At 37.9% G+C, this 72,089-nt stretch overlaps 2 long non-coding RNA genes across 2 annotated transcripts in view; both read right to left on the bottom strand.

Annotated features, from left to right (window-relative positions):
* LOC120323525 overlaps window positions 1-4,397 on the bottom strand; it is an 11,620-nt gene extending 7,223 nt beyond the window's left edge. The window contains exons 1-2 of the long non-coding RNA XR_005564049.1: window positions 4,246-4,397; window positions 439-529 (exon numbers count right to left, since the gene is read on the bottom strand). This is a non-coding gene — a long non-coding RNA (uncharacterized LOC120323525). The remainder of the gene's footprint in view (window positions 1-438; window positions 530-4,245) is intronic.
* Window positions 4,398-15,540: 11,143 nt separating this feature from the next.
* LOC120323524 lies at window positions 15,541-30,073 on the bottom strand. The gene is made up of 4 exons (XR_005564048.1): window positions 29,855-30,073; window positions 29,403-29,479; window positions 16,421-16,575; window positions 15,541-15,603 (listed from the first exon to the last, which is right to left on the bottom strand). It is a non-coding gene; the product is annotated as an uncharacterized LOC120323524 (long non-coding RNA).
* Window positions 30,074-72,089: the final 42,016 nt, after the last annotated feature.

Genomic DNA, 72,089 nt, shown 5'->3' with positions numbered 1-72,089 from the left:
ATGCCCACTATTCTGACTAGATCAAAAGGTTTGATATCTAATACGTGAAGAAGAGGACAGTGGACTTGAGATTTGGAGAAGCAAATGCTTAAGAGTATGTGGGAAAAAAGGAAGGGAGAAAGAGAAAGAAAATGGTAGCTGTGGTGTGAAGAGAAGGTGAAAAGAAGCTTTGTACTACTTTTCTAAAGACAGTCGTTCATATGATTGAACAGTGAATTTCAGCTGCTTTTCTATGCAATATTCTGAAGAAAGCAAACAATACCTTAATCTTGGACAGAAATCCCTTGAAAGGGTGGAGTTATTGCACTGCAATGCCCAAAAGAAAGTATCACCTTGTGGTATTTCTCTCCATCTCTCTTTCAGGGCGCTACTTACTGTAGGTCTGTGTAAACAAACCAAGATACAAATATGAAAAAAATTGTATTCCACATGACTGACCTCTTCTGCTCTATGAAGACAAGTTAGGAATTGCTGGATATCTGTGGCTTCTGGCACAATGAGTCGGTGGTGTCAGAAGAAGCCATTGGTACTGAAAGAAGAAGCAACAATATTGTCACATGCTGGAGGAAGAATTGAGAAAACAGCGGAAAAGGCAAGATGCGAAGACTCTGAACATAACAAATGCATACGAAGAGCACCATCACATTATTTCTATCACACCATGTCTTTCTCCTGCAGTTTTATATATTAATGCTTCCTTAGATTGGGATTTTTAATCTGTTCTGCTCCATTGCACAGTTATATCCACCCTGAACTGTTGAGAGTATCTCTGGTTCCCTTAATGTCTAGTGTAATTCTCCATTTCTTGAGACATAGCCAAACTTCTTCTCTAGTCTGTAGCAAAGGATCATTTCATCCAATTGATTTATAATTTTCCACCCTGACTCTGTAGTCAGTTATATCAGACCTCTTTGGCCAAGCTCTCTCATTTTTAGTTTTAAGGCGCTGATGTTAACGCAAAGACATTTTTATATTTCTATTTTACAGCTAATGGTGGAGTTTTCATTAGCCCCTTTTAGGTGGAACTCTAAGGACCTCTATTCTCTACTCTGAGGCCCAGGTGCTAGTGATGTGACCTTGGGTAAATTACTCAACCCCCCTGGATTCCAGACTGGATTTTTATATTAAGAGGGTGACTCAGAAGGGGCTCCAGTGAAATTTGTGGAATTTCAGCAACAAGAAAGGAATCTGAATGAGAAAAACTTAGTCCCCTGTACTTAATTTTTCAAACACAAAGTAGCATCATCATCTCCTTCTACGTTTAATTTGTTTATAAAATATTGAAATCCTCCTGGAAAAGTACTCAACTGGTACAACTTACTACACAGATTGTTGTTTCTGGAAAGTAATTTCCCTGCCCCTTATGGTTTCCTAATAATAATGTCCTGGAAAGGAAGCACAATACAAAATGGTGTCCCTATACTCTCTTATCACCAGAAGACGCATCTTCTGTCACGTCCACTGGTAGTCAGTCTTCAACCCTTACAAAGAAACGACAGGATAGAGTGGAAATACCTTAATGATTTCATGAAAGTACAAAATTAAGTGCTCTTGCTGGTAGGACTTTGAGAATAAAAGCAAAAATAGTAGTTTCTTTGCTTAATCATAGGCAATTTTTTGAGGGAAAAAATTTCTTTTGTTTCGTCAGACTGGTGCACTGACAGTCACATATACAGAACTGGTAGGTGCAGTTAAATTTCATTAGTTGAGGGACAAATCTTATGCTATATTTTTGGTGATAATGTGGAAACAAGTTTGGTGGACACAGCTACAAAGCCGGTTGAGATTGGTATTTGAACCTTTGTTTTCTTTTCTGGAAGTGTAGCCAATTTTCCAATTATACCAAAGTAATTAAAAAAAAAAGAAAAAAAAAAAAGAAAAAAAAGAGGTGAGGACTGGAAAAAACTTTGAACATTTGATTTAATTTTTATTAGCTCAAATGAAGTCACTGAAAGACCTTTTAGCTCTGAAATCATAAATACTTGGGAGCTGGGCTGGGGTATTTTTGTGTTTGTGCTTTTTTTTGTGTTGTTTTTTTTTTTTTTTCTAAAGATGCCTAAATTATGTCCAAGCAAGGCTGAGCTACGTTTAAAAAAAAATGTGAACAGCAACCTTTCAAATTTATTCAGACTAATGAGCTAGTCTAAATTTTGAGAATACTAATTCACAGAAGTTGGTTCAGTGGTGGGAGAAACACAACAAGGTTGTCACAGCCTGTGAACAAAGTGAATTGGTTATATGACTGACAGTAAAGATTTCTTTTAACATCAGTAAAAGGAGGCTGAAGTGACAGGTAAAAGGACAGATGCAGAATTCTGCAGCACTCTGAGAGTTTGTGTACTATCACTAAGGGACAAGTTGACTTGATACCAACTTAATAGGCTCAGCAGGGGCTGAGCAAAGGGATGGAGATTGTAAATGGGTGTAATAGGGCATCTATACTGTATCAACCTAAGCATGAAAACTATCTAGCTGGTTTTGGCTGAGGAAATTAATCACATTACCTTTAAAGTCAAGCTTGTCTTTTAATCTAGGACCTGCTCAGTATACAATATTTCACAGGAATCATGCACATAATTTTAGTCACTTTTACTCATCTCCAAAATGAATTTAACATCATCACAAGGCAGCTTAGATTCAACATCATCTCTGAGAAAATTAAATAGTGGAGCAGAACTATAAATGCGAATCTTAAAACCAAAGAGGTGTAAGCAGGCATACAGCATTTAACATGCTGTATAATCTGCTAGCAAGGATGCTTGCATAAGAAAAGGTGAAGCTTCCACACTTTTCTTGTGCATGTCAGGTCCAGTCTAATGAGCCTCTAAGAACGTGTTGGCTATTGAATTCAGCACCAGATGAATCAGGATGGGAGATGTCTTGCCATCAGAAATAATTCTACAGTAGGAAGAAATCCTGCTGTGCTGAAAGTTGACCTCTTGGACAAACACGCTGTAATAAAAAGTGCTATTTGCTACGAGCGCATTGAGAGTTTTAAATCATCAGACTAAAGTACCCCAGGCTCTGACAGTAAAATTTTCATTCAAAGAAGGGCTCAGCTTCACAACACAATAAATTATATATGACTAGGACATATAAAACATTTAAAATATACAGAATTTCACTGTATTTGTGTTCAGTAGACGAGTTCAGCTCTTGAAGTACTTTTTTATGTCAATCTTGCCTATCCAGATGAAGGAGGGGGGAGTCTTTTTCTCAAAACAAGTAGAAGCAAAACGAACTGGCCATTTTCCACCAAGTCTCTGAATTTAATTGCTATATGGAAGTTTACTATGTATGATGTGCAACTGTATGTGGAGACTAGGGATGGCGTGCACCTATATGGGGAGATTTCAGTGCCCATTGAATAAAAAAAAGAAGGAGGTCTGGAAATCTTTAGGAAAATCTTGTATTAAAAAATTAATCACAATGGTGATTAATTAAACACAATGTCACAGGGATGTTACTGATTGGGGTATGCAGATTTAAATGATTCCCCAGTAGCTGCCACATGAACTTGGTGATCTCCTAGTGAGGCTAATTTTAGGCATAACTGCTGAAGGAAGCGGACTGCTGGACTCACCTGTCACATAACCACTGCCCCCGCATAGACCAAAAAAAAAGCATATTTTGTGATACTTCCACCACACACAAAAATAAATAAAAAATCAGGTTGTGTGATACAACAGCTTTGAGGAAATATTTCCTCTTAACCTCCTGACAGCCACAAGTACCAGACCCCCCCAACATGCCGGCATGGGCAAAAATAATTGCTGTTGAGAAGTCTTGAATTTCCAGGAAAATTAGAAGAAAAAGGTGAGGAGATAAAAAAATTCTAATCAGGGAAGGGTCAGAAATTATATAAACGTGGGAGAGGAAAAGCTATTTGTTTGGGGCCAGTTCTCTACGTATCAGCAAAACTTTCCTGGAGAAAAACCAAAAAGATTTGGACAATAGACTCTTTTAGAGCACAGATGAGCTCATGACCTGATTATAAATCAAGGGCGAGGTCCCTCTCTTCTGCAAGTTTATACACGACCTGTCTGCATAAGGAAAGACAGAGGAAACTTCTATCCATCTCACATCATGTGAACCAGAGGCAGCCAGGACCATAGTGTGCTCTTCTGTGCAGGACACACTTGCTATGGTGTTTCCAGCTGGAAATGTACCCAAATAAATGTTCAGATACTCTCTGACCCGCTCTAATGGAAGAAGGAAAATAGAGTAAAATGGCTTTGGACTTACCCTGTAGATGTAGGGTTAATGTCTTGCATCCAAATTATTAATAATGTATGGAATATACATGGAAAGAAGCAAAAAATAAAGTAAAAAGACGGGAAATATACTCAGTGGGTAAGCTCTTTGATAGCAAGCTATGACTTTTCCCCTCTGACTATACCATGCCCCCCACAATAATACACAGCTTTGTATCATATAGAAACCAGTCTAACAGACACTAACACATAATCACTGTCTAGCCATCTCAAGACTGGATTAATTGACATTAAAATAAGTCACAAGTGTAATTTATAGTTAGCATTTTAAAGGGAGTTGTGAGTGTAAGTAAGGGTGTGTCTGCACCAGTTGAATAACTACAGCAGAAACGACCTTTTACCATTATGCTGGTCCATCTTCCCACTCAGGCAATCCCTCAAGTGTTCACAAAACACTGACTTTCAGTTCCCTTAGGCTTTTCTGAAAATTCTGGTTTTATGTTTAATCCACTGTATGTCTTTTAAGTATATTCAGTATATTATGTGTTAAGTACCACTAACATAAGACCAGTTCTTCACTGTTGGTCCTGTAGCTTTTGGGATATAAGCTCAGGTAAATTTACATCAATAGACCTTCCTCACTTTACACTGGGAATATCAGTCTCCATTTCCCAGAGGAACACTGACTTTTGGGAAGAAAGCCTGCCTAGCTGTCTTCATGCACCCAAACATGTCCTTGGCTGCTGCTTCCCTTCTTCCTACTCTCTCTTTCTTACACATGGAGGGCACTTGTCACCTTACTTATCTTCTGAGGATGAGGAGCTTAAATCAAAACAGACAGACTCAAACTATATTCAAAAACGTTGGAAATAGTACCTTTTTTTTATGAGAAAGAAGTTTAACTGCAGTGTCTAAGTATGCAGACAGATTCATTCATGTGTGTATAACTTCTTGCCAAACCAGCATTCCAGGGCAGGTATTCAGTTAATCACAGTTTGCACAGGGACTTCAGCCAAACCCTCAGGTAGCTTTGTTATGTTTAAGTCTTTTATTTGCTATAATTCGGTATCCTCCACCTGTGTTCTCCGGAACCTACCAAAATCAAACTGGGAGGCATGATAAGCAAACCAGCTATTTACTCCCTGATTTTTTTCTTCCATTCTCTCTCATGAGGTTTAATATTGTGCCCAATCTATATAAAACATAGAACATCATAAATGGAGGGGGAGATATAACACTGCCAAGAGGCAGAGTTAAAAAATCAGTCTTTATGGTGCTATAAATGACTTTTTTTTCCTACTTAATCCTTTTTTGGAGGGAAAAAAAATGTCATCGGACGGGATTTCTGCACCTGAAGCACCTACGTTAGAACAAGTTGTAAAAAAAAATATTGATGATCGACACTATTTCAGTTAGGACATCCATCTGTTTTCTGGACAATGCAAATAATTGTATGTTCTGAAAGCAGAGCAGGATACAAGGCTCTTTACTGATTGTGCACCTCTTATCACAATAAATTGTAAGGATACAAAATTAATGAAAGATTTAGGAAAGCAATAAAGTATTCAAGAAAGATTATTTCACACACACACATACTCAGACACAGAGAGACAAAGAGAAGAATTAAGCTTGAAATCCACTCTGCTCACATTAAACCCAGATGTTTGGACTTCGTGCAAGTGGAGCGTGGAGCAGCTGCAGAGAGGAAATCCAATCCGAAACTACAGCCAAGCTGACTGTGGGGCCTTCATGTAGATCCAGTACAACTCCCTTCAGAGCTGAGGGGCAGAGGTAGGTTGTTCTCACAACCTCTGACTGGCAACTGTCCTCCTCTCCTGTGCCGTCACTGGACCTTCTCACTGTAACTGCAGGCACCCTGTGGGTTTCAACAAATCTCATTCAGGATGCATTACTCTGAATTGAATTCTTTCACCAAAATTAATTTCCCACATATGCATTCAGAGTCAAACTTCATTAAAGAGAATAAAAAGTTACTCCATAATAATTATCAGAAAGCAGATTGTTTATAAAATGTAATGAAGTATTTATCCAGCTTTTGTTTTGCTTCTGAATTCTGAATCAACATTAAAAACATGTCTTGCTTTTCTTTTGAAAGGTTCAGTGTCTCCAGTATAACACATTCCAGACTGACAGAAAAGGATAGGATATTTGTATACATAGATATAGGTGATATTGATATACAGCTGTAGACACACACACATATTGCATTGTTTACATAATTTATTTCTCAGCTGAATCTCTTAAGGTCCTGATACAATGCAATAACTTCCTTATTCAGAATTCTACACACAATTTCCAACAAGTACTTAAACATGCTTTAATTTTATTCCTGGAAATCTTAAAAGCATTTAGAAAGCAGTTGCTGTCTCTTAGAAGAAGAGACCACAATATGAATCTGAATACTGGATTAACTATTGAGGCTAATGTAGCATGTTAATAATACAGCAGGTTCACACTGCTGGTTGCTTTTAATAACACAGCAATACACTGAAATTCATGCTACCTGGCAGAAATTGTGTCCATAGTCTCATATAATAATATTTAGAAGCTGCTTCCAGACTGCATTGACTCAACTCAAATTTTAGACAAAAAAAAAAGCTTTATCCTTACCTAGTATTTTACATTTGAGGATCTTAAAGTACTTTAGTTTCCCATAGTATTAACATAAAACAATAGTATTTTCATATTCTCTTTTATTCGCATTTGACTTCTTCCTTTCCTTTTGTCTTCTCTCTCACACATCCACTACGTATATACAACTATTCCTGCTTCTTTTATCTATACCTGTATAGATTAATTCCTTTTGATATGTCCATCCTGCATGCACTTACGTATCTAGAATGAGTTCCTGCCTTCAGATTTATATGAAATAAAGGAAAATAATTTCTAGAATTAAAAGAAAAACACACAAAACCTAGCAACACTGTTCTATATCTTAAATGTGCGTCTTTGTATTTTAAAACATCAAGCCTCATTACAGAACAATGGCTGAGATTGTTGGTAATTATGGCTTAGAAGAAAGATTTTAACTTTCCTGACACAGAAAGCTCCTTTTTTCATTTTTATTTTTTTTTTTTTCTCCCCACAGCCCAAGCTGTAATTGTTGAAGAGCCAGAGTGGGGAAATTCTGGGACCTGATTAGGGAGCAGAACTGACCATGACAGTAGTCCAATTCCCATTCCTCCACTGAGGATAGTCTGATCATTCAGAATGCTGTCAGCTGGAGCTGGAGATTCAACTTAGAGAAGACCCTCCACATCAGTGGGCACCTGTCCGTGGTCAGAGAAGTTAGATCCAACACTGAAGGCACACCTGAATGACTAGAAGTCAAATTTAGCTCAAAGGACAAGTTGGCCATCTTCAGTGTAGAAGTCCTAGGCAGTTTGGCTGTTGTTCTCAGCTGGTTATTTTATGAGTATTCTCCTGTTTTTTATGTAGGAATCTGAAAAATGAGCTTGTGGATCAGGTGAATGTCTACCTAATTCAACACATTTGCGTATAGAAGCTAACTTAAAGAGAAAAGCTCTGCAATAAATAGTTAACAGCTACTGAAAAAAAAATTCTCCCACAAATAAAAATTTCCTCCTCTCTTAAATACCCACAGATTGGCTTACTTGCAGATTCTGCTTTTGCATCAAAACCTGTTGTTAACAGTAACATTACGTTGAGATAGTCTTGTTAGCTATATACTTAGCATGATCCTTTAAAAAAATTAGTTTCTTGGCCAAATATATTTCTTGTGACATTAGCTTCTGCTGTCTGATAAAGAATAATCTATTGTCAGTTTTCTGTTGTCTCTCCTCAAAAGTTTTGAATGTCTTTTTTTTTCATTTTCTCATAAGAATTAATAACTAACAAATAATAGCTAGCAATGAAAACAATTTGTTTGCTTTTGGGTGGCAGAAAGTGTCAAATACCATGTTACACAGTTACAGGTGTTGTGTTAAATTGGTATGTAACATTTAGCTCTTAACTAAAAAACTAACAAAAATACAAACAAACAAACAAAGCCTAACAAACAAAAACCCAACAAAAAGTGCCCAAAAAAATCAACCAAAAACCAACAAAACCAAAAACAGTAAAAAGAAAGAACTCACGAAGTCTAGAAAGTACCCATGGAATATGATTCCATTCAGAATCTGCTGCAAGAGCCTTAAAATTTATCTTGAAATTAAAGCACCTTTTATGCTTGTTGACAGAGGGGGGATAGCAAGGAGACCTCAGATCAGAATATGTGTATTTAAAGAAAGTATTAGGTTTTGTTGTGGGGTAAATCCAAAACCAAGAGAGGCCTATTTTTCTCATTCTGGTTTTCATATTAAAAATAATGTTCCAAGAACAACTATTCTCATGAGGTTTTGGCTCAAGATGGCAGGAATCCTAGGAAAAAATAGATGATCTCACAAGACCTCCGACATCCAAAACACAAAAAAATCTCACAAGTCAGTTTGTGCCACATGCCACTACTTAGGGCCAAAAATCTGCTGAGAACAATCTAAAGAAATATTGGGCTATTGAACCAAAAATAAAAATTTCCAAGCTCTTTTACCCTCAGACTTAAAATCTAAACACAAATCTGACCACAAGAGGAATATGGTCTCCTCAGAGTAACTCTCACATCTGTCATTGATGACCAACTCTCACAGCTATCACTGATGACCTAATGGCTGAAAAATAAACATTCAAATAAAGAATATGGCAAAAGCAGAATCCTAGTACAAAGAGAGTAGTATATTTTCATACCCCAGTAGTTTACAGCATCAAATTACTAATGATGACACAAAATACCCAGATCTTTATTGTGACAAGATGTATGGGGAAGAAAGAGGGTAGAAGAAGATAGTTTCATAGTAGATATATAATGTGGTGGAACTGATTCTGAACAGCAATTCTGGTCAGCTTAGAACATGACTGTCTTCAGTTTTGTGGTCAACAAAGGCAGATAGAGTTCACAAATACCATTTAATTTACACACACACAACATCATGCACACAGTTCCATATGGATCCAGTTGGAACCGTGTGAATATTTATGTGTCTAATTTCAAAAATAAGGTACTTGATATGTAGTTGATATTGAATAAAGTCACAGTTAGGTGGGTCTGAGAATGATATAATGCTGTAAAAGTCTTTCAGTACTATGCTCTCTGGACAAGAACTTTGATAGGTGCAAGTTCGTATACATTCATTTATTTCAGTGTCTATTTTATACCAGCTTTGAGCCTGATCTTATGTATGTATTGTACACAATCATATTCTCTGATTTTCTAAAAATAACACCCTATGATTGAGAGATGTTGTCAGTTTTGGAACAGCATTTTCTGTAACATTTTGAAATTTTACTAAAGTGAGAAAATAGAACATGGAGTACTTTTTGCCAGATTTTTAAGTTATGAGTAGAGAGAGGATCATGGAAGAAAATAGTATATCAACTCATGAGTGCAAGACAGATATTTATGACATGATTCGCTTTAGCCTTGTAGAATGAAAGTGGGAGTAATAAAATGTGTGCAGAGGAGTGTGCAAACTGTTGCATCCTCTGAATTCATTGAAGATGACGTGAAAAAGTTGTTCGGATGCTTTATTATGTGTGGATATCCTATAAAAAATGCCAGTCTGGAAGTAAAAGTGTCCAGAGATAAAGATGAGCATGATGGGGTTGACAGTCCAATTAAACTTGAAAACCTCTTTTTATGATACACATTAAAAATCATGTTCGAACCAATAAACAGAATGAATAAACATAGTATCATTGTATGTATTATGCATCTATAAAAGTAGAACACAAGACTTGACTGTAGTATTTCAGTGATGTTTAGTTATTATAAGAGATATAACTGTATTGCAGCAGAGGTTCGGACAGGATAACTTTTAGGTTAACACATGCCCTTAAATAAGTCAGTGGAGTCTCTAATTTTCTCAGTTCAGCCTTACTAGGAGCACTTCATTCTCTTGAAATCTCTTAAAAAGAGAAAGAGATTAAGACGAAGAAAGGTCAATAAAGAACAAACAGATCTCTCCAGTAATTGAAGGAAAAATTAATTTAAGCCACTGCATTTCGATCCTGTGTTGTCTGGTCCCCTTTTTCTCCTGTGAACTGTGCAGAGCATATTTGTTGTCTCTCAGGAGGTGCTTGGTCCAAGCTTTTTTTCCATACCACCTAGGTCATTGGCACTGTTCCTCCAGAAGGAGTTAAAAGGGTAGTCTGTGAAGGACTTGGGCTGAGACCCTTATATGGATGAATTAATGAGGGAAGCACCCAACAGGACATAGCAAAATTATGTGCAAAGTTATACCCCTCTGAATTATTTCAGGTGGGTTGAAGCCAACATGTGAGATACCTAGCTGGAAAAACTCATGACTTAGCAGATTAATCCATGAAGCAAACAAAATACCTGCTTCCACGTTATTCACCTGCAGGAACAGATGCCTCTGACTATAACTATGATTTCTTCTTGCTCCAGTTGCATAAAAGCATAGAGGATGATGCCTTTATAAGGCATAGGACAATTTTTCAACCAACTTAAGGTGAGACACAAGAGACAATTTAGATTATTTTCTAGCTGTAGGTGTCTTGTGTGTAGCACGTGTAGCTTCATTCTCCCTCTGCTTCCCCATCGCTACTCTGAGATGCCAAACACCACAAACTTCAGAAGGGAGGCAGAATGTAATTTGTAATCAGGTGTCTCTGTGTTATTATGGCCTGTTTGACTCATCTCCATTAGATGGGGGATACACTAAATTAGGGTACCAGAAAGACTATGTAAATGAACTGATTTGCACATACAGTTAATGGATTAATACAGTCATTTTTTGCACCTACTCCTCACCTGATATTGTCACAAAACATTTTTTGTGAAAAATATTAACAAACCAACTTTTTGCATTGTTTGCAATTTTCTAGTGAAATTTTTCTATCAATATCAAAACTACCCTTAGTCTTTTAGCAGAAATGGGAAATTTAAAAACAAGTAATCTTACAAATAAATAAATAAATTTACCATTGAACAGAAATCCATTATCTGAGAGAAAAAAATACTGCTTTAGAGTCTCTTAACTGACTGCATTCTTCAGCCATTATATGACTATTATTATTAATGCTTCTGTTATTACTAGTCCTGGTTGTTTCAAACAAGTAAACACTTCCTAAAGCAACATCATAGAATAATATTTCATTAAATTAAAATCACTAAAATATCTTAAAAGACATCCTGTAATGGGAAAATATGAGAGAAATGGAACACTGGGCAGGCTTATGCTGAATTTTAAAGCCCAACTGACTGTTGTGCAATATATAAGCACATTGTGTTGTATGCAGCATTTTTACCCTACACAATGGTTTAAAAATATTATGTTTTAGCTTTTTTCTTCCATTAAAAATTTCATACAATGTCATGCACGTTAATTGAAGCGGATGTGAGTGAAATGCAACCCTTGGATTTTATTATGTGAATTTAATTCAGGAAAAGGAGGAGGAGGAGGGGGGAAAAGGCAGCTCAACAAATTGACGTGGATTTATTTTCTTCATTTATATTAGGTTACCCAGAATGAAAAGGTGCCCAATGGATGTTAGATATAATAGCTAGAGAGTTTAATATGATTTCGGCTGCAAGAAAAACTGGACTAGATAAAAAAATCCATATCTTAATGATAGGTAAATAATCCTTTAGTATCTCAGATGTACATGCTACAGGCAGGAACTCTCTGTTCATGAAAATTCTTTCATTCTTGTATGCCATTACTGCAAAGATATTGCTATATTGGTAGATGTATTCCTACGCTGATAAATAGACTGCATAAACAATATGCCCCCCCATAAGCAAGATAATGCTAGTACATTCTAGCAATAATAGCTCCCCTGCAGGAGGCTGGATTTTTCCCTTTTTCTAAATGCTAACAAGAACCATTCTAAGGTTATCCACATAATGAAAAACAGGAGTAAAGTAAGTGTGGTGCATAGAAGTCTCTTTCCCTCATCTCTTCTATCTCAGGTGATAATGTTGCAGATTTCTTTATCCCCATGTTCTCCGATGGCATGTGTGTGTTCGTGTGTCTTCGCGCATGTGTATAAGACATTTTCTTATTTAATAAATAAATGTGTGCACTTCCTCAGTGTCAATAAAGTTTTAGTTGCCTGTGAGATCCCTGCTTATATTGGATAGCTACTTCATTTCAAAGATTCTGATGAAGTCCATAATCCACGGGAATGTAGCACAAGTCCCTGCATGAGGTACTGTAGGGTAAGCTGCTAAGAATCACTTGCAGCTCTGCATGGAGCCACATAGTTCTCTTTGATAAGTTGCCCGACCTGAGAAAGCTGAAAATATATCCATTATTGTGAAGACTGTTGAAAGAGTATTAGATTATTAGTCTGGCTAGTGACAAGATCTTGGAGACTGATTAGGTAACACATATTGGTGATCATGGTTTTAAAAAAGAAGTCTCTTAATTTTCAAGTTATTAAAAGACACAGATTTTTTGGATCGTAGACTTTTAGCATCAGAATTTATGTCTGCTTCATGGTAGTTGTCTCATTTCTAAAGGACATCAACAAAGACAAAACATACTGGTGTAAAGAGTACCACATACTCAACTTCTTTCTCTGTTCATACACACACAAAGGTGCACCAAACTAGACCTCGCCTGGGGATACTTCCACTTTGTGTGAGCTGATGAAGGGACAGTCAAAGCCATTGCCATTGTTTTCCTTTGCCTTTCTTTGTTCTGGAGGAGACAGGGTAGAAAAGTGTAGTTCCATATGCAACTCTCACAGTTGGTTTACATGGCTGTGAGGAGGCCAGCCCAGGCAGAGGACTGTAATAACATGGACCTAGACTGTCTACTTGGCTTTGAAAATCAGTGTTGTTGCCTGAAAGATGTGGTTCTTGCTGTATTGTGAACCCCAGTGCACACTATCTGCAGCTGGCAGTTGTCCCAGTGGAAAGCGATGTCGGTACTCGGTATCACTTTGTGTTCACACCATGCAGGTGGCTGTAGGTCTGGATTTTCCCCAGGCTTTTAGGTATGTTTAATAGAAAGTGTAGCCATATCTAATCAAACTCCAAGATCAGTAAAACTTCTCCATGTGGGAAAATTATTTTTTCCTGCTGTGTAGGGCCTCACATTTTGTCATGAATCAAGCAGAAATAGGAAGAGGAAGAAGGAAGAGTTGGTGCAGAAAGCAGCCACTGGGTATTGCTTTGGAAATGCTTTGCTTTAGAAGCATCCACATTGTTATCCATCTGCCTCTCCTCTCACAGAAACCACAGTAACAAACATAACAATGCATTAGCTTAGAGGTTTTAAAGGAAATGAATCTTGTTTTCCTTAAGTATGCTCTATTCTCTGCTTATAAAGGAATAGGTCGAGAGGAAGAATGTAGGCAAATGAGTCTAAGTATCATCATTCACAACACAATGTAAATTCATTTTTATAATATCTATAATATAAAGTCTATCCCAAAAGGCTTTACCGTGTTAAAGAACATATTTACAGAAGAATAAAAAAATTAATAACAAGATGGAGAGGAAAGTCAGAAAGTCAGAAGACAGAGCTTTTGCATATTTTTATATTTATGTTACATATGGAAAAAGATAGGTAGTCAGATAGCCAGAAAAATGGGAGTCTGTTCCAAATGACTGTAGGTAGGAGGAGGAGAAGGTTTTTTCACCCAGGAATGGCAAACACACCAGTATCAGATAGCACTACCAGAAAAGAGATCTAGAGGAAGACAAAGGGACAAGTGGAAAAGCAGGGACAAGAACTCATTGGGACTCGATTAAATTCCATCCAGTGGAAACAAGCTTTCACCTCTGGGGTTAGGAAACAAAGCATTTGGATGGACGCAGTATGTAATGCAACACTTGTTTTCACATAAACTTCCAATAATTTTTCATAAGAAACCCAAAGCTCAGGGTGAGTTTGCCATAAAATGTAACCAGATTCATAAAATTTTTCATTCAGACAAATCTAAGTTCCCTTCTGTGCATCTCATTATCCTGGAAAACAAGTTACAGAGGGTTTGATATCCCTGCTTGAATAGGTGTACACTGATTCAGCTTCAGAGGCACAATTGCCCTGTTCTCCTATTCATCAAGTTTTGACATTTCCCCTTTCAAAACATTAGCACTATGCAGAAAAAAGATATTCTGCCTCAAAAAGGACTTTAAGAATCCAAAAATATACCTGACTTTGGGTAAAAACTGAGTAGTTGTCAAGTTCTCCATGAAGTGAAATAATTAGAAAGCAATAATTTCAGGGCATTCACAATATAATGTTTCCCTAATTTTTAATGTTGATACATTAAATATCTGAATTTTAAAAAGTTAGGGTTTTTTTTAAGTGAAAAGTTCAAGTGCTTCATTCCAAAAATGCAGGTATGGGATGTTTTGGCATAATCAGAAGAGTTTCCTCTTTTTTTCCCCTAAAAGAAATTATTGCAAATCCTGCCCAATTTCACAAAAATTTTCATTTTTGACAGAATCTTAAATTTCAAAAGAACGTAGCTGTATTGTGCTTTCTTCAGCCTGCTATGAGCCAATGGTGTATTTCCAAATATTAATATTAACTCATAAAACAAAACAACAGAAAATCAGATTTGGCTGTTACTTTTTCTTCTTCCTGTGATTTTTCTCTCCTTGCTTTTTGGCAGCAGCAGCAGCAGCGGTGAGATGCCTTTTGTTGTAGGGCCATGTGCAGGACACCCTTGGGTTTAGTACTGCTGGTTAGCCCAGTGGCTTGTTTGCACATGCAGTGCTATAGTGCTGATGGGAAAGCTGAGTGAGCTGTTTGTAGTTCACTGAAGATGAAGCAGATGTGGCCTTTTGGGAAGTGAGATGAGCATTTCTCTTCCTCCATTGTTGTGGTCATTAGCAAACCTTAGGATGAAATTCTTCCTTGGGGATGTAAAGTGGGACTTTGTTTCAGAGAAGGCAGAGGAAGAGAAACATGAGGTAGGATATGGTCCAGTGCTTCTACTGAAGATCACATATCTTATGGATGTCAGCTTCCTTACCTGCCTAGCACCTGTCTAGTGGCCAGCAGGAGCCGAGGTTTGCTATAGCCATCAGGGCTGCCTGCTTTGGCTCACCTCATGAGAAGTGCCTTCAGCAGGAAAACTGTAAAGTCCTGTGGCTCATCAGAGGCCGTATGACTCATCACAAGGACAACAGTAAAATAGCCACCCCAAAGCCAGGATCGCTGTCCTCCACAGCCATTCAGAGCGGTTGTTCTTGGTCATTTCCTTTGTTCGTTCATTTTCTCCTCTTTCTCAAGCTTTTATTTCACTTCCACATCAGAAGGATCAGGTTTGTGTTTTCCAGGTCTCTAAGGGCAGCATATGGGTTTTAGTATATATAAAACACTGCAAACTGGAAGAGCAGAATAAGGAAGTGTGAGGTGGTGATGAAAGCAACAAGGGCATATTTGCTAACAGGCACAGAACGTAAGAAGGCTGGAAGACTTCTTGAAACCTTGCTAAATAATAATATTATTACTATACATTGTGGAAGGAAATATCACTTAGGATTCATGATTCTTAAAGAGTTAATTACATTTCATGAGATTTTCCTTTGAAATATATTAGTAGTACTATGCCTCTCCATTCTACATGAAATGAAACGGTGCAAAACTTTCTCTAGGTATCACTGGAGTTCAAAGTAGCACCTAAAAATTCTTTCTTCATGCATTAACAAAAAAAAAAAACCAACCCAAATTGATGTAACTATCACATAATTAAAATTGTATTCTAGACCATTGATAAATAAAATCAAGAGAAAAACTACACATTGCTGGGAATCTACTGTTTCAAGTGGCAGTGATCATTCAAGTAAAACTGATCCCAGCAGAGCTCCACAACTTTCAAACCCTGAATAACTTGAGAAACATTAGATCCTGGTACTCCTGACTTTGCGACTGAGTGGCCTCAAAGCTATCAGAGACACTAGACCTCCCAACTGGTTCTGTGTACTATCTCTTCAATACGTCATTACTGAAAGAGAAGTTACATAGGAACTGAAATTCTAGTCACCCACTGCCTGCGGCACACACCGCTCGCAAATTTCAATTGCAAGACAGTGTATTCTTGGAACTTGAAAAAAGAACTAATAAATGCAGAGAAAGAATTGTTTAATTTAGGTCATTAGGTTCCTCAGAATATATAATAACATAAAATATTACAATACTCACAAGACACCCACACATTTCTGTGAATTCTTATATGTTCTATGCATTCCTGATGCATTCTTGTTAGCATTTGAACATTCCTGGGCTGTTGTACTTGCTGCCCTCAATTACTTCAACAAGGAATAGCTCTTTCTTGGCTCTGTTACCACTTCCACCTGCTGGAAAGGAGGGAAAAAATGTCACTGTACAAGTAAATGGTAGTTCTGAGATGTTTTCATTTACTGAAGGTTGGAAAACGTCAGAAATCTCTGCCTCTTGAAAGCACTAGTGAACACCGTTGTTGAAATTGTTATCCGATTTTGAGATATTTAAAATCCATATGCAAAAAGCTTATCCATTTTGAAACAGAGTTGATTGGTGCAGTGTCCACATGGTTGGAGTCAATAACTCCTGGATTATCCTCTTATTTCCATCTCTAGTTCACTGGTTGATCTTTCTGTTAGGTCTGAAAAAGCTTCTGTCCCAGTTTCCTTACTGGTAAAAGAGGCTAGACTGATAAACACTCCTCCAAGGCAGGTCACTGGGCTTTGTGGGATTCTCTGTTTGATGCTTGTAAGTGTAAATGAGTTCTGTGAATGTCAAAAGTTCTTACATTATAAAGTCATGACTTTACGTACAGTTCAGGAACTTTATACACAGATTCCAGGGCAGACATCATCCTGGGAAATAGAAGGGCTGTAAGAAAAACTGGAGCAAGGAGGAAAGAATGCTTGAATGGGAAAAGGAAACTACTTGTGGGGGAGACAGCACCATGAGAGTTTCTGCTATTAGCAGTCTTACCCAAAATAATCTTCTATGCTGTGATTCTAGCTAGAAACAGGTTGCAACTTCATATAAGCACTCACAGAATTGGGGCTTGAAGAAAACAGGAAATAACACACATTTTTGGGGGGGGGAAGATTTTAGCTGTTGGGAGCACTTCATGGTGCAGAAGACACAGTGGAGCATGGGAGAACCATAGGGTCCTGTGTGGGAGTCCTCCAAGAAAAAAATCCCCTTTACAGTCTGTTTTGTCTGAGTCATTCCTCTTTTGAATCATGAGGTTGATTACACTTGCCTTCGGCACTTTACTAACCCGTGATAAAGATGTAGCTTGAAATCCCCTCAGCACTTCCTCTGGCTTGTTTTGTTGAGCATATGGGGGTAGACAAAATCCTAACCGGCCCAAATATATTCTTTCTTGAGGAGTTAGACACCTACCCCCTCTAAAATTGAGAGGATGCTGCCAGACTGTGGCTGTCCCTTGTGAAGAAGGTGTCATTTTGCACAAGTCCTTCCCACCTTGGAAATGTAATGCCTAAAATAAAGACTGCTGCCTGGCCTACCTGTGAGGGGAAATGGAGCTGGAAGTGTAGAGACTGACAAAGTTACATGTGTTTTATCTGTTGTGATAAGCACAACTGTAGTGAACCAGCACCAACAGCCAAGTGTCTCGTTGCTGCTTTCCAGGTGCTCTAATCTCTGCTTGCTCATGGAACAGCCCTCCACATTTACCTGTGTTCACGGGGTAAAGAAGGGTGGAAATTCATAAAGCTGGAGTGTTCCCACAAATTTGATGTGGGAGAACTGCAGTTTCATTTTTTGCTGAAAATAAAGGTACATTTTGAAAACAGTCTCTTTAACAGTGAGATGTGCACAGTAGATGGAAATTTTTGATGATTTCAGTGGGAATTAGGCACCTCTTAATATTGCATTCATAAAACTGTAATCAGCTAAAACTGCATAGGATGTGCATTTAACCTTGGAAATTTCCCTTTATATATATCACCTGAGGAAAGGATTAATCTTGAATTTGAGACATGTGTCTCTCTCATCTGTAACCATGAGGATAATGTTTAATATCCAAGGAGGAATTGAATATCTTGCCATTTTAAATAAAGAATTATAAAATGTTCTAACAAATATCTTCTGCTTTGCTAAAAGAAAATGTGGTTCTTATGGAACAGAAGTGAAATAAAACCAGATCAAGAATAAGGATTTCAGATGTGGCAGAGAGCAGAGCATGCAAATACCCTAGGATATGACAAGAGAGCTGCATGATCATATAGCGGTAAATTCATGGTGATGACAGCTCTAGTTCAGGTTGTTAAACAATCTCCAGTGGAAATTTGGTTTCTTCCTCTCACAGCTTTTTCCTTCTTCCTCTTTCAGGTAAAATTTTTCAAGTCTTTGTTTGAAATCTTACATTCAAATGAAATTAAGAGCAAAAATGAAATGGGGAAAAATAGGCATGTATCTATTGTTCTGCAACATTGGCATCTGTGCATTTGTCATGAGTGGAAGGGATTTAAAAATCCAGTGCACCTAACCCCACAGACTGTCCTGGTCCTCTGATATTTTAGGCTGTGTCTCAGATCAGGATCTATATCTTAAAGAGGAAGTTTTAGGCCAGGGAAACAGGTACTCTCCTACAATTGCATAATTTTCTGCTCTGCACCATGGTCATCCCAAAATCCTCAGATGTGAAAGACCACAAGCAGGACCTTCTATCAGGAGCTGATACTCATCCTTTGGCTTATTATACATATAAAACATATGATCTTGTTGGAAAAATCTGTCACAGAGATGGACCTGAACTACGGGTTATATTAAATATAGAAACAGAATGCACAGCAGTCCTGCAGCTCTGCTCCTGAGATTTCGCTGAAAATCTGCTCTGAGCTCAGCACCATGGGAGTTGTCAATAAATCTGATTCAGTTGTTTGATTGTTCAGGAGTCAAGAGGGTCCCAGCAAAGCTTTTCTACGTTTCTGCAACAGATTTCCTAAACTCCTCTTCAGTGTGTATGGTTCTGGTCTATTTGCAGAAGCTCCTAATTAGATCAATATCAATGACAGTTTTAGGGGGCATGAGACAAATTCATTTTCTATATAGGATCCAATGAGAATATTATGAAATGCTGAAAATATTCATGTACATGATTGGACAAGGATGCTTGATCTTATTAGACCTTCTGATTTGGTAGATTTTTGTACAGTTTGGGAGAGAGGAATAAAAACATTATCTTGTTTAAGGGCTTTTCTGCTCTGCATAACTTTTATATTTTGATGGCCTTTGTCATTTATGTTGCATGACTTTAATTCTCAGGCTTATTGTGTTTCTGATATTTGTTTCCAAGTGTCATTTTAAGACTATACCAGATGTTTTCCTTTCAATAAGGTTATCTCTTAGTTCTTCTTTTTTGGCCATCTCTAGACAGAAAAAGCCTAATATATTACTCTGCTCTCTCTCATTTAATTTGTGACTTTTTTTGTGGCTTGGTTACTATACTGAGACATGCAAACGTGTATATGAACTTGACATCAGATGCTAACACAACTTAGGTGTTCCTGATTGATAGATTAACTTGTTTGATGTGTTGTTTTTGTTTTATTTGTTCCTTTTTTTTTCTGCTGAAGATCACCATAAGTTTGATGTATTCAAAATGCAGCAAATGTTAGTAAAAGGAGGTAAAATAGCCAATGAATGTACCTTATTAAGTGAGCTCTGCTTTACTCTTTTCCTGTCACAAGAATTTAAGCTAAATTCACTTCTTCATGATAGTTTCAGTGCTTTCTATGTTACATATGAATAAAGTTAATTTGATCACAGAGTTAAGTCCAGTGTCCATTATGTGTTCAAATATCTTTGAGACCCTTGAAGCTAAAGTGAATTCTTATGGATAGGTAGTTGTATGGTATTACCATATTCTCATGGCAGGAACAAGCAAACATCATTCACCCCCCAAAAAACAAGGTCCAATTCCTTCTCAGATTTTAAGATGGCCAGAAAATAAAATATATTTTAAAAAAAGGAAAAAAAAAATAAAGCACGTGGTAAAAGCTGGAATTAAGTGCCTTGTCAGCATTTTAAAATTCAGTTAAATACCTCTTTGTGTTTTGGGGTTTGTTGTTCTTTTTTTTAGAGTTTATACAGTGCAGAGAAAAATTTAAGAACATGACAGTCTCAGGAACCCTTGTCCTTCCATTGCAATAGTGTAACTACCCTCTGGCAACCACAGCATTGCATACCTGTATGAAGAACACGAGGAAAATATTTAATGTATTTTTAGACACCTTTTAATGCTACTCCATAATTAAAGTAATTTGTAGCATGTATTAAATATTATTACATTGGTTTTGTGTTCTGATTTTTAATGACTTTTGAAAAGAACCACTAATAACAGAAAAATAACACCATGTTAATTAACAGCATCAATTCAGAGTGAAGTTAATGGCACTGTTCGCATTACTAATGTAAGCAGAATTTGGCCCTTAGGAAGTCATTTCACATGGCAGTTAAATGTTTGTCTCTGAAGTACCAATGCCAGGTTCTTGTAGATGACTGAAAGATTCAACTACAGTTGGAGAATGTTTCTGCCCTCTCAAAACCATGGAAAGGAGGTTGCAGCAGTGACCTTGAGGGAGGAAAACCGAGGCAGAACAGAAAGACCAGGAAAGGGAGACTAGCCCCCAGGCAGCAATCAAGCAAATGAATGAGACTTGAAGGATAAGGAAGAGTCAAACCTAGACAAAATCTAGGGCTGAATGTTACAGCAGAGACCAAAGCCCAGGTTAAGCCACCATTCCTCACATCTCTACTCTCCAATTAACACCAGTTCAAAATGAAGACAATAATGAAGTTGATTTTCCTAAGTGATGCTTTCTCTTTGCATACAAAGCTCTCTGGCCTGCATTTTAGTGTACTTCACAGTTTTACCCACATTCTCAATTCACTCTTTCAGCCTGTGATCCTAAGTGAGGGCTTCTTCAAAACAGACCTTCAAAAACAAGAGCAATTATCACCTCACCTGCTTCCTTTTGTTACTGAAAAAATTGGCTCTATCCATTCATTATTGAGCTCCACTGTAATTGGTAACAGGGGATAAAGGGAGAGAAAGAATTATTTGATTTATACTAGGAAGATATTTTAGAGTACTGTTTCTAAAACATGGAATGAATATTATTTTCAGTGTTCTTATGGTGTTCTCAGTGTCCTCATTGGTATATTAGATCTATAAAATCACAAGCCCAAAGGAATTATAAAAAAAACAACCAAACAAAAAAAAATACAAAAAATCCACCCAACTATGTTCTTTAAAATGATTTTTCTTCTTTCTCCTTATTATATACTTTCTACATTGTGCAACACTTTAAATTCTGAATCCCAAATGGATATTCCCAGCTTGCAAACAATCTTTATTGAAGGAAATGTGATACTTTTTTGAATATTATCTAGCTAAGGATTTTGAAGTCTTTTGGTAACACTAATTAAATAATTCTCTCAACAACTCACTCGAGATACTATTATCAGTCCCACCTTTTAGTGGAGTAAATTGGGCCTGCCTTGTCCAACCTCAGATATCAAGCCAGTGAAAGCAATGAGCAAAGAATAATGCCAGACTTCTTCATGCTTTTCAACACTTCAACTTCCAACCATTCTTTTGTCACTGTGCCATACAACATTCCTCTGGCCAAGAGTGCCTTAGGGGAACTTTGTCTTTAATACACTGGAAATTCAAAAAAACTACTGCAATTTGGACACAAATGTTTTGAGGCCAATGCATGAACATTTTTAATAAAATTTCAATTTCACAAAAAATTGTCCATCAAGTTCTCCTTCAGTAAGAGATGAAAGAATTCTTGATAAACTGCCTGTTTCCTTTTTTTTTCCTCAATGCCTTGTGACAGAAACTGTTTGGGGGCACCCCTAGAGGTGATGGACACCTTTGGCCAATCACAAGCAGTGGCAATCTTTACCTTTAAGATGAGTGGCTGGCTACATTCCTGAGCCATGGGTGTCCCAGCAAGTGTTTGTCAGCTGTAGGTTTTCAGAAACTGCCAGTAATAGTTAAATTTCCTCACTCCAGCCTATGTGAAACCACTGAGGATCAGTGGACCAGATGAAACAGGTCTGTGGACCCCTCAGGTAGAATAAGATGTTTATTTAGTTAATTGCTTGAGAACTTTTTTCCAAAGGTATGTAGTATGTAGCCACTCTCTGCCCACCCTGTAGCGCTGCAGGGGGTTGTTGTGGCCAAAGTGCAGGACCCGGCACTTGGCCTTGTTGAACCTCATCCCATTAGAATCAGCCCAAGGAAAGATGCTTCCTACTTATAAAAACTCAAACAAATAAAACCCCAAACAATCCCCCACAACAAACAAACAAACACAACAACAACAACAAAACCACTAAAAAAACCCACAAAGAATAACAAGAGCTTTTATAGGCATGTTAACCACAAAATGAAAGTCAGGAAGGTATACCCCCCGACGGAATGATGGAAAACTGGTAAAAATGGATGAGAAGAAGGCTGAAGTACTCAACAACATTTTTGCCTGTCTTCAATGCCAACCTCTTTTCCCACACCTCGGGGGAACTACCGACCTGTGAGCCTCACCTCTGTACCTGAGAAGATCATGGAACTGATCCTCCTAGAAGCTATGTTAAAGCACATGGAGGACAGGAAGGTGATTCAGGACAACCAGCATGGCTTTGACAAGGGCAAATCCTGCTTGACCAACCTAGTGGTCTTCTATGATGGAATGCTACATTAGTGGACAAGAGAAGGCTTAAAGATGTCATTTATCTGGACTTCTGTAAAGCCTTTGACATGGTCCCCTGTAACATGCTTCTCTCTAAACTAGAGAGAGATGGATTTGATGGGTGGATTGTTAGAGGGATAAGAAAGTGGCTGGACAGCCTCATCCAGAGGGTAGTGGTCAATGGCTCAGAGTCCTGCTGGATATCAGTGAAAAGTGGTGTCCCTCAGGAGTCAGTATTGTAAGTACTGTTTAATATCATTATTATTGACATAGTTGATGGGATTGAGTGTAACCTCAGCAAATTTGCAGATAACACTAACTGAGTGGTGTGGTTGACCCACCCGAAGGACAGGATGTCATCCAGAGGGACCTGGACAAGCTCGAGGAGTGGGTCTATAGGCATTTCATAAGGTATAACAAGACCACATGCAAGGTGCTGCACCTGGGTGAGGGCAAACCCATTATCAATACGGGCTGGGGGATGAACAGATTGAGAGCAGCCCCACCAAGGAGGACTTGCTCGTACTGGTGGGTGAGAGGCTGGACATGAGCCAGCAAAGTGCCCTTGCAGCCCAGAAAGCCAATTGCATCCTGGGCTGCGTCAAAAGCAGACTGGGCAGCAGGATGAGGGAGGGGATTCTGTCCCTCTGCTCTGCTGTGGTGAGACCCCACCTGGAGTGCTGCATCCAGCTCTGTGGTCCCCAGTGCAGGAAGAACATAGATCTGTTAGAACAAGTCCAGAGGAGAGACACCAAGGTGATTAGATGGATGGAGCACCTCTCCTATGAGGAAAGGCTGAGAGAATTTGGATTGTTCAGCCCAGAGAAGAGAAGGCTTTGGGGTGACTTAATTGTGGCCTTTCAGTACCTGAAGGGAGCCTATAAGAAAGATGGAGAGAGACAATTTACAAAACCATGTAGTGACAGGACAAGGAGGAATGGTTTCAAACTGAGAGTTGGTTTAAATTAGATATAAGAAAGAAATTATTTGCTGTGAGGATGGTGAGGCACTGGGACAGGTTGCCCAGAGAGGTTGTGGATGCCCCATGACAAATGGGATGGGGAGGGTTCAAGGCTAAGTTGAATGGGACTATGGCCAACCTGATCTAGAGAAAGGTGTCCCTGCCTGTGGCAGGGGTGTTGAAACCATCTTTAGGGTCCCTTCAAATCCAAGCCATTCTATGATTCTATGATACTTTTTACAACTTTTGGATTCCAATGGAATGGACAGTGAAGCAAAACAGGAAGAGACACTAGTTCAGGTTTTGCAAGAACAAAGTATACAGGACGCTGGATCCTCAGCTGCATCCATTCTAACTAGAATGCTTGCACACTTTCCCAGAAATCTGAATGGGAACACTGTAGCTCAACCTCCCTCAAACAAAATGCTCCTCAGCAAAATGTCCATGGATCACTGCTTTGTCTCCTGGCTTCGTCTCAGTTTTGCCGCTTTATATTTTATTTTTCTCTTAATGAACCAAATTCTTGAATCCGGAAGTAACTATACACTCTACCCATCTTTCCCCCTAGAGGCTGAGAATAAGGATGGGTCCACCAACTATAGTGAAGACTACATGAGATATATGGGAGTTAAACTGTTCCTGTCTAAACCCCTCCAGTGTGCTACTAGCCTGCAGAGAAAAAAAGAGAGAGGCAGAGACTGTTAAATTTTTCCAGTAATCTGATGAGAAGAGAGAGAGACAGGCAGAGAGAGTTCACTTGGTTAATTTTCTAGCCAGCAGCTACAACAATGCTTCTATTAGGAGATATGAAAAGAGACAAAGAGATATAATAGCTATAGATTGGCTTTGTTGGCCAGAAGTTCTAACTGTGCTGGAGGGATAAGGAGGTACAGAGGCATGCTCTCAAGGGATATTTTTTTACTTTAATATCATCATTTTGGTGCATCTCTAGCTGCACATTCACTTAACACTGACTGAAAATAAAGGTTTTAGCATATCACACTGCCTGACCAGATAGCTGAAATGAAAGCTGGAAAAAAATGCATTGACCTTGTCTTATTCTCCTTTGCACTGACTTCGGGAGACTCAGACTCAAATTTTGTTGGTCTAATGTTTTGGGTAGAAACCTTTCGTCAACAGATACATTTGTTTCATCTTATCTTTACTCTGCTTTTCCCCCTTATTAGAGAAGATGGGAATGTGCCGTCTTTCTTCATAGTCTGCCCAGTCCACTGTTGTTAGACTATTTCTCGAGCTTATTTATCAAATCCCTTGCCCAAACCTTTCTTCTTGTCCTACTTCATTCCAAACAAGAAACTACACATCACTTGTCTCTTTCTCTTTCATTCATCCTTAAGCTGAAGCAGTACATTCTCCCAAAGCACAAACATTTGAGAGTTACACATTTTCACATTTCTCATCCCCGTTAAAGCCAAGATCATTTTTTTTCCCCTTTACCGCCTCCCTCTTCTTCTGCTGACTGCTTGCCTGGATAAAAATAAAAATGCCTTAAGCAAATCCTTTTGTAACCTTATATATTGGGATGGTTAGACCAGAGCTCCTAACATGAGAGAACACATTTCCAGGAATGGGTGTGTGCCTGAGAGCAAGAAACTAGACAGGACTGGGCATCCTGCAAACAGTCCTGGTTTTGTGAGCTAGCTAACCCCCATTTTTATTTTCATGAGGGTCTGACCTTCGGAGGAGAATCTCTTACAAATTTATGTGACACCCAATAACTATTGTCCCAGAGATATTTTTCCTTCCTGTAGACATGTACATAGGTGAGTTATAAATGAAAAATGGAGAGATACAAATAAAAAGGGATGTATATGTATACATCTATTTCTGCAATTTTCATGATTTTATGCAAGTCAGAATTTACCCATTCCTCAGTTTATCCAGCTATAAAGTTACTGAAGCCTACAGTATTATAATAAGAGTGAGACTATGCTAATTAGATAAGTATGCCAAATACAGTGGTCATCTAGGACTCCATTGCTATGCTGCACAACTCAGAGAACTTCACTGTTACAGCCACTACAAAATTTAAATCTTACTAGATTCAGGTTCCAAATGTTGTGCTTTCTCAGGGTTAGGTCCACAGAGGGATTTGGGGCAAATCAATCCAAATTTTAAACATTGCAAAGATCTTTAACATCTCACTCATCTGCTGCCAAAGTCTGAGTCTTTAATTATATACACAGTATTTAACTTCTTCACTAAGAGCAATTGAAAACTTCATCCAGCATGCCAGATAACCAAGTGATTTGGGCAATGTTTTTGGATGTGGAAAAAAAAAGACCTAAAGGAAAAAAAAGACTTCAGTCCCTGCTGCAGATCAAAGAAGTTAAAAATTTTAAAACTGCTCCCTGACTTTTTGGAAAGCAGTCTGAAAGCAAGGGCTTGGGTTGAAGGTGTATTTCTTTCTATACGACTCCTCACAAGGACAGCCTAACCCAGAGCTAGGTACCCAGGTCCACTGTGATTGGGAATCCCAGGAGACCCCTGGTCCCTGAGAGAAGAAATCAGCTTCTTGTCTGGTATGTGCTTTATGAGATGCCTAAAGCATCCTGGTTTTCAAGGATTCATCTCTATGTTCCTCACTCCTTGCTATTCACATGTTGCCTGCAACACTTGGGACTGTGAATTTCACTAAGCTGCCAGGCACCTAAAAATTGTATGTTGCATGACCTAGGTCCTTTTATAGATCTAGCCCCCACTTCACTACATATTCCCATGTTCAGACTAAGCTCATCCGCACGTACCTGGGCTCACTGCTAACAGCCTATGACATACAGCTGAGGTCATTCTAATTCCCTCTAGTACAAGGTAAGGGATACAGATGCAGGAGGTAGTTCATTATGGTATTATAATCATGCCCTGCTTATACCCCAAAGTCATTCACTTCCATTAAAGGCCAGGAGAGCGACTGTGAACTGAATCCCAAAATGAGTAAGTAGCACTGTTTGGAAAGGAGGTCGATGAGGTCATGGTGGTATTCATGGTGATGGCAGCGCTCATGAATTCACCTATTATTTTTTATTTCATTGCCTTCCCAGAAATCTTTTGGAGCTTTAAATAATTACAACCTGTGACACTATTTGTTTAGGATTTTGTTTCATTAACCAACACACATTCCTACTCATTCCTCATTTTTCCTAAATTCAAATATTTGGTATTACATACAGGCTAAGCAGCTGGGCTAAGTGAAATTAGCAAAACAAGTGGATCTAAGGGAATGTCAGTTTTCAGATATCTTTTTGTACTGTTAATGTAGTAATGATTGCACGGATTGTTCAATAAAATCATTAGTATTTTCTTCTTTAACTCTGGAAAAGACATATATATGAGTCCTGAAGGATATTGCCTGCAAGCTATCGAAGCAGAAGACAATCACATGGACAAGGAAATACTAGAGGTATTTTGATACTTACTTGTTTTTTATGTGAATGAAAACTGCACAGAAGCTTTGCAGGATATCTGGGTCAGAGGCAATCCTAGTGGCTGTGTGCACCAATATATACTCCCATTTGTTCCTAAGTTGAGGACTGAGAAGTCACACATCAGGTGGACTAATCAGTCACACTTTAGGTCATCAAGTGTGCCTCCAAGAGCCACCAAAGAAACAGCATAGTAAATCCAAACAGCCCTTACTCATCTGTTTAGGTTCAGTTCAGGCTACATAATCAGGATATAAATTTGGGTAGATCTGAATTCTTTCATGAACTGCCTGTTAAGGCCTAAAGAAGAAAAGCAAACTGACCTTAAAATCAGATTTTCTTCCTTTGGTGTGAAAGAGAAAAAAAAAGGAGAATTTTCTAAAAAAAAAGGAGATATCTTTGTAAAGACTGTCTAACTTTTTATCCTTATTGATTCTTTCTTCATGAGATGTTCAGTAAAAGAGAAGAGGAGTAAAGCAAATGAAGCCATTGAAATTACTATCAACAGTTATATTGAAAATAGGAAAGTTAAAATCAAATACGTCACTTCTCTCTTGGCAAGACACACATTTTTTTAGTCACAAATCCATTTCAAATACCTTAATAGTTGCAATTCAGCATTTCCCCAAGAAAAGCTAGAAGGCCAATTCCTAGGCATGGAGGCCATAAGAACATTGTACTGTTTAGCTATCTCAGATCTGTACATAAAGAGACAACAACATTCACGATCAAAAAAACTCAGAGTGACACATAGGATCTGTTTAGGGGCACTACAGGGCAACATTGTTAAATGATGTAATGTGCAAGGTGAAAAGGAACCTTATCCAGGGACACAACAGAAGGAGACTTAGCAGAGAGAGAGTTTCAAAGATTGATCTGGCCAATATTGATCAGATTCAGCGACCAACAGTCAGAAGAAATCCTTTTGCAGATTATAGTTGGCACTGCAGTCAAGCCTTGTGGTTAGTGTACTTATTTTATACAGCATTTAATGTTTGTGGCTGTAAGTGGTCAAGACCTCAATTTTATGTCTGGTGGAACCTTGTACAACACAATGTCCTAGTACCATGCCTGGGCACTTGTTCAGTACCATCTGTTAAACAGAAGTGTTCCCTGACAGCCTGCCATTTAACTATCAGACTAGTCCAACACTGCTTAACTCATGAGTGCTGACAAGATCACAGTACGAACTGATATCATTAATTTATTATTACTAATATTATTGGTTTTATTATTAGTCTATCACTTCATTCCCAATCACAGATAGAGCCCCATTTTGCTGGGTACTATAGAAACATTACATAAAATAATGTCCATAACTCAAGGGCATTACAATTGAAATAAGTAGAAATTAGATAGGCCTTGAAAAGACTCTAATTACTGCCAGGAAAAATGATGTGGTACTTGTTTGCTACTAAAACGTCAGCATTTGCCAACAATAAACTCACTGTATTATTCAACAGGATCCTACACAGTTAGAGTATGAAATTATCAGGGTTACTGTAATTTGGGGAAGCAGGTCTTGTTCTACCATCCAACTATTTCTGTTCCCCACATGCATCCCCATTCTTTGCTCATTCGACCCAAGCTATTTGAATTAATGGTCCAAACACTAGATATAGCAAGGATGGTACTCATCAGGGCAAATTCACAAACTCTAAGGAACAAAACAAGATCTGGGCCAGTGTGCTTCTTCTCATTTTAAATCAAAACAAATCACAAAATGCTCCAACTTGACTTTTTAAGAAAGTAATTCTGGATCATGCAGTGATATAAGTCAGAAAGTCAAACATGCCACCAGCCTATTACAGCATAAGTAATAAGAAGAGCAAGTCAAAACAGAAACAAAAATGGAGCCCTTGTGTATGGTTTGATTCTTCAGGTTTTTTTGTAGACTTTTTTTTTTTTTTTTTGGTTTTATCCTTGCTTTGGGACACACACAAGCAGTTTAGCATTCTGAAATCTGTTTTGCTGAAAATAGAGACAGGAAAAGGGAAACTTACATCTTTAATTACTATCCTATTGTTGGTAGAATTTATAAATTATGATATTGTTACCTGAGGGCTTGCTGACAGACTGCATCGTTTCTCCTCAGTCTGGCTCTAATCCCAGCTTCTATTTTTTCTTTCAAATCCTGGAATGCAGACAAAAAAAGGGTTTCCCTTCAATAAACCAACTGTCTGAACCCAGATTACTGTTCTGTGTCACATAAAGGATCTAACATTAATCTCCTCAGCTTTTAAACAACAATATAAAATATCTACAGTACTTCCTAGTCTCTTCTCCAGCTAATGGAGTTTATTTCATACAACGATCCTTATAAAATCAGAGTAGGGTTCAGACTGGGATTGAAACAATTGATTTGCCTGGATATTGTACCCACCATTGGTTAGCTCTTTAAACCCTAGTCAGTAATTAGCAACGGTTTGCCTGCCCAGCACTTAGATGGAAAATTAAAGACCAGTTATTTATTACTTGAGAAATGCATTGAAAAACCTACTTGTCATACCTTCCAATGCCAGTGCTTTGAGGAAAGCAAAAGGACCTAATAAACATGAATGAATGGAAATATTGTCAGGAAAAAGAAATTGTTTTTCAGTGGCGGGTAGATAAGTAAAAAGAAGCCATTGTTGAGGGAATCTCCTTCCAGTTCGTTATTCGGCATCCTGTGCAGTCATCTATCTGCATCACAGTGGAATAAATTCCTCCCCAAAATGCAGTTGCCAGCACCCTGGATATCCCACAGGAATCACCAGCTGAAGGAGTGTGCAGGATATGCAACTGTGGCTCCACTGTCAGAGGAGCATCATGAGACTTCCAGAAGTTGACAGGAGATGCTTCACTTCAGCTTGGGCAGTGATTGTGTCCATCTGCAAACTATAAGCAGTATTGATTTTGGTTAGACAAATGTATAAACCACATGTGCTTAAAGGTGTTCACACCTTTCACTCAGCAAACAACTCACTCACTCGAACTGAGTATTGGGGTAATACATGAACCAGAAGTTATGTTTCAGATGTCTTCCTTCAGACAAACCCAAGTCAATGAGAAATAAGCATTGAAGGTGACATTGCTGCAAGCCTAAATGTATTAATTCTCAGATCCATTCCTCTTGGGTGAAATCCCTGCCTAGCTTTCAACTGGAGACCATACCCTTCATCATCTAAAACTCTCATGCCAGATAATACTGCGGAAAAGCATTCAGACACCATTTTTATCAGGAAAATGAACAGCATCATCACAGTTAATTCATCAAATAGGTACAGCATAAAAAAATAAGAAATAATGTTTCCAAATACTTTCTGCAATTCTGCTCTGTACATAGAACAGAAAATATTAGAACTACAAAGGCCCTTTTTTTTATTGGATACAATTCTATGGCACAATAAAAAACTATGCAGCATTTCCCAGAGTTTATGTTCTGATCTTTGCTTTATTCAAATTTTTAGCTTGGATGAAATCAAACTTCTTTAGAAGTACTAAGCAACCAAATCAGTTAGACAGAAACAGAATCTGAACCTAACATTTACAGCATCATTTGAAAATCAGTGCAGAGGAAATTAACTCTATGACTTTACAATTAAAAAGACCAAACAGACTACTTCAGAAAAAGTTAGTCCCCTAGGGAAAAATGAATGTAACTGTCTCCAGCTATATAGAAGACTCAGAAGATACAAAACACTGAGAGGGTTTTTTTCCTTCTTTTTTATGGTCTTTGCTGCTACAAGCAGAGAGAGGGGAATTTGGAATTCCCTGGGCCCCCATGGAACCCAAATGTATCCATATTCCTGTAATGCAGTTTCTCTGCATAAATGTACTAACCTCCCACTAAGAAAATTAGCTCTTTAATCACTTGAATCCAAATAAAGCATTGTTATATCCTAAAGGCACTAAAGTTCTGCACTTTTAAGAGAGTGTCTGAACATTTCCCAAACACAAGTAGAGTGAGGGGAAGTTCTTTTAGTTAATTTTCTGTAATTAAAGAACAAGTCAGGTAGAAACCAAAGCTGTATTGTGATATTGCTTGCTAAAAGCAGAAGGTCTGCCTTCCATGATTCTTATTAAGTGTAAAACCAACACAAAAATCAGCAAGAAAAGAGAACAAAAGATTGAAGACTCTCCAGTGTTATTCCCATGAAGGAAACAGTCTAGATTGAGGCAGCAAAATATATTTCATACTCTTTCCATGTGCAGTAATTTATGGAATTTCTGGTTAAAAGTTTAGTTTTTCAGGTTTGAAGTGAATGCTTGGATTTTTCCCAGAATAACCCAAATCAAATGGTTCCCTCATTCACAGTTAGAATGTGCTGACCGAAGGAATAAATTAGGCATGCAAACGTGAGATGTAAAAGGAATAGCTTTGGAACACCTTAAGTGACTTCTTTCAACACTTACAAGCTCCAGAAGATTCTGCCATCAAATCATCTTCCTAAGATCCCTCTTAAAATAAGCACACTGCTCAGAGAAACATACCACAGAGAATGTCCATTGTCTTGATATATTGATACAAAACTAATAAAGGAACTGTCTCTTTTCATGGGTTCCTCACAAGTTTGGCTGGTGATGGAATTCGTTACAGTCTACTGCTTTTAGAAGTTTTTCCCACTCTCAATTTGACTAATTTCCTTTGACTTCATGCTCAGGAACTCTCTCCTTGCTCCAAAAGTAGAACACTTAATCTTTGAGCCTGTGACAGTAAAAGCTTCCCCTTTGAGTCAGTGGGCACAAAAGATTAGTGGAATTTTGCTAACTTTGAGGCAGGCTGATCTCTGGTTGAATATCTGCACATATTCTGCACAGACAACCCTACAAGTTGCCTCAGTTGTGAACAGCTTGACAAGTTTGGTATGATTACAGTTGGGATCAACATTTCAAGACAATATAATTAGTCTGTCAGGTGTTTAATTCATTGAGCACATTAAACTATCCAAGTTGTCCTCATTAAGGCTGTATTACACTAAGTTCAAGTTAATTTTTAAGTAAATGAGTAGTACCCTTGAAATCTTGAGGCTTTTCATATGCATAATGTTAAACACATGCATAAGAGCTGTAATAAATAGGAGTACTGGCTCTTTTATATTAAGTTGGGGTTTTTTAACTATTTATCATTACTACTTAAAAGTTGGGACTATTTTAATTTGTTTGGGGTTATTTTTATTTGTTTGTTTGTTTTTCTACATTGTCATTATTGTCCTTGCTGTGTTATTTTTAGACGCTCATTCATAGTGCACCTTGGGCTAGGACCCCTAATCAGGGATCAGGATCTCATCCCGTGCTAGGTGCTGTACAAACGTATAGTTGCAGAGAGTTTTAATCTAAATGGAACACATAGATATAGCCAGATCATGAGCACAAGGCAACTATGAGAAAATTCAGAGTACCTGTATTAAGAACAATATCATCTCTCAGTCAGAGGAACCAAAGGTACATGACAGGGTGGTTTGTTACATTAGACGGCAAAGTTATGGTCCTCTTACCTGGCACCTGGATTGCACTGTGTTGAGAAACATAATTTATAAATATGTCAGGCAGCATTGTGATAAGGGCACAAGAGTGGTACTAAACAGACTTGTTCACTTCTAGTTCAGCTGATGAATGCCACTGCACCTTTGTGTGATGTTGCAAAGTGGAACAGTCTGGCTTATTTGGAAGGCGAGTGGCACATAACAGGCAAGGTTTCTGAGTGAGGCTCTTACATGTTACTGCAATATAAATATTTAGTAGGGATAGTAATAACAAATGTAGATTGTATGTTCAAGTCTCCACACTGGGGTCTACTTAATTACAGTCTACCCCAGTAGATGTGTGCATCTTTACCCGATAGGATTTCACCTGATTTCAGAAAGGTTTGCATATCATGTGAGAAAGATCAAAAGGAACTGGTTACTCTGAGTGGAGGTTAATTGTCATACCTTATTTCCATATTGCAAAAATACTCACTTTCACCCTGTGTACACGAAAATAGAAGTTAATATCAAATAAAGCCACCAGAAAGAGTGTCCCTAGCTTCACTTGGTCTGAATGGACACCTTGAAGGACCAGCTGGCAGCCACTGCATGTATTGCTCTAGAATGTTACAAAGTCACAAACGGTTATGTATTGAACACAAAAGAATAAAAGTGTAAATATATATATACCACATTCACAAACACACACTTTGGAAGTGTCTGTCACAATCTATATCTTCTCCTTCCTTATCTTCGAAAATCGTAGGATAATTTCTGAATCTGGTTTTAGTTAAACTTCCTCTACTGGTTCTGGAACCCATCAAAATTAACACTTGAATAGAGGGAGTGGAAATTATAATTAGCCCCTGTCACAATTAATGCTGCTGTTGTAAGAATTCACAATATGCAAAGCAGGTTCAAGCTACCCTATGTGTCAAGCCCTGCTATGACGGAAAGAAATTGACAATTCTTGGGTTAAAAGGCAAGAAAAACACATTATCTTCTCCACTTTACGGATACCATCTTTTTGCTTAGTCAGACTTAAATTGCCCATTACAGTGAGAAAAATAGAAAGGTGAAGGATTATCTTAATAAGTGACAATAGTAGTAACACTAATATCGTACATATCTTTTGCACTATAGCAAAAGTATAGTCTGCTATATTCAGATTTAAAAATAAATAAGTAGCTAAATCAAATGAAACTGCAATGCAACTTACTATGTGTCACAGAAGTAAATATAACACAGAGTTACTTCCATGGTAAATGACTAAGCACTCTAGGCGTCATTTGCTGATGTTGATTGGTTGCTGCTGCTATGAATCAAGAGTAATTTAGAAACCCAAAGTAAAACAAAAAAAAAAAAGAAAATTGGGATTTTTGTAGTTGCCTTTTAGAAATCTTTGTACACTTCTAACTGCAAATAACTTCCCAAAGAACAGCTTAGTGCACGTATTATGAAGAAAAAGCCATTTTTGTCATACTCATTTATGCATTATCCTTTCGCTTAAAGTACTGAACATAGAATACTGGTTTTCATGAACTTTGGCTAAACTTTTTTTAGAACACTCAAAGGGAGAGGAAGAAAGGCCTGACCATTTGTCCAATTCTAAGAAGTCTAAAGGTGAGCAGGAATTAGTACTGGTAAATAAATATTTTCATCTAAGCCCAGAATGTTACATTTCCTGACCATTCACAGAATTTCTTTAATTTCTGTAGTGAAAACAGCAAGTGACTTGGGAGATGATCCTTAGAATAAATTGATGTTCACAACTTTGTCACCAGTAGCTGTAGTTACCCTGTACAAGTTTTTCTGGGATATATGTGCTATAACTGCATCACTACAGAGAGTGTACATGGTAATATCCTCCATTTTGGAAAGTAAGCATCTAGATTGCTGAATATAGAATAAATTGGTGAGCTGAAAGACACTGCAATCTGTTACTCTTGTATTTATACAAGCATTAAATCAAATGTTGAATGTAAGCTTAATATATGGCTTCAGGAGAAGACTGACAAATCATTGATATTTAAAAGAGGGACCTTTGAAATCTTGTTGTAAGTTTCAGTGTTCTCAAATTCATGAACCTGTACCACTTGCCCAACAAAACAATTTCTCTTGATTGACTTCACTATCAGAGTCCTGTCTCACTTGGTCAGACCTATAGGGGCAGCCATACAACAGACTGGAACAAATTACAGTGACCTGAGGTGTACATTGGGAAAAAATTCAGGACTGACACTATTCCCCCCCTGCAGACTTCTCAGTATATTATACTGAAAGAGGAGAGCAGAATTCTTGGCACTGCCCAGAGCACTTACAGCCCCTGGGTTAATTATGGAGCCACAGTTTCTACCATAACCTACCTGCTCTAATACTGCTCTCTCATCCCCTCTAGTGCATTGTTATCCAGGGTAAATTGGAACATCAATGCACTAACCAAAAATGTCTCCATAGCCATTATTGTACAAAAAGCCAAAGTGTTCATAAAAAAATCAAGACAGATGAATTTTCTTAATAAGTGGCTAAAACATCCTTGGCATTTCTGGAGCTATTTTGCTGCTCAAGGGTTTTCAATATGATGCTCTGATGATAGAAGAACCACTTCTATCAAATATTAAGCTACTGTAAATTTACTATAATTGAATAATTTGCCTCTTAGCTTTGGTTCACTAAAACTGTAGCAAGGTTCTCATCTCTAAGCGATCGTTCCACAGTCTCTTTCAATATATGTCATGTCAGACAAGGCTCATATATAGTACCATTTGAGATTAGTAATTCCAAAGCCAAGGAACCTTGTAAAAGATCTGGATGATTGACCATAAAGTATGTAAGTATTTAGTCAAATTAAATTGCTATTAGGGTTTTCAGCTCCATATTTAAACACAAAATAGTTAAATAAATCTTTGCTACTTTAGAGAAGTACTATGTATGAATTCAAATGAATAAAGCAAAACCCACAGGGATTTTCAGGAAAAGGAAGTGGGGAAATATTTGCAATTTTCTGTGGCCACTTCTATATGACAAGACGGTCTGTACAGGTTTTTCCATCCCTGGAAAAGATAATGGTGACTTGATAGTAATTCTGTGAGATTTCTTTCTCCATGAACATGATCTTGACGTTAAGTAGGTTTTTAGTCTAGTTTAACCTAATGAAAGAGAAGACCTCGCACTTTCAGGAGCTGATTGGCAAGACAATAGTGCCGAAGTTTTCCACAAAAAACTCTCTCAGTACAAAAGAGAGCTGTTATCCTCACTCTCTGTGGAGTAAATCCTTTGAGATGTAAGTTGTTGAAGAACCCAAGCATGCCAAGTAATCATCTACAGACTCTGTGATCTCAATGATTTTTCAGATGTGCTGTTTTTCTGCTCTATATCCAGCTTCTGATGGAACCTCAAAACTGGACACTAACTAATAGTACCCTCTTATTTTGATTTTTTTTAGGAGTGTATGTGGGTTTTGTTTTTTTTGTCTCAATGTCTTTGTGTAAAGGAAGCAGCATATGATGTTTCTGTTGTACTTCTGTCAACGTATGTGAAATTCTCATATCTAAAGTAAGTTATTTCTAATTTCAGGGGTAAGTGTAGGTACTGTATTGATCCTATATTCTAACTGCCTTAAAGATATCAGTGAGCAGGAAGGACAAACTGTATCTGTCACAGGCAATCACTTTAGTTCTTGGAAATAACAAACCTGAGAGAACTATGAATGCAAGATTTGATCTATATCAGAAAAACGACATTTAATGCTATTGAATAAAATGCATTTTTTTAAAAACAGTCATTATTTTAAGAACTATCTGCTTGGAGACGTACTAAAAATTTACCGGGAGCTTCTTCAATGTAAATGAAAGTATTAGAAATAGTCTGCTAAAGATAATTTCTAGTTCAGTTTTCAAGATCAAAACTATTTTATAGTTTTTGAGTCAGTGCAATATGTGACTAAATTTGGTGTAATAGTGAACATTTTGTCCACAGCTACACTAACAGTAATAGTGTGTGTTTTATCTAATTACTCTTTAGAGTTTATTATAACAGGGACAGTAAATAATAGTATTGAAACAACTTTTCTCCTTGTTGCTATTCATTTTTTGTTATTGTTAGCATGAAAAAGTAAAGGACATTAGAAACCACTAAAAAGTAAGTTTTTTCAGGTGAATTTGTCAGTACAAGATGGAAAGAAGGAGGTAGAAATGTCAGAAAGGTTGTTCGGTATGTACCTGCATACGTATACACCATGTGCTTCCAAGAGGCCATTTTGGAGACTGAGGTGTGGGGGCAGGAAAAGATTTCTTTTTTCTCCCAAGTAGACCCATACAACACATGGGATTCCTGCAACTGTCCAAAAGGGATATATATCTTTAATATGAGTGGATGTTATTGCAGAACAGCTCCACAAATATTCACTTGGAGTTTTAAATTAATTCATTCTGAAGGTCTGCATATCCCATATCTGAATATCCAAATGCAGGAGAATTGACCAAAACCAACAAATTCATGCTGAATATTGGGAACATATTTGAAAAAGTCACTGCTGAATTGGTTGATAAGTGAATTAACACCAAAAAAAGTTGGAATGCATTTGCTTTTCCAGTTAAAAAACTGTGTCCAATCAAAGATAACAATTTAAATACTGAAATGCAATCCAGCTGTAATCGTGATCGTTCTTTCTTGTGCCAGATCCATAAACTTTAAATGTTTTCATACTCTTGGGATGCAAAGTAGTTTATTGCTACTCTTCATCTCTTTTTATTTATCATAATCAGAATTGCTGATTTTTATTAGGAGTATTTAACTCCTAATCCCAGTCTGAGGGTTAAGTGAAGCTTATTCTGCTACTAGCCTGTCAGGTTGGACAGACTGCAGTTGAGTAGTAGAGAAAGTTCAGTTACCAATTATGTCAACTGCTTTTTTATTAGATTATAATTTTCTGACTGATATTCAGTGGTGTTAAGTAGTTATCAGGTTATTTGCTTTGCTTTATAAAAATATTTTTGCATTTATCCATTAAAACTCTGCTTCTCATTTACTGCAGTTTCTTGTAGTTCATTCCTTACTTCCTTTTTTTTTTTTTTTTTTGAATGTAGGAGACTGGTTTTAAAGGAGGCTGTGGAGAGCACCGGTGCTGTTTCCATCAGAATCTTTCAGATCCTACAGCTGCATTAAGTCAGTGAAGCAGTTAGTCTTGTCTTAAGCAATTTTGATCTAATCAAGAACTGTTCTCTAAAACCCTTGGCTGCACTTGTGCTTCTATCATGGTAACATTATGACTTTTTTTTCTTTTGAAATAGCACATATGCTACTAAGCACTGAGAAAAGTCTGAAAAAAAAGCAGCCAAAGGCCAAAATCTGCTGCCAGTGATGCTACTGTAAAGCTGAAATCACAGCCATTGACTTCAGTAAAATATCTCCAGATGTACTCTAAGGTACCTGAGAGCAGAGTTTGGTGATACAGGTACAGCCTTGTGATAGGACACAAGGTCCTGCTGACAAGGACTTTTCTCAGGGTTTTTACTGCAGAAAGATTAAAATAGAATCTTATGTTACCAAAAAGGGGAAACCTAGCACACTACTCTTATAATGCCAAGTTCTCCTCTCATGCCTCTTAGGAAAAATCTGAAGCAACTGAAGTTGTTGCAATTTTTTCTCTCTGTATTTGGCAGTCCAAAAGGTTAGAGACTTCATTCCAAATTTATCATTCCTAGCTTGCTAAAGGCTGAAAAAGAATCAAAGCTTTTGGACCCTTGTTTTTGGATCTTTCCCTGTACATACTTCCTTTTGGAATAAAGCAGGACAGAGCATGGACAGTGTCTGTGCCTAACAGTGCAGAGCATGCACTGCGGAGCTCCCACGAAGTTTGCATGTGTGGACCTTAAAGCTTCTGATTCTGGTCTCCATCTCTACTCTGAGAAATCTTGTGGTCAAGTTCAAAAAGGAACATCAGAGACTGACACAGGACTCAGATAGCACTGAATTAGTGCAATTGTGATATGGAAATTTCTAACTAAGGCATGGAAGTGCTTCACTTTGGAGACCTTGAGGCATTCAACAGCGTCTTCCATGTATTTATCCATTTATCTATCTATTTATATATCCCTCCAGATATTGTCTAGGGAAGATTACAGATTCCAAGGGATTATCTATTATGGGTCTGGATTTCTTCCCATCAGCCAAACGCCAACAGGTTCTAATTGCCTAACTCTTTTGCTAATTTTAAAATATTTAAATGCTGGACTTATTTTTTTTTTTTTTAATGTGCACTCTAGAAAGTGTGTTGAATAAGGATAAACAAAAGTATATATCTAAAACTTTTCAAAAAATGCAACTTAAACAAATAAGCATTTCTAGGAGAAAAAAATATTCTTGTCATTGAGTTGTAGAAGTTTTGCTAACACTTACCCAAGAAAATAAAGTTTTTTCTATGCAGTCCAGAATTGTGATAGCTGAGGAGGCAGAGAGATATCATAGGAAACTGTTCCAGCCTTTGTTACCCACAGGCTGCAAGCCATTTGTAATACAATTTAGATGCACAACTGTAATTGCCCATTATTTTCATTACAACATCTTGAGAAAATGGCTTGATTTCTTTGTGTCTGTTTTTATACTGACACATGGCAACAATGAAATATTTCCCCATTTTAAAAGAGCTTTACACAAATTAATTTCTGACTGTTCTTCATGTACTTTGAGATCTTTAGAGAAGAGAAAAATTGTTAAAGTATTATGTCTGTGTTATCAGATAACAAAATCTGACAGGAACCTTGCAAGTAAATGCAAAGAAATTTCCAGTATGTCTACAAGAAAATGTCTTATATGTAATTGGATTTGCATCCTTGGGAAGACTCTCAGATCAGGCCTAGGATTAGCCCCTCAAACACAGGGTGAAATAATATTAAACTGAAGACTTTTGTTTTACCTCCCGCTGTTGAAAAACTGATTAAATTTAAACTCTGTTTTTTAAAAAATTACTTCTCTCTGTACATTAAGTATCTGCCTCCATTAGAATAATAAAATAGAATCACAGAATGATTTTGATCAAAAGGTACCTACAGAGTTCACCCGGAGTTCACCTGACCATGCTCAAAGCAACACTAACAGATGAGTTTTGAGGCCAGCTTTGTATAAAGTAAAAAAAAAAAAATCCAAGGTTTAATTGTGTATAATGGGATCTTCTTTGATTCAATTTAATTTTTTATCCTTTGAGATTTTTGAATACTTCTATTTTCATTCCCAGACCAAAATCCAAACAAAAAATATTTTTTGAATCATTTCATATGATCAAATGAGTATTTTGAGCAGGCAAGAAGGAAAGAAGAAGGGACTTTAGGTACATATTATAAAATTTAAAGGCTCATGTTTTTTGCTTTTTTTCAAATGACCATCATGTTTAGGTAGAGATCAGCATTAAAATACAATATCAAAATCTTTAAATCATCCTTATATAAGATTGCAGATTAAAATTTTATTCTTCCACAAAGGAAAGTTATAAGATTCAATTCCATTTTGATGTGGTGCAAAAGGACCATTGAGAGAGGATACTATTCAGCAGTCTTGAGTATTTCAATTCTTGCACTGAAAAGGGTTAATTGCCTATTACATAAAGTTTTTGAGATAATGCCATTCTTCTATGTCAAATCCTATTTTCATTGCACTCAACCTTATTTTAATGACATAGAACTGGACAAATGGGGAAAAACACCCATGGCACAATTTCTACCAATGAATATTTCAGCAGGTGCCTCTTGGCTAAAAGTCTAGATAAAAGCCTTGCTCCAGGCAAATTAAGAGTGGAAGAAAAGACTTCTAAGTACTGAGAGCTTATGAGAAAAGAACGAGCATAGAACCCCAGACATGATCCTTTCAATCAAAAATCTAGAGATCACAGCAAAAGACAATTACAGTGGCTCCTCCCTTGTGTTGTAGTCTCTATTTTGCTGCTGTGTACAGCTGAAGTTTTCAACTAGGAGAAGTGTTTAGTCTCCTCTTTCATTTTTTCATTGTAGTTGTTAACAACATAATTTCCTATTTTTTAGAGCACAAATGAGTGTCTTACAGGAGTTCCCCTAAACACTGGATCTAGGCTTTTACCTTTAAACTCCTCTGAGATGGTTTATTCAGAAGGCTATGGAAAGGACTGTGTTGCTTTAACACATTGACATTATAAAATAAAACCTGATGGGAGCTAAAAACTGGGCTTAAACCTGCAAATGCATGGCCCTGGGTAGCCTTTCTTCTCTGGGTTTTCCTTTGAACTCTGGCTCTGAGGAGCTTCTGAGTGCTGCTGAAAAGCACAGAGGTGGGATCAGAACTGCTGTAGCAAAGGAGAACTGGCACAGAGAAAGGAGAGCTGAAAAGGGCATGAGTTATAGCAGTGGGGTTCTCAGGCAAAACAAAAGGGAAGGAATAGATGAGTGTCAGCACCATATATACTGTGAGGCAAAGCATGGTGAAGCTTGGTCAGTAAAAACTTGTGAGTAAAATAAAAAAATCCCATCCTCAGCTCTAGCATTTCCCCTAAGTTTGCAACTGCTCGGCACCTGTCTTCCCACACATTGTCTTGCAATGCAGTCTACAGTTTTGAAGGCCATACTAAAAACCATATCCCTCAGCAGGTTGGGCATACGCTGCACTCCAGCTGTGCCTCACCTCTACAGACAGAATGACACCTGCTTTCTTCTTGTGATTTGATATGCAGACATTAACTCTTTCCATTGATTTCAAAGATGGCCCCATTAAGAAAAGCATAATTTGGAGGAAAACAATTAAAAGATTAGCTGAAACAGTACGAGTTTCTTGGCAGACCTAAAGTGCCAAAACCAGACCTTCTACTATCCTTACCAAGAGTCACAAGAAAGATGTCTTTTTGCCCATATGTTTTTACATCAAATTTTTTTTTCCATTTATTTACTTTTCTTTCCTTCTTGTTATTTGTTCATATTGATCACTTCCCTGTCCATCAAAATTCTCTGAGACGTATTCCATGTCACTTCTTTTTTTCATATTTTCCTTTTCAGTTCTGTCCTTTATGTTGTCTCCTTAAAACTGTCTTGCAGAGAAAAAAATTTGCTCAAATTTTCAGCTATCAAAATTTCTGTATTTTGTTTTGTTGAAATATGTCAGAAATATAAAATGTGTCCCCAAATGACAAATCTTCTCACAAAAATTGTTGTTCTGTCAAAAACACCATTGTCTTAGGAAAAAGATATTTGAGCATGACATTTTTGACCACCTCTACATAATACTCTTTCCACATCTCCATACTTCCATTCCCCTTGCTTTCAGCTTCTACAATACTCTTGGTATTCTCTGTGTTGTCACATACTTCTGCAATCCCATCATCCCTACATCCACTACTTTTCTGTGCTGTCCTCTCTGTACTGATCTGCCACTCTGCAGCAGAGTTGGACAGGAATAGCTGTCTGAAAAAGAGGATCATACGTTCTTGTTTGATGCCAGGGAGTATAGGCCTATTTTTCTCTATAACATATTAACTATGTTACCAAAGTCAAAAGTTGCACACAATGTCCACTGAAACCTGTCAGCAGTGCTTCAATTCCTAAAGAACAATGCTAAATTACAGAGGTGTTAAGATAGTCTACTTTGGAAGAAATTTCATTTTTCTGGAAGCTAATGAAGTCAACGTCATTTAGATGGACATTTGACACTGCATAGTTGTAAGAGTCAAAACAGTCATTAATTTTTTACTTTTAACAAAAGCCAAGATCATAACATCATTTTCAACCAAATATAACTTAGGAGCTAACCCACTGAGAGACAGCAGAGTAGCTGTTCTTAAATTTTAATTTGTACAAAATGGTATTCTTGCTATTGTTAGTATTCCACAAAAGAATCACCGAAGCTTCAACTCATCAAACCAAGCTATGGAGTGTCTATTTTGTCTTCCTCAGCAGTGTTCTTCAATTAAGTCCTTGTGAAAGTGAACCATAAAGTCTCCAGCAGCATGGAAAACAACTGATGTTTGTATGGTAGCATTATCAATAGCTTCTGTGACTATTTCCATAATAAATGGCCCCCAGGTACATAGCCTGGGGGAAGTATGGTAAGGAATAAAAAAAATTGCTAAACTTTGATTTGAAAAATACTGATTTTCATAGGTGTTTTTCAGAAATTCTTTTATTTTTAATAAGACTCTAAATACTTAGTCAGAAACTTGCCCTTCAGCAGGAGGAGTGGTCTCATTAACTAGGTAGTATGGATACCAGCACAAGAATGGAGTTAAACATTTCTGTGTTTCACAGGTGTCATTTGACATCTAGCCATTTCACTGACAAACTATGAACTGTAGTGCTATAATAAAAACTACAGTTACTGCTCATGACCCCTCAGTCTACAGATCCACTTTTATGCCATCAGCAGTCATGGATTCTATTGACTATTATTGTTATTATGTCCAAATGGAAACACACCTGAAAATCAAGCTGTGTTATGTACAGTATACCCCTCACAGTAGTTTTGGTGCCATGGCCCCAGTCTGAGTCTATTTTTTGGCATGACTAAAGTTTACTGCCCACTGTCTATAAAACACTTCTCAGGTCCACATCGTCATCATCATATACCTTATGATCCTATACTGAGGTAAGCCAGAATTCATATATCAAATTAACTGAGAGCAATCAGCACAGAGAAAACACAGTGCAAACTTGTGAGGATAAATATGTTTTTGACTGTATAGAGAACAGCTGCAATCAGAATTAAGACCTTAGCCAGTGAGACCTTATGCAAAGCAAAGGCAGTAAATGATTTGCAATGGAATTGCATGTATGATATGTCAAGATAGTATTACAGTTTAGTTGTACTACAATTGTAGTCACACAGAGCTTCCATTCCAGGACCAGCAAGGGAAGCAGCGTAATATACAGCTAATCATCTATTTCAACCTTTCATGTTTACTGCTTCTGTAGGTTATAATGGCATTCCTTAAAGCATAAAACAACAAGAGATGGTTCTCGGGGCAGAAAAAGAATCTCAGATTTGTATGGTTTTCCGGGTGCAATAGAACCTTTTGATTTGTGAATGAACATTTAATAAAGACGAATGTATATGTTTTTAAGAAATAAATGTAACTGGTCTTTCAGGTCCAGCAACTGAATATAGATTATGGGTGTTCAGTTGCACAGAAATCATTTCAAGCTAAATTTTCCACCTATGTAGGTAGCTAAAATTGTAGTTACATGCCTAAATTTTTAGATATTTAATGTCTACTTGATACCAAGAAATTTCTATAATAAACTTTGAACAGGCACTTTTGTGACTCCTACAAGCTACTTAGCTGAAACTTTAATTCCTTTAAAAAGAAATAAATAAAAAACTAACAACAAAAACACCCAAAGATGAAAAAAAAAAATTAAAATGTTTCTATTTTAACTATAAATCAGTCTGGTTTATGGTCCAGTTTGCTAAAGTACCTTGACAGTTCAGGGGTTAAAAGCTCTACCCTTTGTTGACAGGTGTCCCTGCAGATGCTGTTGGGACTAAACACAGGAAACAATCCCCTTGTCTTCTGGCTGTCTGGAATGGGGTAGGCAGCCTAATTGGAGAACGAGCCTTCTGAAAGGAAAGTGTTAACAAGCCTGATTGTCAGTACCGGTCTGATTAACTACAAGATGAGGTGATATAAACCAGAAGCAGAGAAAGAAGCAGGAAAAAGTGCAAAGAAAGGTTTAAATGAGGCTAGTAAGGTTGTTTCTCAACTTTTATTTCCTACTATTTCTTCTACCAGGGCTGCAGGCTGAGAGAAGCACTGTACTGTTGGGGAGTGGAGAGCATTAGCTGAGAAACAAACTTTGCCTTCAGATGCTTGCAGTTTGAATAAAACCTGATCTTTACCTTCTCAGGCAGCTTGTAAGTACTTGACCTGAAACCCCATTTGTCCCCCTTGCATTCCTAACATGAGTCAGCAACAGAGACTGAAACTGGTGACTAATAATAATGACATTGGAAAAATTGACTGAGAAGAATTTTCATTAATGCTTTCCAGTTATCTTCCGTTCTGATTGCACATATCAGCTCTTACTCAGCCCTGAGATTGGTGAAATACATGACAAATTCCATCTTACTGCCTCTAGCTCAGCTGCAGAAACAGAGTATCACAGCTTATATAGGCAGAAAATCTTCTCCCTAAATGAAGTTAGGTAAAACTTTCTGTCAGCTGTTTAGTAAATCTGTTAAATGGTAAAACAGTTCCAACACTCCAGCATAATCATTCTGTAGGTAAGCAGTACAGGAGCAATTATGTTTATGGAGATAGAAAAGATCTTTGATGTTATATATCTGTCCCATATGACAAAGTTCCAGCTCCTCCTGTGGCAGAGGGGCCTACAGCAGCGCAGAGACCATTTTACTACTGCTGTTCCACACTGTAACTTAAATGAGTTCTTGATGAACCAACACTTCTTGTTCTGGCCTGCAGTATGCAAATAGTAGTCAATATTAGCTATGTCCAGCCATCTCAATGAGGTAATTTCATTTATTTACCTCAAAACACCAAGCTGCTTCTTTTGCTCATCCTATTTGCTGTATCCCTTTAGTTCAAAGAAGATTGCTCCAGCTGGATGTCAGAACTGGGGCTTCCCCATTTACAGTGAGCTGACGCAATGGTAGCAGCTTGAGACAATGAAGATTCAGGTATCTTACCCACAGGAGAACGCCTCCTCGGCCCCTTTACAGCGCTGTACCAACCTGTAATGGCCACTTTTATGTGGAGAAGGAAGGAAATGGATGTCCAGACAGGACTTTTTTGCACAAAGAGCTGTTCCTTACCTCCTCAGTGGAAAAATCAGCAGGCTTGTTTTGGCACAAAAGGTGCTATTTGGACCTCATTGCTTTGGACCTTCATCTTTGGTACTAGTCCCTGCAACAAGTATTTTCAGACAATAATTCTATCTTTCTTTGTACTTTCTTGACTCTGCTAAACAACTTCTCCGCCACCCCAATATGCTGTCATGTGATTAGCTCTTGAATAGCTCTCTTCTGCATCTGTTCCCACTGCAATTGAACAAGGGTGTTCCAGGGCTCTTGGAAAAAGATCATCAGAATTCAACACAGTGTGTCAGACTGGGTTTTCTTAAGGTCAATGAGACCTCATGAAAAACTTAATAGTTTCTTAGCTCTTGACTGTTGTACTTTTACTGGTATATACCAGAACTGTACAGATCATAGAATCATAGAATCATAGAATCGATTGGGTTGGAAAAGACCTCCGAGATCATCGAGTCCAACCCTTGGTCCAAATCCAGTCCATTTACTAGATCATGGCACTCAGTGCCACGTCCAATCTGCGTTTAAAAATCTCCAGGGATGGTGAATCCACTACCTCTCTGGGCAGCCCAATTCCAATGCCTGATTACTCTCTCTCTAAAGAATTTTCTCCTGATATCCAAGATGACCCTCTTGGAAAGATTCAAACCAGTCTGCATCTGTCACTCTTTCCTGACTCATTGTCAGGAAAGGCAGAGCCATTTTGGTCAACTCCTCAGTGTCTGGTGTGATGAGTGAGGACTGACTGACACAAGTAGAAGGTAAATTTTTTTTGAATTAGAGTAGTTGGAGAAGAAGAAAGCAAGTAGAATTGTTGAAAAATGCCAGTTATTAGAGCTGGACAAATTTCTGCTATTAGATAATGTAATTATTCCCCAAACTGTACTTAATTATCAGGTACACAGATAAATCGGTATTTTTATTCCTTTTTTAAATATTGAAAATTAATTGAAATAAGCTTTTAAGAAAGATAATTAAACAAATATGCAGTGAAACAAGGCCATGTGCAATTTCATTTTATGTGTAAATTACATGTAGGCCCAAAGGGGATGCAGTCTTATTATACAGTTTGTTCCTCCATTAGCATTTCAATAGAAAGACTTTTCCTCTTGGTTCACAGGAAAACAAGGAAAGCAAGAGATATATGCTGGAGCTACACACAGATCAGATCGAGGGCCTGGAAAAGCTCTGTTATTCCTCCTGTCAACTCCCAAAGGTTGAGGATAAAACCCCCAAAAAAGGAATGAAAGAGGATAGGGTTGTGATCTTTATAGATGAGAGGAGATTGCAGAAGTGTGAAGTGCAACTGATTTCATTCTGTAGTAGACTGGACTGTAACTTGAATGAGGTCCTAAGTCTTGATACTGAAATGTTAGTTCCCTGCTGGAATCTGTTCATGGCAGGACCTCAGTACAGAGTACAAAACCCAGAAGAAACAGTTATATTCAACCTCTCTGCTTTTCCAGCACCTACCTTCTTCAGACAAATAACTGCAGAAGTTAGAGAATTGTAGCTACTAATCCAAAATGTTTAAACACAGAACAGAGCAGTTGTATTTATAGAACGTCTGAGAAAATCAACTTCTGGGGTTTTCAGCTTCAGCTATTCCCCTCTCGCTAAGAAGTTCCTGACATCTTCCCCAGCCAACTGCGATGTGTTTAGCCACATAATCATTATCAGTTTGTGGTTTTATGCATTTGAGCTTCAAGTGTATAGACTGTTATCTAAAGAAACAAGCTATGTTGTTGTTCATTTTAAGTTCACACTGTCAAAGGGACACACTTTGTGTGTATCATCATGAAGACCTTTTTTGGATCCATGTTGTTTATATACTTTCTTAATGTTTGAACAAGTAAACCCAAGGGAAATTGTATACTACTGTTGCCAGTTATAACTTGGATATACTTTGTATGAAATTAAATATTGGACTGACAAATGTAATAATATGATTGTCATAGTGTATTTAAACACTTTATAAACACCACGATATCATAAGTCACTCTTTGAAGCTTAGCACAACACAGTGCAAATTGAGTAGATATTGAACATGCTAAGAGTGGTCTAAGAGATCTGATAGGATAGGTGTCAATGTGAAATATAAAATGGTTTCTAATATTAATTCAAGGCAATGTCTATAAGTCTAAGGATACTAATATTTTTGTCAATGACCTGGAAATAAAAAAAAAAATATATCGTAGGGGGCATTAGGAAGAGTGTGTCTTTATACACACAGGTCAAGGGAGATAATCCTCCCCCTCTACTGTGCCTTGATGAGACTGCATCTGGAGTGCTGTGTCCAGTTCTGAGCCCCTCAGTTCAAGAAAGACAAGGAAATACTGGAGAGGTTGCAGTGGAGAGGTATAATAATGATCAGAGTACTGGGGCATCTTTCTTATGAGTTAATGTGGAGGGTACTGGGTCTGTTTAACCTGGAGAAAAGATGACTGAGAGGGGATCTTATCAATGCACACAAATATCTTAAGGACAGGTGTCAAAAGGATGGGGCCAGACTCTTTTCAGTGGTGTCCAGTGACTGCACAAAGGGCAACAGGAACAAACTGAAACACATGAATTTCCATCTGTATATGAGGAAAAACTTTGTTACTGTGAGGATGCAGAGCACTGATCAGGGTGCCCAGAGAAGCTGTGGAGTTTTGCTTCTCTGGAGATATTCACAATCTGTCTAGACATGATCATTTGCAACCTACTGTAGAGGGAACCTGCTTTAGCAAGGATGTTGGACCAAATGATCTCCAGAAGTCCCTTCCAACCCCAAACATTCTGTTATTCTGTGAAAAATAGTTACTGCTGAGAAAAGTGGAAGCCTGTGCCATAGTGATCACAAGAGGATAAAGCAAGGTGTGTTTACTCAAGTGATGTGTATTTTAACAGCAAAATGTTCTGTAATCTAGAGTAAGCAACATCATACTGAGAAATGGACAGTGTAATCTGATTCTAGTTTCTCAGGAAGAGATATAAAAGTCAGAGTGGAAAAGCAAGTAAAATTGCATATATGATACCATGGCAAAAAGGACTAAAGCCCTCCTTGACATATAAGCAACAAGCTAGGTACAGGGCATGGCATGGGGAGGTGGTTATGTGTCCGAGTAACACATTGGTTAAAAGGATGCTGTATTATTTTATCCTGTTCTTGTGTCACTGCTGGAGGAAAAGCTGTCTGAAGACTGAGGAGATATTAAAAAAAGAAAGAAAATTTATCCTGAAGATGAGAAAAGTGTTTTGAGCTGAGAAACTTTATTTATCTAAAAGCTGTTTGAGAACTGCCCTGAACTACCTTCCTGGAAGATGATTCCAGCTGTCAATGAACATTTAAATCTAACAGAGTAGATCATAACCAGAACTAATGACTGGCAAATGAAGCCAGATAAACTTAAACTCCAAAGATAGCAAAGTATTTAGCAGTCAGGGTAGCTAGCCAGAATAAAAAACTAGCAAAAGCCATTGAAGGATAATTCATGTACCGATTTTTCTGGATCAAGGTAAGATGACTCTCTGCATTGACTCAAATAGGTTATTTTGATTATATAAAAAGATAATTAAAAGAAAATAGATTGCCTGATATGTATGAGATGTCAGTCTAGATAATCTACTTGGCCCTTTCAGGTCCCAATATGTTGAAATATGTGAATTAATTTTATATTTTTACATACAGACACGATATAAATTTTTCTATGCTTTTCCACTGGGGAAAATCCTTTTCCAAGTACCTGTAAAGAACACTGCTACTTTACAGAAACTAAAGACAGATCTAAAGATAATGATTAGCAGCTTTACAGTTGTACTATATTGTGCATAGAAGGCTAAACGATGACTAGGTAATTGTTGACTGCTGTTTACTGCAATAACTATCACTGTCGCTTTCCCTCTCCTCCTCTCACATTGCATCTACCTGTTGTTTTTCACTTTATATTTGAATTAAGTGAGACAGCATCTTTTATCTTTTCTTCACTAAAATGCAAAATTGATCTCCTCTAGGAACCTCTTGCTATATCTAAAGTATAAATAAACAATAACGAACAAATACATATGTACTTTTACCTCTGCTGAAAGGTATCTCTGCCCATGGCAGAGGGGTTGGAAGTAGATGATATTTGAGGTCCCTTCCAACCCAAACCATTCTATGGTTCTATGATTAGTAGAGGAGAAAATAAGGTGTGAGGTCTCTTTTATACATTGTCTTAGATGTTACTTCCTTTCCAGTGCTTGATGCTGCAGCCAGAAATTGAACAACTCAAAAGTACCATTATATGTTTGAGCCACACAAAGCTATTCAACTCACAAATCTTTTCAAGTCCCCAGATCATTCTAATATGATTTATGGTTTGCTTGGCACTTTCTAGGAATACCTGTGCTCTCCAAACTTTGCCATTTGTATCATTTATGCAATAACATAAACTGTGATGAAGTAAAGTAATACATCACCATGTCCTGTCAAAAGCGAAAAGTGGCAGTAATGATGCTTATAATAACAATAATGATACCATAAGTTTCCCCCTTCCCACAGCATATAACAAAGAGCTGTATGAGAAAGCAGAACTTCCATATCTTCCAGCTTTCTATGCTGCTGTAATTCAGTGATTTTTTCAGTATAAAAATGCAGTGTATTTTTGCCATTGTTGAAGTAGACTTTTCCACAGTTCTCTTTAACTAATTTGTGTGTATAAAGGTGGCTTAACTGAGTATATATCAGCTTGCACATGTTGTACTTTCCATTCTCCAGGGACAAATTCAACCTTTTTTTTTCCAAAGGCTTTGTGATTTTAAAAGTATAGAATAAAGTTCCAGTATTTTTATCTAGGAACTCACAATTTGTAATAAATATTCCTTCTCAACACTGATGTAATTTCAAGATCTAATTTTTTTACATCTAATGAATGACTAAATGGAGTCGTACACCTTCTTTAGCTGAATGGTCAAACAGCCTGCAATTCCACTTGTTGTGTAGGTGTTTTCTTCATGAAACATTTAATTGATCCAGACTCTGTCTCCTCTCTGGAGAAGGGTGAGCTGTCAAGATCTCAAATCTCCTGTTTTCCCACAGATACCTTTCTGTTGGCTTCTGAAAGAAGACAGTGAGAGTAGATGTGCTCCTTTGTCTGTTCACTGAAAGGCCCAAAATTATTTCCTCCATTCTCTTTAAAAGAGTTGTGGAAGTGCTTAGAGTTTGAGTCAGAATCTACAGATGTGATTTCTGACTATTTCTGCTTAGACATTAGAATCTCTTCTGTAGAATTCCTGTCTCTTGCAAGCTCCAAAGACATTTTCTCCAACCACTGCTAGCAATACCTTTTTCTCTTCTTTATATAATCACTGTACATTGAAAACAGTCAGACATTGATATTAAAAATATAATTCTGAATACATAATCGATTCGTTTATTAATGAAAGACAAAACCACTTGCACTAAAATGCATGTTTTGTTTAGAGATGAAAATTTTCCTGAAATGTGTACTCAAATATTTATATCCCAGCTGATTAAAAGAAAAGCTCTCTCAATGCCTTTTCAGTACTGATTTTGAGTAATTCTCTTATTTTTGTTTTGAGTGGGTTCCCAACAGCCTGCTCTAGTAACTCGTGCCTCCTACAGGGGGTCTAGCACTTGTCCTTTCTCAAAATCACATTAAAGGTTTTGGTAGGTGAAAAATAGCCTGATTTAAAGTAAATTAAATGCATTTGCAGATATCAGATAGTTAGGAAAACAGCAAACCTTCTGTATTAGGGAGGGTTCAAGCATACTGAAATCTTGAAACCATGACACCATTGCAAGCTCAACAAAACTGATATTTATTATCAAGAGGTGGCCAACAAAACGAACAAACCCAAAAGGGAGGAAGGAGGAGAGAAATAAGCCCCCAGCACTAAGTACCCAGAAATAAGTACCCAGCTGTTGCCCATAAAGTTATCTTACTGACCTAGCATGCCTATAATTACCCATAGCAGAAGCTGCATCCTTGGAAAGTCAGTAAGTTCACGAACTGGCAGGCATCCCCACCAAAAGACGACGTTGTCCTTGATGTGAAGCTAGCTCCTCTCCAAGAAAGCACTATCTACTTTTATACAATTAACTGAGTGACCTCAACCTGGGCAGGTGTGGTCATCACTGCCCAGCCAGAGGCCCTCCGTCCCACCCCCTTGGTTATGTAAGTGCATCTCTTCTGCGCTCGCGTGGCTTTCCCTGCGCCTGCGTACTGCACTCAGGGGGGTCTTTTCCAAATGAGTCTGGGGGCGTGCTTCATCACTACAGTCTTCAATCTCTCCTTCAAGTAAACTTAGAGAATGATTAGCCAATCACAGAACACCAGTTAAAACAGTTTATACAAGAAACTCTCTCTCCAAGGACGAGGTACTCATTTATCAGTACTTGTTGTCTCATAACTTGGCAGGGAAAGAACAAAACTTTTACAGTTGTCTGGGCCAAACACAGACCAAAAGTATCAGCATAAATTCACCCTGATACACCTTCATACTTAAACTTATACAGAACACACGGCATGGTCTAACATTTATGGTGTACGACAGCTCCACTGCTTTCTTTCCATGTTCTGGATCACAAGTCTCATGAGTTTGTTTGATTTTTCCGTTATTTACAATTACTCAAGATAGATATGAGCACCCTGTTGACCTTCTTAAACAGCCTACTACTTTCCAGATATTCAAAGCTATGTGTCAACAGGCCATCGGATGTAATGCAAGGTGCAGTCTGGACTCCTCACCATCTGTATTAGAACCTCTGCAGGCAGTGTTGTGGTTCACGTGTGGGGTACACCTATGTGTTTCCTTCGCAGGGAGGATGAAGAAAGAGGTTGTTCCTTCTGAGTACTTCCCAGTTGTGCAGCCCCACGTTACAACCCAGAGGACAGAACTGAGCAGTATGCCCAGACACAGTCATAGTGACAGACCCTCTCATCGCCTATAGCTGTATATCAATGGACAAGAATATAGTGGATCATTGACTACAACATTTTCTCTCAGGCCTGGAGCTTAGCTCTTGGCAATTACTCTTGTTTAAATTTGATGCCTTGTATATATAAAGTCCTCAATTGCAACACTAGTGTTTAAAAAAAAAAATAATTTTTGAGTAGTCAACATGTTATTTAATTTCAGTGATTTTCAACATTTTGGGTATGTGCTGGTTGTGACTGAGGTCCAGTTAATTTTCTTCACAGTGGCCAGTATGGGGCTGTGTTTTGGATTTGCGCTGATCAAAGGGTTGATAATATAAAGATGGTTTTGTTATTGCTAAGCGGTGTTTGCACAGAGTGAAGGCCTTTTCTGCTTTTCGTACTGCCGCACTGGCGAGGAAGTTGGGAGTGCATGGGAGGCTAGGAGGAGACACTGCTGGGACAGGTGACCCAAACTGACCAAAGGGATATTCCGGGCCTTATGACATCTTGCTCAGTATAAAATGTGAGGGGAAGAAGGGAGAAGGCGGGACTTTTGGAGTGATGGCGTTTGTCTTCTCAAGTAACGGTTATGTGTGATGGGGCCCTGCTCTCCTGGAGATGGCTGAACACCTGGCAGCCCATGGGAAGCAGTGAATGAATTCCTTGTTTTTCTTTGCTTGTGTGCATGGCTTTTGCTTCCCATATTAAACTTTCTTTATCTCAACCCATGAGATTTTCAGCTTTTACCCTTTTGATTCTCTCCCCAGTCCCACTGGTGAGTGAGTGGCTGCATGGGGTTTGGCTGTTGGCTGGGGTTAAACCACAACAGCATAATATACAAAAAAGCAGGGATGGGGTACTGAAAGCTACAGGGTTATCTTCATAATTAGGTTGCTAAAGAGTGAAAATTGAGTGTCTTTGAGACCAGTTCTTGCCAACATGCAAAATTCCTCTATTTATTATAAAATAAAATTTCAGAGTAAAACATAATTTAAAAACAAATATGATATATGATGGTATTAAAACTGAAAAGAGGAATAGAGCTTGTCTCCAGATATATATGTATACATATATATATATACATAGACTTTATGTCTATATTCTTTTCAGCGAAGAATCTGCCAGTCCATGCCAGGCTATTAATTATAAATAGATCTTAACCGAAGGATGTATGTTGTGTCTAGTTTTAAAAGCATATGAGGTTCAGATATTTATGGGCAGAAGTTTCCACAGTCTGCATGAGCAAGACAAAGCACTTTCAAACTGGAACTTGACATTTGCGATATGCATGCATGTCTCAGTTACACAGTAGTCAGAGGGGTAGGCATGCAGAGAAAGAATATTTTATAAGTCGATATCAGTAAACTTCAAAAACAGACCCAATGATGGAAGGGAAAGCTGTTCATAAGGTACAGTGAGCAAGAGCACACCTTTAAAAGCTTGGCAAGCAAAAGCCAGAATGTGATAGATGCTGTAATTCAGAACCAGAGGCCAATGCAGCAGAGATACAGCTGGAGTGATGTACTGCCTGTTTGTGCTGCCAAGGTCTCTGAGTGAATAAGATGAAGTTTGAAGATCACATTTCTAGGAGATAGTTCAGTAATCAGTTCTGGATCCTAGACCAGATTAAACTGCCAAATAAGTAAGTGATCTCTAGGACTATTTTAATTCGAGTTTATTCTGTGCAGGACCCTAACACAATTTAATATATATTTTTATTTTATGTTTTTACACACAACTCTCTTTTGCCCCTTGAAGCACTTAATGTGAAAGATCTTTTTATGAATGCTTCCTGTGGGAAGTTACAGTTGATTTAAAGGTATACAACTAAGAAGAACACAATCCAGAAGAAAAGCTGGTTATGTGCAGTGTAGGGAGTGAATCAGATAAATGTCCCTTTATGTGACATTACCAATAGCAGAAGTCACCAAACAACAAAGTTTTCTAAAGTTTCTAACTAAAATGAGTATGCTCCAATTGGAAATTTAGCTACAAATATGAGAAGAGACATCAAAATATATCAGACATTTTTAAAGGTGTAGTTACTGCAATCCAATAGAAATCTTTAGCAGTCATCCTCAAGAGAATGGACTTAAATCTTTCTAATGCAGAGAGATTGAAGTTTCTTGCCTGCTAAAAGTTTCTTAGTACAATAACTTTACTTTTTCTTCAGGTTGGGGCACTCTGTATGCTACCGAATATAATCAAAGAATCATCAGTTTTAAGGACAATATCCTTGTTATGTGAAAAAAAACCTGATGAATGAATAACATTACATTAATTTTCTTAAAAAACACCACTTCATATGGCATTACTGGAAAGATTTTGTTGATTCATTTAGTGGGTTTTATGTGGGTTTTATTTTTTTGGTTTTTTTCTCTTCATCCAACTTCTCATTTGTACTCAGGGCAGAAGTAATTTCATCTAGTTGTGCTTGGTGACATCACGATATAAGTGGAACAAATCACCAAGAGATTCGTCCCCTTCTGAGACTGGTGGAATGAATCATGCTCTGGAGGTGCCTGTCTCTCTTCACTGCATACAGAGGTAGCTGAGATAATTGGCTTAGACTAGATGCCTAATTTTTAAATGATTAATGTTAGATGAGGTGAATCTTACCTTAAGAGGGTATTTTTAAGGGCAGTCAGTGTGTATACAAATGTAATTAGTAATGCCATTATGAAAGTCCTTCATTTAATCAGAGATATTCAAATGTGATGCTTCTCAATGGTAATCAGCATACAAAATCAAATACCTTTTCAATATGCCAAATACTCATTGCAGGAAAGTATGGACTTGGATCCAGTGTCTTTTCTTTCAGCATCTTATTTACAGATGAAAAGATCTTTGTGTTCCACTGTTCCAGTACATCTTGTGGTGCTTTCACTGTAACCGTCAGTCCATCTTCCATGCTGCAGTGTCATATCCACAACTTTTTATGGTCCCAAAAATGCAACTTTGTGGAAACTAAATTGCTGTATCTGCAGCTGTGTTAGAAAAGGTGCTCCAGTATTATGAGTGAAATAACTCATTTATCCTCTGTTCAAGTTAATGCACTGAAGTGCTTGATGTAAGTAAGGTGTAGTCCAAGGGCATTTTTAGGAAAATAAATAACTGAATCATTTTCACTAAAAACAACCTAAAATTTGTAAGAGTGCCAAATACTTCTGCACATTAGGCCAGGACCCAAAAGGATGCCAGTTTCCCCATGTTCCATGATGTAAATTGTATATCAACTCAGAATCAGAATACCTCTACTAAGCTTTCTATCCATTTATTTTACTGAGGGCAAATCAAGTACACACATACTTAAGAACTAAGAAGGCTTTCATTTGTCTTTTGATTCAATTTATTCAATTTATTCTATTACTGAATAGTGCCAAAGGTAATTTTGAAGCGATCAGGTTAAAATTTATGTGAGCTAAAACAAAGAGGTGGCTTAATTGAATAAGCACACTTAACTCATTAACCCTGTGCCACTGGGACTAATCAGTATGAACCCAGGGCCACTAATAATCACAAAGGCAGCAAAGTTCTGCTTCTTGCTCTTGCACAGAAATGAAGAGGGGTAAAAACAGGCAAAGGGAAAGCAGAGGTGGTCTGTAGGTATTCCTGGAGTAAGAGGGGAGATGAGCACAACATGAAGCAATTAGTGCTTGGTTTTCGGACAGAAAATCCTACATTTAAAATAAAGCTGGTTTTGCCTCCCACTCTGAAGAGAAGTTATTAGTTAGAAAGTGGAGCAGGCAGCTGCTGCTTTCATTGTCATGAGTTATGGGAAAGCAAGAAAGGTTGGGTAGTTTCGAACAAGAATGAAGAAATAGAGTAGATCAAAGACCAGTGACCCCATTTGACCTGGCTTAATAAAAAGAGGCATTGGAAAAGGCTGGTGTTACAGGAGTCTCAGTTTCCACCATTGCTCAGGATGCAGGAAGGTGAGGGCTGAGGGGAGCAGTGGGTCATCTGTAACTATTTGGAATTCTCAATGGAATGTTTAGTGAGCTGGGAATAGATCATAACTACTTCTTAAAATGCCAGTTGGACCAAACCAGTTCTTAATCCTTGCAAGACAAAGAAGGTCTTACAAAGATTATCCCCTCCGTTAAAGGTGGAAACAACATTTCATGAAACATTTCATAAGTTCTCCAAAGCTTAAAAAGGGTTTTCATCTCAATGGTATGATATTCCATAGTTTGCAAAATAGTTTGAGAGCGCTGGGAGGAAAGATATTATTTAATGGATGCATTTGAGTATCTACTACAGATAGAGGACTATTTAATGCATGTAAGAACACTTAATGCTTCCAGTAACATCATTATCTCCTCATGAGATTGCCCTATCCAAGATCACAGATGAGATTGTCCTGTCCAAGAGGACAGCTGATGTACAGTCAGCTATGCCTATGCTATCTCTAATTGTGACTTGGTCTGAAAGACTCTCAGTAAGGAAGTTTGTAAACCACGAGTATGAGACCTATTACTATATATCATCAGATTGAAGTTTGCTGGGTTTGGGGCTTTTGTCTTAATATTCAAGCCCCAGCTCCCCAACAGCTGCAAAAAGAGATGCTTACTTCTTTCCCATCTCTGATTCTGGAGCTACAGTTAATGCAGATTGAGAGAGGGTCAAATTAGCTGAAGCACAGGGAAAGGACAGTCAGGCAGCTAGTGTGTCCAGATGCTGGGGTGGGGGCTTTGCTTTAGGTGGGAGAAGCCCTGTAAATCACAATGCTTGTGACTGATTTAAACCAGGAACAAAAGATGAACTGAATTAAGGAATCAAATAAATGTATTATGTTCCCCTTCTGCCTGCTCTTAACTAAACTAACTTATTTTCTTTCAACATTCTTCATGGGTAAAAATCTCTTTAGTCTGCCAGTGTATTCCTGAAGTCTACATACTTCAGTGTACTCCCAAAGCTTGAGAAGTACAATCAAAGAATTGCCTTCTGTGCCTTACACAGGGTAGACACCCCAGAAAATTACCTCTTTGCAATGGCATCACATCATTAATTTTTATTTAGATAACAATTATTAATATAATAAAAACATTCAGAAATGGAATACAGTTTCCTACCCAACTTCAGCCTAATTATTCAAAGCTTCTAGCTTTCTGAACACAGGTTTGATTAAATACATCTTTTCCTGCATTGATCATGACTCTCCATGATAGAACCACACCTTTTGTATAATGGACCAGGGATAGCAAGGGTAGGACTGACTAGGTCAGGAACCAGAGATGGCCTGGTGAGTGGCCTATGAGTTCCTATCCTTTCCTCTGAGATCAGCCACAAACTCTGCATCTTCGAAGTGGAAGTCTGCTCTGTTCCCAGTGACTTACTAGTAAAGACAGTTAAATAAAAGTATTTTTAGATAATACTTGAGATACAACAGCACCAAGGAAGGAACACAGATTACAGTGCAGAATCCGGAAGGCCGTCAGTTCTCATTCCTTGAAGTGGTTACATTTATATGTGTTTAGCCTGATTAGAAGCAGAACAGTGCGTCTTGAACACTTCAGAACTCCATATTCTGGAGAATGAATGACAAAGTAGAAATAAGCTTAAATTTAGGGGGAAAAAAATCCATCTGTTTTTAAATTTTATATAGAATATGTATTTATAGTGTCTTTAATGGTCAATAGCAACTGAAAATACAGAACGTTAAATCCACTTTTCAGTAAGAGATGCACATTATTGAGAAGTTCAGAGATTTTCAGATATTGTATCTAAACAAATTAATGCATGTCTGCAAAGTGAGTCCAGGTAGATATAGCTGCATTTTAAATTTTTAACAGAAAACACGCCATTATTTATTTATTATTTTATATTGAAAAATGCCAAATACATCCTTCAATGAAACTATTTTTTATTTTAAGACTGGCATGTTTAAAGAGATTCAGCTGTGGCCAGTGTCAGTGTGTGTGCTAATAGGATGGTTGACAGCTCCCGTGGAACATTTTCAGCACAGATGCATTATTGGTTCATGAAGCATTCCCTCAAATATGACGAGTGACAACAAACCTGGAAATGGTGCAAGACAGGCACTTCCAATCTATAAAGACAGCTCATGTTTGAATTCTCCAACACCAGACCATTACGCAATCAACCAGCACTCCATCTGTACCATAACCTCATGTCATAGAACTGCGTTGTCCTCCTGGAAATGCTTCCTAGGACCAAAATAAACTGCCTTAAAATTGTAGGATGTTTGTTTTGTATCTTGCACATGTTAAGACAGCACCTAGTGGGTTAACAATTTTCCTTGGCTTATATGCCTTTGGGCTACACTTGGACTTATTGAGCAGAATACCCAGAGGTCAAATCTGAGTTGGTTTCTCAATTTTCTTCAATTAATTCTAATATTAAAGTTGTAACAGACCATACTGAGTTTTTAAGGGAACTGCAGGCATACTACTCCATAGCTGTTCTTAGTGTTGACTGCATCTCTGGCATTTAATCTTTGCTAAGGAAGCTCCGGTGGGTGCTTTATGCTTCTTCAGTACTTATTTTTCATCTCCCGCCCTTCTGCTTTCCTTGCAGAAAAACTTTTTAATGCTATATAAGCCACCTGGTTTGTGAGTGTGTAATGGGAATACTATTTTCCTGAAATGGGATGCCAAAGTTGCAGCATTAAAGCAAGCCTTGCATCGGTGTGGTGTGGCAGTTGAGCACCCTAAGGCAGCTTTAGCAGGATTTTCGCCACCAATCAGTTCACATTACACAAGTGCCTTTAGGCACTTCAGAAAGGCAACTATCTTAGGGATTGAAGTCATTTACCTTAGATTCCCTCCAGAGTTGGTGAGAGAGCAAGGCACCTTAGGAGGTGGTCAGCCTCAGGATGTTGTTACCCCGCTTAACGTGCTGCAGTTCCTCACTGCTTCAGCTGTGCGCTAAACAGGTGGAGTCACAGCTTTCTCCCATGCTGTAGTGTAGATCTCAAAACCGGGTATGAGCTGGTAAGACTCAGGAATGAACAGTGTCTTGCACCTTTGTAGTTCATGTGCATATTTACATTTCCCTGCATCCTTCAACCTCCGTCTGTCCTTTCAACATTCAACATCAAGAATCTTTAAAGAAACACCTTCAATATCTTTGTCTTACACTGGTTGCTTTTGACCATCACAGTAACAGCGGGAGAGGCAGAGACTGTATATGCATGGTGCTATGTTCTGTCCTCATGGCAGATGTATTTGCCCTTGAGAAAGTGCAAAAGCACAAAAGTCACCCACAGAACCAAAAACAACAGAGTGGTTGAGGTTGGCAGGGACCTCTAGAGGCCAAATAGTCCAAACCCCATCACAGAACAGGATCAAATAGAAGAGGTTGCCCAGAACCATGTCCACTTGGGGTTTGAATATCTCCAAGGACAGAGACTACACAACCCTTCTGGGTAACCGGTTCTAGTGTTTGATTACCCTAAAGGTAGAAAACCTGCTGCTTATGTTCAAATGTAATTTCCTGTATTGTAATTAGTACCTGAGATTTTCGCCATATAATCCCAACTCAGTTTTTTCCCAGAAAATGTTTCTACAGGCAATAATGTGCATGAAGAATTTAGCCCCAGGTTTGTCCATAAACCTATTTGCATACAGCTTTATAAACACAATTATTTTACCTAGGACTGGTTGATTGTTCTGGTTCTGGTTGGTTGGTGCCTCACTGTCCCACTGATGTGGACAGAGATGGTATGTGCATTGCAGAGTAGAAGAAGGGCAGATGACTACTGTGGATGTGCTAAACTAAGTCATAGCCCTTACCCTGCTAGTATATTTTTGGAGGTAGTACAACTGGCTGATACTTTTGGGGGTAGAGCTGATTCCTCCCTTGAAAGATCTATCTTATGGCAAGAAAGCCCCTCACCTTACAGATACAAACACAAGGTAGAGGAGAGATAAGCTTTGGTAGAGTAGTTTTCTTTCTTCCCCACAGGAGCAAAGGTTAGGAGCTTCAGTGTTTTCTTCATATTCTATGTGCTCCCTGACTTTTCAATGCTAAACATAAGCAGGATCGTTATGGGCTGACAGCAGATGAATTCTTTGAAGTTCAGTAAGTACTATCTCATAACAGCAAAAACATCTGAGTTGGTTATTAGTGTTAGAGGACAGTGTGCCAGTGTGCTCTTGTGTTGGAGACAGAAAGGTGGTTAGGGCGCCCGACCAGAGCCAAGGGAGTGGTGCTGAGCTCTGGCAAGGTTAAATGAGGAGAGAAGCGGTTCTCAGCCTGGAGGATAGGTGTGTGCCCGAGGTTTCTGAGAAGCTGTTTGGCACAACTTGGACGAAGCTTTTGAACCATTTCAGGATGGTAGAGTTTTAATTCAGGAAAGGAATGGAGACAACTGGTAAATGAGTTTGTGGGTGAATGGATGATATACTGGTGGTAAAAGGGCAGTGGTAGACAGATTGGAAGAAGATTGATTGACTAGACCTTCTTAAAAAAAATTGTAAGAACCATGGCAGATTAATTACTGTTTTCTCACTCCCTTTCCATTTTCAAGAAACCATTTGCTCCCCTGACATTTTCATATCCACTTCCTACCTTTCTTTGGGAAGAGACAGAAGAAAAAGGAAGGAACTTATAAGGTCTGTTTGAAAAATAACCATGCATGTGATTTAATAATTTACTTTAATGTCATGTATGTACCATAGACAGAGGGAAACAGCACAGTCCATGGAATCCACTGTGATTTACAGCCAACTTAGGGTCATGTCTCCTGAGGGTTCTATTACACTCAGAGAACAATTAAGATGCTTTAAAGATTGCCTGACTCTTTATTCTTCCAGTAAGTTGCTGAAAGGTTCATATAAGGCTGAAGGTGGTTGAATAGGCATTTTCAGCTTTCTAAGTTTTGAGGCTTTTTGTGTTTGGGGTTGTTTGTTTGTTTGTTTGGGAGGTTTTTTTGTTCTGGTTTGGGGTTTTTTAATTATTTATTTTTTTATTTTCCCTTAGTCAAGTACTGAAGACTGGGAAAAAGCAGGAGTTCAAAATAAAATGACAGAAGAAAAGAGAAAAAGGGTTTATAAATACCATCAAGGTGGTGGATAACGTCAGTGTATTTGAAATAGATAATGTATGTTTTGAGAGGCGGCCCTTATAATTTCAAGGCAAGTTATACACCTGAGCTTGGTTCCTTAGATATTTTCCTTTTGATATATTTTACTGGAAGGAATGTAGTTAATGTTTTACAGCAAATATTAAGCTTTTCTTTCACTTTCTTCTCCTTTTTGTGCACAGAAACTCATATGCTATGCTATTCTAAAAGAACTCTGACTTATTGTTTCCCTTTAAAAGACTTACTGAAGAGACTTTAAAATACATAGGTACCTGTATGTGTGTATTCTGTTATTTACTGTATTTGTTTACCATTTGGCGGTTTGCATTCTTGTCCTTTATTCCCTATTCATGGTTTGAGTTTGAGGACTAGAAGAACAAGATGAAAGAACAATATGAAATTGTTATAAAACAATTTGCAATTGACTTTATATATGAATTGAACTTTGGCTGAATTTTCTTTTATGATTTTCCTACTTGAAAAATGTTCAGGGTTTTATGTTAGATATTATGTTCTGTTAGATATTGTCTTCTGTTTTATGCTAAAGTTTCCCCAAATTTTGAATATCACTGTAAAAATACAGTACATACTTGTGTACATAGTTTTCTTACTGAAAGTAGAAGTGAATCTTAGATAATTCTTCTTGTGTTTGTGAAAGACCTGAAACATGATTCTGTTTAGTCCTTTTATTCTGTTGTCTACTGTCCAAACTTTGATCCAAATCAATTGTCAAGTTTTCAGGCTAATTTTAAATGCAGCACACTGCTCTAACAAATCAAAACATGCTGGTGGAGGACAGCTCTGTTATAGTAAAGACCTCAAACACCTTAGACTCCACATAGTCATCTTTACAGTGGCTTTCTACATTATCTCACAGAGACTCAAGAATGGAGAGGCTGGAGCCAAATAGGATAAGAACTAATTTTCCTCATCAAGATAAAAAGGAATAAGAACAGAAAGATAAAAAGGTTTCTCAAATAATTTTGATAAAAAATGTGTGGATATTAATCAACACTCTTTGTTCAACAATTCCAGGATATTTTCTTTAATTTTATCTCTTGAATTGTTTATTTTTCTAATATTAAAATTATTAAGATGCCAAATCAGAAAATTATCACTAAATAAGACACCTCAGTTTTAATTTAGAAAATATAGAAATGGAACATTACGACAATAAATGTACTTTTTTCTTCTTCTTTCAGGTTGAAATAATTCAAGACTAATTCCCCCCCTCATAAATCCCATCATGTTTCACAGATTTTCTATAGAAACCACATAGAGGACTCCTCTGAGGTACTCTTAAACCAACATGCAGGTAAAAATTACCGTGCCAAAAAGACAAAATAGAGCTTTTCCGGGCTGTCTTTTAAAATCTGGGGCATGACCTCCAAGTTTTCACCATTTTACTACTATACTATGCAGTCCCAAACAGGATCTTATGTTGTCCACATCACTGTAATATCTGAAAGACCCAGAGCAGTCCATTAAGCAACATGACTGACATTGTCACATGTGGTTTGTTCTTCCACTCTCTGCCCAAGGGAAGAAACAGGGTGTGCTGTTTTGGTTTGGTGTGTCATTTTCACACATCCATCATCATGTAATACTCCTCCTGCTATTAGCCAATGCAACAGTAGCTTTTGTCCTGGGAGAACAAACTTCCCATGAAACTGGTATAGCTCCTGAAAACAGGGCATCTTCATTATCCCTTACTTCCCAGTTCTTGCTTGTCTCAGCAGCACCCCTCTGTCAGCAGGCAACAATACTGAAGTCATGCCAGAAGTTGGCACATTCAAGTGGCCTGGCTGTGCAGTACTGGCAGACACCAGACAGATTCAATATTTGCTTATTAGAATTCACCATGGAGGTGACCATACAAAGTGTTGACCGGTTGCTCTCTGTCTTTATTGTTAATGATTGGCTCAATAATGGAAAGAGCAACCTCTCTGCCATCCCACAGCTGCAGTGGTCATGGCATCAACATTATGTCATCTACCTCATGTCACATGCTTTCAATGCTGCCTCTCATTTGGGTTTAAAGCATTACAACCATTATTCATCTAGGTCACAGGTACACACAATTTTTTTCAACACAAACAGACATTGAAATGGCCTGTGAAGTGATCATCAACCCTTGGGGAAGAAAAGAGAGGAAGAGGTCTTGCTGGGTTGTTTGTGTTTCTTCATGATGTTACCAGTGACTTTCTTTCCCTGGAAAAGGACCTAATGAAATTCCTGACTGAATTTTCCACACTGCAATGAGAGTATATCTAGTTTTTTTTTTCTTTTCTTTAAATTTCATGCACACAAACTAGATAAGAAAGATGAAAATGTTCCCTCCTCATTAGAACACTGATACAAATGGAGTATTGACTTATTCAATATTCTCCCAACATTGAATGCACTACATGGGTTAGGGGTGTTATAATAATTTATTGAGATTATACAGCAGCTGTTTTACCTTCTCCACCAACATTCCATTTGGATGCATCAGGGAAACATGGAGTGAAAGATATGATCTTTTCTGTCTTTATAAGTCAGGATTGAGACTGGAAGCAGAAGGGCAGGAAGGTAATGTTTTTATGTAATAAAACAAAACAAAAGGGTCAGACTGGGACCTTGGAGATATGTGGGAAATAAGAACAGAAGGGTAAGAAACAGAACATGGTGCATGGTACTTTCAAATTCAAATGAGAATATATAACTCTGCATCTGGTTACTTTAGAAGGTGACACGGGTAAATACGGTAGTTTGAGTTAGGCAAAATGTCCATGCTGACACCCTCAAACTGCATAAACCTACTCTCACTTCAGGTTTAATCATTTCAGAATCACTGATATAATGGATGGCTGGAGGGTCCTTAATGCTTCTTGCCTCAGATTCAGCCAGGGCACAATTTCTAAGAAAACTGGACACAGCATGCTTAATTTTAATAGAAAAAATCATGTTAACTTTGTTCTGAGAAAGTTCCTGTCAATGACAAGCTTTTTTCTATTTAGAGATGAAAATGTTGAGTAGAAATGAAGCAAAGAGAGGTGATTAATATGGTAAATGTCTAGAGGCAATTCAGGGCAAATAGATAAGACAATAGCAAATAGATCCAGCTTTTCCCTACAAAATCGTGCTACCTTGATATTTGCAGGATGATAGCACTGTCAGAGATGTTTTGACCAAGTATCTGATCTGTCATGTGAGGAGCAAAGAATGCTGGAGTCAGGCTCGGCAGATTATGTATCAGGTTTCTTGCGCTTGTTGCTGCTTGCATCTGGGACTTTGCCAGGGAAGGAAGGAATGAAAACATCTTCACTAGTTATGGGCATTTCAATAAACGAGGGAACCTTGCTCTGTGTGTGGGTGAGAGAAGACTTGCAGTTGCCTTTTGTGAAACACTGTTTGGAATAGGAAAACTTCCTGTTAGTTTCAGCATTCTGTGGTTCATGTCTGAAAAGAAATCTTAGGAAGTTAAGCTGGCAGTATTACTACCTCCTGGATGGAAGTGGGATGGGATGTTATTCCTGCTTGTTAGTGGAAAACAGGATAAATTTTAAATGCATAGTTGCTGCAATGATTACTTTGCATGCTTCTGCTCCTACATTTTGGCAATGAGTTACATGGATCAGTCAGTGGTGTCTGTATGGTAGCATAGGTGTGTGCTCAGCTTTAGTTTTATAGGATATCTGGAACTGGCAGCTGAGGTATCTGTAAGAAACTTTTCTAGTGGAGAAAAGGCTGAGGCTGGCCAAACTAAGCTTGTCCTGACAGAATTCTTTGAACTCCACAAAATTTAATCCACAGATATACTTATGGTAAAGGACAATGCTCCCTTCTCTGAACCCCAAAGCCCTGTCCTTGGTGACTGACTGTGCTCTTACACCCTTCTAAACTCAGATTAAAAGAAGGGCATTAAGCAGGGCAAGGGGAGAAGAAAGGGATGAAACCCGAATAAAAGTTTCCAGTGCAATCTTGTGACCAAAAGGTCTAAGGTGATACTGTGATCTATAAACAAGAGACTACTGGGAGACAAATCTTGGCCTCTCTGAAGTCAGAGACAAAATTCCCAGGCTTTGGGATTTTTCCCTGTCAGCCTTCAGTGTACCAATACTATCTTCAGGATAAAATAGAGGGGAAGTCTGAAATCAGATATTCTTAGTTATACTTGAGGCATACTAAATGAACCCTTTGCAGTGCTTCTGAATGGGAATTAAAAAAAAAAAAAACAACAACAACAAAACCCAACCCCAAAAAAACAAACAACAAAACACCACCTAGATTGTATTTTCAAAATTATATGCTCGTTACAGGAAAGTCCCTGATTTTTTTTCCTGATTTTAAATATGTTAGGGATGAGAGAATTTTTACAGAAGGATGGGGCAGGGTATTGCTTGCATGCATTAAGAAGCAAGCTTCTGGTGTCCATTTTATTTGTTTAAAATTTTCTTGCTCTAAATCTAGTTAGGATTAAACTGAGTGGAGTTTTATTATTGTGACTTCTGTGGGAGCAAGTTTAGCTTTTGGCTTGGTTAAAGCTGGTTTGAGGAAAAGTAGTCTTCCTTAACCTGGACTAACACATGCTTATAGCATGCAATGTTAGCATGTAATGGTGTGTTTAGAACCTTTACTGGAGGGACAGTTGCAGTGTATATTGGAACACTTTACAGCTGCTAACATAATCACTTTATTTATAACTGTAATAAATTTGCTTGCTAAAATGAGGTTTTTTAGAACTATTTTACTGACAGAAATGAGGACAATATGAATATATGTTAGCAATTAAAAGACATGATTTTTTTAAATAACAAACCAGAAAAAAGTTAATATTTAAATTATTTTATTTTGACAAGCAAGTGTATAGGATTTTTTTTTGTCTGTAAGATGCAAGACATTTGCAAAGTCTGACAGTAAACCAGATATCATTTTTCATATATTTTAATTGGATTCAGTGCTGTTGATTTACTAGTATATTTTTTGTGTCTCATTAAAAGATGAAAGAGACTATGAAAGCTGTCTCTTTACTTTAAAATAAATACTTCCTGGACATGCCTCTTTAGGTGGAGCAGCAAAGGGGAATAAACATGATTGAAACGTGTTTTTCAGAGCCAAAAAATCTTTCCAACAATTTAATGTAACATTACAGTGGCTGAGCCCAACCACGAAAATTTTGAGGACAGGTATGTTACACTTGCTATTGCACCGTCTGTCAGATCACAAATCTGACCTCTGCAGTGCAACTGGACCAAGCAGTACCTTACAGTTTGCTGAAAATGTCTTACAGTGCTCTGCCCGTTTTCCAAGTGTCATAGGTACCCAGCTCTGAACCAAATATTATGTGCTTGAAATTTTACCTGTCATGCTCAGGTGAATGATCTCTGCAGGGAAAGGTGTTGAGAGGCATCACTGTGCTACACTATCCAGCTTCAGTTTTGAGGGTTATCTTGTACCTAGGCAGTTCAAAACATCAACAGGGTAATATCTCTCCCATCTGCTCACAAAAAAACAGTCCAAGGCCAGGTCTATACAGTCTTACTTCAGTCTGGGTATATAAGAATGGGACGTTGGTGGTAGGGACAAACACAAGCCCTCATTCTTGGTTCCCTCCCCTCAGGGCTGTCCCAGGGTCCACTGAAACTCATGGAAATATTCATGCACCAACGTGCATGAACTCTGGTTTAGGTCTTTCTATATCCACAGAGGCACAACTCATTCTGGAAAGGTCAAAATCACACCCATCTACCCCATCTTTCTTAACAGCTTGCTGCACGGATTTGGTGCATCAAAGGCTGTACACAGAAACCTCTTTTAGCACTGATGACAGCAAAGTCTGTAAATTTAGCAAAGTTTCCAGCAGTGACATGGAGATGGAGTAGATGATTTAAACAGGATTTTCCATTCTTGATTCCCACTTGTCCATTTTTCTGCTGAAACCTGTGAACAAAATTGTTAATAGCTGGAGGCCTGGTAACTTGGCAGGTCTGAAAAAGGCTGGTGTGGAGAAGCCTGCATGGGCAGACCGCAGATTTGACATCCAGGTTTTGATCAGATCTGAACAAGAATTTTAATGAATCAGCACAGGTATTTACCACTGTTGGACAGTTATACTAAACATGCATGGGGCTGGTTAGTATCAAGACAGGTACCTTCCAGAGGAAAGTAAGGAAGAAAGAGAGTGAGAGGGAAGAAAAGAGGTACCACTCCTTCTTTTGAATGTTTGATAAACTAAAGCCCAGACTTCATTAAATAATACATTTCTGTTAAAATCCTTCTTCCAGATGAGACACATGTAACTGAGGTAAAAGATCACTTGTATTAATTACGTTGAAACTTGCTTACTTAATCCTGATACAACTCATACAGAAGATATTAACAAGATGGTTTTTATATCAGAAAAAACTGTTTTATAACATAGTTAATAATGAGAAACAGTATTATTAGTGCTATTATTAGCAGATGTTTTTTCTGTGTCTGTACCTGTGAAATGTTCTCGAGTTTCCATCATGTGGTAGTTTGGTGAAAATCTGGAGTTAATTTTCAGGGCAGGTTCTTTAATCATCTTTCTGTAAATTTTTTTTTTTATTTCTTTTTCACTTCGACATAAATAGTTCTTGTAGAATCTGACCCTAAGAAGGGTGCCTTATTAATAGCAACAGCAAACTGATAGGACAATCAATTATTTTTATTTTTATTAATATATTTTTCATTTTTATTTTTTCACTTGTACGCTGGTAGCCCAAAGCAAGAGAGTAGTACTACTTTGCTAAGAATTTTACAAATATTAAAAAAATACCCCACACAATGATTTAAAAGCCTTGACATGTCTTACTTCATAACTGTATAGTGTGAGTTCTGTAATGGCCCAGTTTACCTTCAACTAAATTGGCTAATGAAATGCCTCCTAGTAACTGAGGCTCTAGCAAGATGTGGGGATACTTCCTTTCCCTTTGGCTACCCTGTAGATCATCAAAGCATTTTTGCAGTACTCTGGTGGACATAAGGAGTAAAGGAAAGCAAGGCCAAGAGAGGTCAAAACTGAACATTTTCCCTACATACTGAAGTGAGAACTGCCTCAAGTAGACTCACTTCTGCCTCAAGTAGACTCAAGTAGACTAGCAAGGATGACACAAACGATTTTCCAAATATCCAGAATGGAGAGACCGTGGTTTGTACATTCACAGTTAACTAGCAGTGTGTGGCTAACACAGTTTGGAATAAATGGGCAATGTAAAATATACATGATTTGTTGGTTTCTCTGCACAGCAATCTCTTTGATGTTTGCTGTAGTGTCTATTTATAAAATTTGTGCTAGCAGGCAGGACAACACGTGATTCCTTTTTCCCCCTACAGCATTTCAAGGATTTTGTTTTATTATTAGATTTTCTTTAAAACTGGGAGAAATACAAGAAGAGAAGCCTAAACCTTCCAGGCCATTTGCAAAAATCCTTTGTGCATGTTTTTATGCTGCAGGTTGATGATAAAGCTGCAGTTTTTACTCTGAATAAAATGTTAAGACATTACAACAAACGAGATAATAGACAATACTTTGAGTGTCACTGTCCCTGGACAGAAGAAGAGATCTTTTAACCCTATGGATTGGACCGTCCTATATAATGATGTCAATTGCCAATATAAAATGTATTTGATATATGTCTTTATTGCTGTAGACCTCAACAGTGTCAGATGAATAAAGTGATGAGCAGCAGGGGAATTGTTCTGTGTAATAGTTAATAAAAAAAGGAATTGAATTAAATTAAAAACCAACCAAGCCTTGTCATTATTTTGAAGGAAGGAGCGGAACAGGAGAATCAGGAAGAAAGAAACGTTAGGAAGAACTGAACTGGGAAAATGTCTTTTCAGAAATTATTAAAAAATAAATGAAAGTGTTTTGAATATATCAAGGTGTGCTTAGAAAGTAGTGACAATAGAGTAAGCGGACTGGGGGGGAACCCAACAAACCAAATATTTTTAACAACAACATCATAGTAAGATACACACTTAAGAATACTTAGAGCTTGAATGTATAGCTCTTCTGGGAAATTACGCACTGGAGTTGCTGCCAATAATGCCCTCTTCTGGTGATGCTATTGCAGCTAAGGCAACGTGTCAGTCATCTCAGGGCCCTGCATCTTCAATGTGCAGGGTGAATTCAACTGCAGGCAGGGAGAGACTTTTATCTGAGTTAAATGTCACAACCCCCTTTTTTCCCCCCCTCAATTCCAAAGACTAGCTGTAGGTAAATTATTTTAATAAGGTAAGAGATACCACATTACAGTTTTCTTTTCTTTCTTTTTTTTTTCGTTACCCCAAATAATGCTCTCTATGTCATCTGTATATTTATGATAGCTCAAAGACATGGGTGTGTGGATCTAATTAAAAATGTGAAAGGGTTTAGCAGCCTGCTGCTTCCCTGTGAGTCTCTTGTTGCCAACTCTTGGCAGCTCTGCTGTCACTGAGCCAAATGTTTAGTCTTCAGCTGAACTACTGCCAGTGAGCTGCGCTGCATTCTGGGACCACAGAGCCTCGAGGTACCGTGTTAAACTATCTCACATAAGGATGTGCAGCGAGCTGGACTTCATATTCAATCACCCAAAAGAAAAGTGAAGGAGAATGCCCACTTTTGCCTGGTGAGCCTTAACGGTGTATAAGACACAATGACCAAATCCTTCAGGATTTTGCATCAGGGAAAAGAGAGAGTTTCTTGAGGTGGATCAATGCAAGCATTCATTTAATGTGCTTACGAAGCAAAGGCAGTAGATATATTTAGCAAATTTAGTTTAAATCAGTCTGCTCTTGATATGGAATTAAAAATAAAATAAAAACCTGGCTTTCTGCAATGGGACTCTGGCCTCCAAATAAATGCCTGATGTGAAATAAATATATTTCAACTTAGCTTCATGTATCCTTAACAAGTAAAGGGCAGTTTGGTCCAGAGTAAAGAAAAAAAAGTTTGGCATATGTGCATTCCAGCCAACAGCAGGACAGCTATGTTGATAGAAACGTGCTTAGCACAGTTGCATTGCTTAATAAATTCAGGTATAATGTGGAGAGAGATGGAGTTATAGGCTAAGCTGGCCTGTAGGCTTTGATCAGTGCTCCAACTCACTTAGGGCTTAGAGTGGACTGGAAGAATTGCCAGGTCTCATGAGTCAATGATGGATTTCCAGCAGATCAGAATTAAATTCTCCTTTTAGCTGTTCTCCCTGCACTCTTTTCTGCTAGGGAAATTACTTCTGCTAACAGCAAAGCTGTGTATATGTCTTCATGATATTTTCTTTCTCTTTCTTATTTCTGTGCTATCCTGTTTCTGTCTTTTGTTTTCATACTCCTTTTACTTTCACACCATTTTTATTTCCTTCCCTTCCTTTCTTTTATTTTTGCTCCTCTCCTAAGATTTTTTGCTTCATCTGCCTGTATTTCACATCACCCTTTTTCCCCTTAACTTTAACTATCTTTCTCTACAGCTTCCCTTCACTGTCATAATGTTCTACCTGAGAGAATGAATGAGCCACCTCTAATGTTAGTTCAGGGACTTAGCAGACAGTTTATTTCTGAAAATATTTTCTTTGTATGTTTTTGAAACCAGCACAACAGCAAAACAATAACTAGGTGCTGGTGATTGCACCATTGTTCCAACTCTTAATGCTGGGTGTTTAAGAATAAAACTACAGTAAAAAAAATGTTGGCTTCATATCAAATGCTTGTCTGTATTCATTCATAATGCTAACTATAGATTAGACACACAGCACTAAAGGGGCAGAGAGAGAGGGAAAAAATAAACATTTACACTAATGATCATGCATTTTGTGTAAAAAGGCATTTAAAGCAATAGAAGCTGGCATAAGTGTGCAACACACCTGAACTCTACCTCTTTGATCTTTCCTCTGGGGTCCTTTTTGTTGTAGTGGGCCAGCGCTGGGAAGGAGGCAGGACTCAGAAGCCGCTTGGCATCCAGCCCAGGCTTTGTGGGCCACTGGAGAGATGGATAGCTAGGTGCAGAAGTGCCCTGAGGCAGGTGTTAAAATGTTGTTCTTAGTTCCTTGGTGGTAATCATTGCAAAACAATCCTGTCTGCTCTATTCGTATCCACAAGCTGCTTTCCATGGCTCGTTGCTAAGAGACAGGACTGTTGCTTACAAGTTGCTTAGTGCCTTAGACTTTCATAATTTATAATTTATTATCTTAGCATAAAAATTTGTCTATTTTTTTTTATTTTATTTTTCCACCAACCCAGTAATCGTCACATAAAACAAAGGTCATGTATCTACCAGAGTAGCAGCTGCTCTTATAATATACTTTGCCTTTGTATGGTTTTAGTTCTGTGAAAAGAAAATGCTATTATAAACTGACGATGAATATTATTTTTGTCCATTAACTTCTTGCATTATATGACTGGTTAGGCCAATGGATTCCCTCAAGATTTCTTTACTATTGAAAACATGTTTCTGCCCAACCAAGAAGAAAATGAATTGAAATTATTTCAATTATCATACGAAAGACGTCGTCTCTTCTTGCTCTACACTTCAGCACCTAATAGTTCAACTCAACAATCCTACTTTCACAAAGTTCAGTGGTAGAG

This window comes from Pipra filicauda, unplaced genomic scaffold (assembly GCF_003945595.2).
Source record: "Pipra filicauda isolate LSUMZ 115617 unplaced genomic scaffold, ASM394559v2 scaffold27_size4233163_pilon, whole genome shotgun sequence".
Taxonomy (NCBI): domain Eukaryota; kingdom Metazoa; phylum Chordata; class Aves; order Passeriformes; family Pipridae; genus Pipra; species Pipra filicauda.
The sequence above is the reverse complement of the archived record's forward strand: the minus strand, read 5'-3'. Positions and strand labels throughout refer to the sequence as shown.